This window comes from Lactuca serriola, chromosome 5, assembly GCF_051521515.1.
Source record: "Lactuca serriola cultivar US96UC23 chromosome 5, Lser_US96UC23_V15, whole genome shotgun sequence".
NCBI lineage: Eukaryota > Viridiplantae > Streptophyta > Magnoliopsida > Asterales > Asteraceae > Lactuca > Lactuca serriola.
This window is the reverse complement of record NC_136412.1, coordinates 6688926-6761014: the sequence shown is the minus strand read 5'-3', so window position 1 is coordinate 6761014 and position 72089 is coordinate 6688926. Positions and strand designations below refer to the sequence as shown.

The 72089-nt window shown below is 41.3% G+C and overlaps 1 protein-coding gene and 1 non-coding gene across 2 annotated transcripts; one reads left to right on the top strand and one right to left on the bottom strand.

Moving 5' to 3' along the window:
• The first annotated feature begins 50638 nt into the window (after positions 1-50638).
• Positions 50639-54674, top strand: LOC145051890 (GDSL-like Lipase/Acylhydrolase superfamily protein). The gene is made up of 5 exons (XM_078999727.1): positions 50639-51008; positions 51106-51251; positions 53645-53881; positions 53980-54229; positions 54315-54674. Exons 1-5 carry the CDS (start codon positions 50750-50752, stop codon positions 54533-54535), a joined length of 1113 nt encoding a protein of 370 aa, XP_078855853.1. The 5' UTR covers positions 50639-50749; the 3' UTR covers positions 54536-54674.
• Positions 53533-53605, bottom strand: TRNAF-GAA (transfer RNA phenylalanine (anticodon GAA)). Its single transcript has one exon. It is a non-coding gene; the product is annotated as a tRNA-Phe (tRNA).
• Positions 54675-72089: the final 17415 nt, after the last annotated feature.

Here is a 72089-nt window from a genome sequence, read left to right as displayed (position 1 = left end):
GCATCTTTATTAATCAGGAGGCTTACACAAAGACTCTCCTTGCAAAATTTGGCATGATGGGAGATTCGAAGGTTAAAGTTCCAATGGCGTTCGGCACCAAGCTCACTCCATCCTTGGATAAGCCAGCAGTTGATATTACGCTATATCGCCAGATAATCGGCTCTCTGATGTATCTTACTGCTACCAGGCCTGATATAATGTTCTCTGTATGCTACTGTGCTAGATTTCAGGTGAATCCACGTGAACCTCATATGCTTGCAGTAAAGAACATACTCCGTTATCTCAAGCGAACTACCTCTTTAGGCCTATGGTATCCATCCAACTCAGGCTTCTTCGTTCAAGCCTTCTCAGATGCAGACCTTGGAGGTTGTGGACTAGACAGGAAAAGCACCACGGGAGGCTGTCAATTCCTTGACGGGAAGTTGGTTAGCTGGCAATCAAAGAAACAAACTTGTGTGTCTTTGTCTATAGCTGAAGCGGAATACATTGCAGCTGCCTCGTGTACTTCTCAAGTGATTTGGATCCAAAGTCAACTCCGGGACTATGGACTCAATATGAAAAAGATCCCACTATATTGTAACTCTGAAAGTGCAATTAGGATCTGTCATAACCCAGTGCAACACTCCAAGACCAAGCACATAGCACTGAGGTATCACTTCATTAAAGATCATGTGGAAGATGGGAACGTCGAAATTCATTTTGTTCGAACCACTGATCAACTGGTTGACATCTTCACCAAAGCTCTTCCTGAAGCATCGTTTAACAAAATTCTACAAGGGCTAGGCATGATGGAATCGGAGTCCGTACCAAAAATTACCACTCATACTCAAACGTAAAAAAGCGAAATAGACCGAACGTTCGGGTTCGGGTCTTGCACTAATGTACCGAAATGAACCGAACGCTCGGGTTCGGTTGAATCATCTGGTTTTCGCTCCTCAATCAAAGGTAGTTTTCTTGGTTGTAAATTTTTTGTATCATTGTTCCAAATGCATTTCTCTTATTGTCAAAACTATTCTCTTTTTGAAAATCTATTTTCTTTGGTAACCGAAATAGACCGAACGTTCGGGTTCGGCTTCAAAATTTTTCTCACCCGAAATAGACCGAACGCTTGGGTTCGGTTCCAAAGTTTTTCACAACCGAAATAGACCGAACGCTCGGGTTCGGTTCCAAAAAAAAATTTCCTTTGTTTTTTTTATTATCAAAAACTCCAAAAATATTTTATTCTTTATTTTCTTTTTGGCTTTAATTTTATTTGTGTGTTCGTTTATGGGGAAATTGATGAAATTAGCTAAGTGTCCCTAGAAGCATGTTGTTGTATGTGTCCAAAGCCTCACCTGATTCTGAATAATAGCCTTAATGACTTGGTATACACAAACCTTGTCTTCCCAATTAGGCTATCATATTTATTCTAATCATGAGCTACCTAACTCTCTTCTCACATGAGATAAGAGTTTTCTGCTTGGTCCTATTTTTCGCAGCAGAGGTACTCTGATTTCTTACACCATCTACATTTCATTTCTCCATCCCACTCGTTTCACAAACGTAACCCTTGAGACTCTCAGAAATTACCACTGAGGTTTATGGTTACACAATAACTGTGTTCATGATCTTAGTTTCATGCCACTACGAGCTAAGTGAAACCCAAAATTCAATACCCAATACGAATTGACGGTGACCAATTAATTTGCTCTAGTTTTCACCATTGAATTGACGGACGTATCTTAATGCTATCTCAAAATTTTCTTTTGTGTGATTCCTATGAAATTGTTACAACCAATAACATTTCTTCCCTTGGGATCCAGTTTTAATTTTTTTTTGAGATTTTATATTCCTAGCCAGTTTAAATTATTCCCAACCTACTTGTTCAACAGATTACACCGGTCTCACAAGTACTTCGTTCATTTTCTATCTTATATCAAGATTAGGAATGTTGAATCGAAGCGAAAGCCACCCTTATAAGCCTAGTTAAAAGGAGCCTTTCAACACTTCTTAATAAGTGTTTGATCGTTATTCAACGGGAAACCAAACAAACACTTTAAGGTCTCTCTTGACTTTGGAGGAAGAGATTCATGCCCGGGATCATTTGTTTCGTGTCTTTATTGACATCACATTTTTTCCTAAAAAGTATTGCTTTATTTCTTTTCTTTTACACTCTTAGCACGAAAATCTTTGATTTTCCAAAATTCATGTTCTAATAATTACAGGCATTTTCATTTGATTAATGGTTGATTAAAGGTTGTGGTTGATTTTAATCCATGTGGGGGATTTTTCAAAAGATGTCGTTACAATTTAAAGGGATAAGATGAAGCCTTGCTGACTCAGGCAGGAGTCTAATCGATTTGATTTCAAACGGCGCAAAAGGGAAAGCGTGCGAATTGGAACAGTCTCATCTCTAAATGGCGCAGAAGGGGCGCGTGTGAATCGGAAACGGTTCGTATCCAAACGGCGCTTGATGGGAGGCGTGTTTTTAGGGGTCTGACACTCTCTCTCATGCGTGATCATCGGCTACCCCAACTGTCACGCATCAGTCAACTCCGGAAAACTCTTCGATTTTCAATTGAAGATTTGGGAAGATCTTTCTCTCTCCTAAATCCCCAGTATAAAAGGCAACATAATACTTCATTTACCTCTTTACCGCAATCAAAATTTCTAGAGAGCAAAAATTCCTTAATACTTGCCTATTCATCATCTTCTCCACTCTATTCAAGCAATGGCAGATTCTTCTTCTGTTCACGCAACATTCCACATACTACCCATTCGCCCACAACAAAGCCTCATCATTGATTTAACTCCTCAAGCTTACGATGCCTTCATGTTCCCAATTATCGAGTGCTTGAAGTTTTCTCCGATCGCTCCTGCACTTACAAGGGCTGAATCTGTTCCGATGGAGTTCTTGTCGCAAATCTTTGCGACTGCTCATTATGACAAGGCTGTTGACAGAATCTTCTTTGATGTTTTTCAGCACAAAGCCTCAATTTCAAAGCAAAGGTTTTTCTCCATGTTAGGGTTTGAAGCTGATTCTACGAGGGTTAACCCTGAGACGATTCCACTGGGGCACTTGTTCAACATGTTTTACAATATGGGTTATACGGAGGTGCTTACTTCAGTCGCAAAGTTCAAGAAGTCGTCCCTACCTCCACAGTGGAACAGGATGTTCACTGTTCTATTCAAAGGGCTTTCTGAAAGAAGTGTTGGATCTGATGGTGCCAGTCGGTTATTTTTATCAATAATATATGGAATCTACAATGGCATCAATGTAGATTATGGGTCTGTTCTATGGCAACAGCTCATCCAGAGTCTCTCCTCTACTTCCAGGCATTCAGAGGTTTCTTACGCTAGGTTCTGGAGCTTGATCACGAAATGGGTGATGGACAAGTACCACGTCCCCATTGTCGCTGGTGCTCCAATGTCTTCGATTGGTACATTCCATACCACGAAGATCATTGTCTCGGACGCTTCCAAGTTTCCATTCAACGGTTCAATTCCGGAAACTATGTATGGCGACATTCCTGCTGATAGCCGGATTATCAGAACATACAAAGAATTCAAGCGTTCTGGTCCAAGGGATCTCACTCCGGAGATGTTGAAGTCCATTCATGACGCCGACAAGCCTGCTCCAAGAGGTAAGAAGGCTGATAAAGGGAAACAGGTGGCGAAAGGGGCTAAAGGCCCTTCTCCAAAGAAGAGGAAACCAACCAAGGCTGCTCAGTCTCTGCAGCAAAAGTGTTGAAAACTCAGCCCAAGCGAAAGCTGATCATCGCTTCCTCCTCAAGCGAGTCTGAGAGTGAGAGTTTGGATTCTAACGAATCTCCACGTGCCAACACTCCACCCGGATCTCCTACACCAGAAGTTCATGTCTCTACTTCTCCCATTAATTCTCCACCTAGAACCATTCCTTTTTCTATTCCCCCCATAACTTCCACTACTTCAATACCATCCACTTCAATCCCCATACCAACACCAATATTCACCGAAGCAACCACAACATCCACTACAGATGTTAGAGCCAACGTATCTGATACGGGGGTTCATACTGATGCACCCGAACCTACACCAACGCCCAAAACAACCCAACTCGAACCTACTCACACTTCAACTCCACCAGCTTCACCACCCCCACCCTCTCCTGATCGTGCTTCAGAAGGAGAAGAACCACTCCTCGGCGGAGAGGATATCACGTTTGACTCGGTCTACTACAGTCCGTTTCAAGTTCAGACTGATGACGATGACGATGCTCCCGTAACCAAGCGACATCTCAAGGAGCTTCATGATAAGATTGACTTGCTCATCGCCTCCTCTTCCACCACTCAGTCATCCCTTTCTGAAGATGCAGTTCAGAAGATTGTTGATGCTTTCTCAAAGGCTCAGCAAGATTCCATTGCTTCTGCAACCTCCGCCATTGACGCCTCAACAAAAGCTTGTCAGGATGCGACCGAAAAAGTCGATAAACTATTTTCTGATGCCTCCGTCCTATTACAGTCTTTACAGGAGAGTGCAAATGTTGCTAAGACTACGTTGGAACCAATTGTTCAACAGTTGACAACGTCTGTCTCAACTGAGTTGAAGTCCTTCGCTTCATTTCGTCAAACGCTTTCCGACGACAACTCAGCATTTTGTGCAACCATTGACGAGCGTCTATCGAAGCTATAAGAAGATTTGGCTGCTAAGAACTCTTTGATGGATGTTCTGGCCAAGAAGACCACTGCTCTGAAGGTCAAGAGTGTTGAACTCTCTCACTCTCAGCAAGAGATTGACTCTCTTCGGTCTGAAAGGGAGGTGATAAAGTCGTGTGTTTCGGATGTCCACTCTGCCATCTCCAACATCCTCGAAGCACATGATCCCATCCTTAACTACACTGTGAGGCGTGACCTTGCAGAGAAACTCGCTCCAGCCGTTGCCCTGCTAAGCAAACTTGAAGGGTTACTTGATTTCGTGTCCATTCCGAAACAAGGGGGAGAGAAGGACTCCATGTCTCAACCACCTCCATCCTCAAAGGCAACTCACACAACCGAACCTCCTCCAGTAGGCCAAGCCTCCGGTTCTGGTGTGAAAGATAAAGTCAAGAACATTGCTGAGGAAGAAGACGAAGATGAAGAGACTATCGCTGATCTTTTAAAGCGAAAACGTCGAAATGATGATGCTGATATCAGTGCTCGTGTGGCTAGAGAAGCTGAAGAAGCAGAAAGAAAACAGAAGGAAGCCCACGACCTTCTTGAGAGTGGGAAAACTCTTTTTCCTGCTTGGACTCTCGAGAGGATGATAAAAGAAGCCATCGACACTCCAAGTATCTTGTGGCTGGAACCTGTAATATCACTTGATTGTTCCAACACTGTCGACTCTCAATTTGACATGCCTCTGACCCGAAAGGCGTTCATCTTTCACGCCTTCGCCAACGTTTCAGAGTTCCCTCATCCTCATCCACAGGTTGATCGGGACTTGATCAATTTTTATCTGAAGGCCGCTCATCCTCAATATCAGACTTGGAGCGCTCAGAAAATTGTAAACGTTCGGGTCTTGAAGCCGTACAGTGAAGGGAACTTCATCAACATTCGGTTCAAGGTACTTCGGGGATCTGCCAAAACCGAACATGCCATTTCTCTTGCAGATCTTCCGAACCTCAATCCCCATGATTGGGTAATCTTGCACGACATCCTTCTAACCAATGAAGTTGAATACGGTCCGATCATCGACCATTTCAAGAGGATGCTCGTGTGCTACATCATGGAAGTTGCGCTGATGGATCAGGAGATAGCAAGCGTATTTAAGAAGAAACCAACAATATCTCATGTTGGCTCTGCCAGTGATCTGAACCAAATGCAGATGGGCAAAATTGACTCGAGAAGGAATTCGGTCATGTTCACCAGGAACGAAGGGCAGAAATGTCTTTTTGCCTTGGCTGACAAACATCTGTACACTAGTGCTTGCTTAGAGCATGTTTTGGGGATCATACACAGATGCAAGCAAAACTCAGCGGATGATGTCAAGTACTTCGATGACATGATACACTGGTACATTCGGTTCAGACAGACGATTCTTTCGCTAATCACTCGTCTATTTGACACCACAAAGAAAGTTCCCGCTGTTGGCCCAAGCAAGAAGAAGAAATAGTCTCGCTCCAATTTGACGCAAAGGGGGAGATTGTTGGGTCATGTTTTGTATGTTGCGTCTATTGGGCTCGTTTGTTAGTCCGTTTTTGTATCTCCGGTATGGGCCTGTCCATCCGTGAGTATAGTAGGGTTTATTATAAATATAGGTGCTTGCATGCATCTTAGAAGGATGAAAGAAAAGATAGAATAGATTGATCAAAGAAGTTTTATTATTGTTCTTGTAACCCTAAATCCTCTACAGCGGAAGCTCTTAGTCGAGCTCTGCTAAGGATTGTTTGAATTAATCATTCGACACATTGTGATTCAATCTTGTCTTGTTTATTATTTTATGTTCTTCGCACTACCTGTTACAAAGATCTAATCGATCTTCAAGTTTATTTAATAACTCATCAGTTATGAGAGTAGAGGCAGGCCCCGGTGCAGTTGCAACCGGCACTAAAACGGTCCAAAACCATTGACTCTAGGATTGAAGGTCAGAGCAGCCACACATGTGAAAAATGTGGGAAGGGTCATGCCGGAGTCTGTAGGTCCGGTGGTGCGTGTCACAAGTGTGGGAGAGAGGGGCATTATGCGAGGGATTGTCGTCAGTTGGCCCCGGTTCAGGATATGAGGATTTGTTATCATTGCCATCAGGTTGGGCATTTGAGGGTCAGCTGTTCACAGCTTGTTGCAAGACCGGTGCAGGCTCCAGCACCGGCTAATTTGAGGTTTACGGGCGGAGGTCAGGGGGAGCGGAGCCTCCGAGGGCTCAGGGACGTGTTTTCTAGCTTATAGCAGAGGAGATTAGGGCAGAGCCAGATACAACTGCGGGTGTGTTTCCATCTTGTTATCTTGTTATTAGTGTGGTATTATAAACCTCCCTACCTTGTTCCGCATGATTTGTAGTATGATTGAGGATCTTAGTAGTTAGGAGTTGTAGTTGGTTAGCGTTCTGGAGGATTCTTGGTCGAAAGATAAGATATATGATCTCGTTCTTAGGAATAGCAACTGCGATGCGAGAAGTGTTCAGTTGAGATTCGAACTTCTTTGAAGTTCGGGATGTGCGATGACAGGAGAGTGTTCTGTGGAGTTTGCTCACTCCGGAGGGAATTAGTTCTTGGAGAGGGGGACTTTATCAAGAAAGGTCGATCGATCCATGTCGGTTTTGTCATCGGTAGTTAGTAGTTGGTACACTAAGTGGGGAGAATTGGAAAATTCTCTGGTAAAACAGCAAGTATCCAGGGTTGGTTAGCTGTTTGGATTCATCAATGTCATTAGACGAGAGTGTGGTATGATTGGAGCAAGTGATAGACACGTGGGGCAGTGAACAGACCATGGTTTCGGATAAGGTAGTTGGACGATGTGAGGCCGGGGTTTACGCCGTGGAAAAGTTTAGGGAACGGATATGGAGTTCGGAACCCCTAGAGGGCTAGAACAGACTGCATGGGAGAGATTCCCGGAAAGAATGGTTCAGGGTGATGCACGATAGTTTTGAGCGATCCGGATAGAATGAAGGCCGGTAGGCGTACCAATCAGGCTGAAGGCTCGGAGAACGATCCAGACAGACTGAAGGCCCAGAAGGGCGGTCCAGACATGCTGAAGGTTCTGAGAGGGGTCCAGATAGGCTGAAGGCCTAGTAAGGCGGTCCAGTCATGCTGAAGACTCCGTAACGACCCGTTCCCGGTATGATGATTCCTTGGTATTTATTTTGAAGTTTTGTAAAGGGACTCGGCGATTTCATAGCCTGACTCGCCGAGTAGGGTCGGGATTTCGAGCACGTGTTAGCTGGCGACTCGGCGAGTCTGTCCGTCTGGGAGAAACCCTAAATCCCCGGGTTGCTCACTATTTAAGCCACCTTATAGCCCCCAATCTCGCCTCCTTCACCCTCTAAAGCTGTGAGAAAAACCCTAATTCGTTCTTGAGTGTTCTAAGTGATTTTGTGTGCTAATTGTGAAGGCTTGAAGAAGGAGAAGAAGAAAGGAGCAAGGAGAAGAAGTGTAAAGCGAAGATTCAAGGGAAAGCAAGAGTTCTTTGAGGTATTCTCCAGATTTCCTTCCCTTTTATGCTTTAAAATCCCCTTTAGATCCAGTTGATGCTTTTCTCAAGCCTTATGTTGATATGGAAGCCATTGTATGTCGAGATATCCATAGATCTGTTCATTTAGGGGTTTTAGAGTCCAGATCTATTGTCTTTATGGAGCCATTGTGCATCATAACCCTAGATCTACCCTTTTAAGTGCCTTTTAGCCTTTATTCCCTTGTTCATGTGTTTGTACACGTAAAGTTGGAAACTTTACGTGGTAAATCAGCTTATTGGACCCAGATCTATCATTTGTATGTATTGGATTCGAGCAGAATCGAGTGTAGAATAGTTGCATGGCGGTGACTCGGCGAGTCGCAAGAACGACTCGGTGAGTCGAGTCGCGAGTCCCCGATTTCTTCCTTTTGAGCGATGTCGAGTGGGCCCAGTGAGTTGTGGAGTGGACTCAGCGAGTTCGAGGGTAGACTCAGTAATGGAGGGACTCGGCGAGTTGTTCATACAACTCGGCGAGTCCAGGGCAATCTTCTTAAGCTCAAGAACAACTCGTCGAGTTGTTCATATGACTCGGCGAGTCGGATGAAGATTTTCTGAGTTCTTGGATCGAATGAGTACTCGTCGAGTCGATGCCATGCTCGACGAGTAGCAGCGGGTAGGGTCGAGGAGTGAGAATAGGGACTCGGCGAGTTGGCGGCCCAACTCGGCGAGTCAGGTCAACTGTGGGTTGACTTTGACCGAGATTTGACTTTGTCTGAGAGTTGACTTTGGCCAAGGGTAAAAGAGTCATTTTACCCAGTGCAGTGTTTAGTATTTGATTGAGTGTGTTTATGGACTTGTAGCCGGGGAGATACCGGAGCAGCAGCAGCTAGCTTCCAGAGCCATACACTCAGCAGCCAGTTCACGAGGTGAGTTTCCCTTCAGTAGGAACGGGTCTACGGCCGCAATACGGGCCCGTGTAATTATCAGTAGTTCTGGTCTTTAGTCTGATGCAGTAGCTAGAGTGCTTGATGTCTTTGTGATTCAAGCATATCCGAGTATGTGTTCCGGACTTCGGTCCGATGCAGTATGCGTTATATGTGATTATAATAGTTGTTATGTGTTATGCTATGTCATGATCAGTCAGTTCCGGACTTCGGTCCGATGCAGTTAGTTCCGGACTCTGGTCTGATGCAGGGGACAAGGTCCCAGTCAGTTCCGGACTTCGGTCCGATGCAGCTAGTTCCAGACCTCGGTCTGATACAGTGGGCAAGGCCCAGTATATGATTTATATGTATTGTATGGTATGTGGTAGTTTGGGGGAGCTCACTAAGCTTCGTGCTTACAGTTTCAGTTTTGGTTTCAGGTACTTCCGCTTGTAGGGGGAAGAGCTCGGGATGATGGCATCGCACACACCACAGCTTCAGCTTGTATTCTGGGAGTTGATTTGGTTCTTGATTTTTATATGACATGGATATGATACAGTTTTCCGCACAGTGTTTTTACTATTATTTTGAGATACATCATGTATGGTTTATGATATGACACTCAGATTATGGTTTTTGATTATTAAAAAAAAAAAAAAAAAAAAAAAAAAAAAAAAAAAAAAAACGAAATTTTTGGGTCGTATTTTTGGGTTGTTTCAAGTTGGTATCAGAGCCCTGGTTTGAGGGATTCGGATACACTTCCGGGTGTATCTGAACTCAAACTAAGGGGAAATAAAAAGATTTTTAAAAGGAAAATGTTTTCTAAAAGAAATTTTGAAAGCACTTAGAAAGAAAGAAATTTTTAAACAAGATAAGGGTGTGGTGCATGCGATCAGCCGAGCTCAAGTAAGTACTCCCAAATTACCCATACAAGTTATTTGTTCAGTTTCAGTTTCAGTAGAACAGCATGCTAGTATAGGACTAAGGATCTAGGAGGATGCCTTATGTGCCTGCTGTATGTGCTGCAGCTTTATGAGTATTGCATGCTAGTATTGAGTAGACAGCAGTAGGATAGCCTGTTTAGGTTATGCCTGATAGTATGAGCTTAGCACTGTATGCTAGATCAGTTTCTCGTTTTGAGAATAGTTTTGCTTGAGTATGTTTCCTTTATCCGAATGCTGCTTGCTTCGTGCTTTGTGGGAGTTCTGATTGATGGAAGTTAGCCATTAGGTGAACACGTTACACCACATGTGATCAGGGTTGAATAATCCCAGAGTGATGGAACTGGCCCTATTGCGCAGCTCTTGTTTGAGTCCAACCGTTATAGGGACGGGTCTTTTACTTGAAGGATTATCTGATCTTCGTCACATGTGATGGTGTTCAGGTGATGGTTAATTAGCATTATAAGGAGACCTGCAGCAGCTGAGGACCAGTTGAATTGAGTCTGAGGTTTCCCTGGGGCAAGCCTAGGATGAGAGTAGCAGAGATCAGTAGTAGTAGAATTGACATGGTGGAGTCAGGGCAGTTCTTGAAGAAAGTACGGATAGATGTGGAAGGTAGTATGGGCCCGTACTACTGGAAGCAGAGGATCCGTACTCGAATCAAGAAAGGCTGAGACGAGACCAGGAAGCTAGTTGTAGTATCAATGATCCCTCGAGATATTTCTGTTTTCTGATGTAGTTATGATGTGTTTCAGAATGGTGGTTTTGCGTTCGAGACCAGCAGCCGGCAGCGGAGGTGCCGGGGAGGGATCAGGTTCAGGGTCGGGGGATGAGCGCATGGATGAGCAGACCTGAGAGTTTCTTTCTTCGGAGATTACGCGCATCATTATAGAGCAGACTCCTGTGATCTTCGGTTCGATCAAGGAGGGGATTCTAGAGCTGATGGATGAGAGATTGGGCACCTTCCGTGCCGAGGTGGCGGCCATGATGGGGTCGCGCACCCTTACCTTCAGGGAGTTCAGGGCATGTGGAGCTCCGGACTATCATGGGGCGCGAGACCCCATAGTGAGAACCAGATGGTTGGCAGATGTGGCCAACGCTTTCCGTACTAGCAGATGTCCCGGGGGGGACAAGGTCAGATTGGCGTCCTGTCTTCTGAAGGACAGGGCACGGGATTGGTGGGAGGAGGTCGGACATGCCATTGGGGATGATGCAGCATTGGACGCCATGACCTGGGCTGATTTCTCTACCAGGTTCAGAGCGGAGTTTGCACCGGTCATTGAGGTGCAACAGCTAGCTAGGGAGTTTCAGGACCTCACCCAGACTACAGAGACAGTGGCGGAGATCACCGCCAAGTTCAGGGAGAGGGCTCTTCTCGTTACTCAGTATGTAGCTGATGAGGAAATGAAGAAGGCCCGTTATCATGAGACGTTGCGGAGCGATATCCGCCAGTTTGTGAGCCGGTCCAGCTGTAAAACGCTGGAAGATATGATTGCTAGGGCTCGGGAGAGGGAGATTGATCTCGAGATGGAGAAGAAGAGGAAACCGGAGACGGTTTCGGTTTCATGAGGTTCGGGCAAAAAGCCCAAGGTTTCAGACCACAGATCTAGAAGTCAGCAGAGCCACGGTCGATGTGGCAAGTGTGGGAGATTGCACGAGGGAGCGTGCAAGGCAGGGAGTTCTGGCTGCTACAAGTGCGGTCGGATTGGGCATTTGAGTAGGGATTGCACGGCCCCTGCTACTGTCGTTGCAGCATCAGATCTGATTTGCTTTCAGTGCAATCAGAGGGGACATAAAAAGTCCCAGTGTCCGGGTTTAGCTGTAGCAGGGAAGGTGGTTGCACCTGCCCCTGCTACTTTGAGGATTACGGATGGCCGGCAGGGCCGAGCTGATGCGCCAGTGGCGAAGAGTAGGGCGTTTCAGATGACAGCAGAGGAGGCGCGAGCGACTCCTGATGTGGTGACGGGTATGTATCTTCCCTTTATCTCTTTATTATTATTGATTGTATATTGCTTATGATTGTATGTTTTATTCAGGGTCGTTCTCTGTGAACGACATTTCTGCTATGGTATTATTCGATTCGGGGGCTACCCGATCATTCGTATCCCTTGCGCTTAGCAAGAGATTCAGTAGAGCTCCAGGGGAGCTGGATTGCCCATTAGAGGTTGAGATAGCGGATGATAGAACCGTGAGGGTCGGCAGAGTGCATAGAGGGTGTTCTCTTCAGTTATTTGATGAGCAGTTTTCAGTGGATCTGGTACCTATTCCCCTGCGAGGGAATAAGGTTATTGTGGGTATGGATTGGCTAAGCCCCAATGGGGCGGTGATTGATTGTGAGCTTCAGCTAGTGAGGGTTCGCACTCCCAGTGGGGGAGAGTTGGTGATCCAGGGCGAGAGGCCACAGCGAGGACCGACCTTTTGTTCCGCCGCAAGGGCGAGGCGCTATGTTCAGCAGGGTTGCGCCAGTTTTGTAGCTTACGCTTTGGATGCCCGGGAGAAGGGCAAGTCGACAGTTGATGATGTTCCTATTGTTCGAGACTACCCGGACGTGTTTCCCGAGGATTTGCCGGGGATACCTCCTGAGAGACAGGTTGAGTTCAGGATCGACCTCATTCCTGGTGCGGCTCCGATAGCCAAGGCACCGTATCGACTAGCTCCCCCTGAGATGCAGGAGTTGTCTACACAGCTGCAGGAGCTGTTAGACAAGGGTTTCATTCGGCCGAGCAGTTCGCCTTGGGGAGCGCCGATCCTGTTTGTGAGGAAGAAGGATGGGTCGCATCGTATGTGTATAGATTACCGGGAGTTGAATAAGGTAACGGTGAAGAACCGTTACCCACTCCCGAGGATAGATGATTTGTTTGATCAGCTTCAGGGAGCATCTTGGTTCTCCAAGATCGATCTACGCTCCGGTTATCATCAGATGCGGGTTAGAGATGAGGATGTTCAGAAGACTGCTTTCAGGACCAGGTATGGTCATTAAGAGTTTGTGGTGATGCCATTTGGGCTCACCAATGCTCCAACCGCGTTCATGGATCTCATGAACCGCGTGTGTAGGCCGATGCTGGATCGGTCAGTGATAGTGTTCATAGATGACATCTTGGTATATTCCAAGACGCAGGAGCAGCACGAGGAGCACCTGCGGGAGGTGCTGGAGGTTTTGAGGAGGGAGAGACTTTTCGCAAAGTTCTCCAAATGTGAGTTCTGGTTGCGCGAGGTGCAGTTCCTTGGTCACCTCGTCAACCAGAAGGGTATTCTGGTAGATCTGGCCAAGATAGAGGCCGTGATGCAATGGGAGGTCCCGAAGTCTCCATCTGAGATTCGGAGCTTCCTAGGGTTGGCAGGGTATTATCGGAGATTTATTCAGGATTTCTCCAAGATAGCAGTGCCGCTCACCCGACTGACCAGGAAGTCAGTGGTATTTCGTTGGGGTCCTGAGCAGCAGTCAGCGTTTGAGACCCTCAGGCAGAGATTATGCGAGGCTCCGATCCTTACCTTGCCAGAGGGAGTAGAGGACTTTGTAGACTATTGTGATGCCTCGATCACAGGTATGGGAGCAGTTTTGATGCAGCGAGGCCATGTGATAGCTTATGCCTCGAGACAGCTGAAGCCTCACGAGGCTAATTATCCTACCCATGATTTGGAGCTAGGGGCAGTGGTGTTTGCCCTCAAGATTTGGAGGCATTACCTTTATGGGGTTCGTTGTACTATTTACACGGATCACAAGAGTTTGAGGTACCTTATGGATCAGCCGAGTCTGAATATGAGGCAGAGAAGGTGGTTGGATGTGCTAAAGGATTACGACTGTGAGATCCTTTACCACCCAGGGAAGGCCAATGTGGTGGCCGATGCCCTGAGCCGCAAGGTGTCGGCAGCCCCTATCAGAAATCTATGTTTGAGGATGACAGTGATCACTCCGTTGTTGGAGCGGATCAAGGAGGCTCAGGTGGAGGGTCTCAAGGAGGAAAGACAGAAGTGTGAGAGAATCGTGGGCCAAGTAGCCTCGTTTGATTATGATAGTCGTGGTTTGCTGACGCTTCACGGGAGAGTGTGGGTACCGTACTGGGGTGGAGTACGGCAAGTGTTGATGGATGAGGCTCATAAGTTTCGGTTTTCTATCCACCCAGGGGCGACGAAGATGTATCGAGATCTTCAACCTGATTATTGGTGGCCCTGTATGAAGCGGGACGTCGCCTGGTACGTCGAGAGATGCCTGACCTGTCGGAAGGTCAAGGCAGAGCACCAGAGACCTCACGGCAGGATGCAGCCGTTAGACATTCCCGTGTGGAAATGGGAGGACATCACCATGGATTTTGTCACCAAGCTTCCCAGGACCGCACGAGGAGTGGATTCGATATGGGTAGTAGTGGATCGGTTGACGAAGAGTGCCCATTTTATCCCGATCCAGGAGAGTATATTGGCGGAAAAGTTAGCCGATATCTATGTGCGAGAGATTGTGGCACGTCATGGAGTGCCGGTATCGGTGGTGTCTGACCGAGATGTCCGTTTCACATCCAGGTTCTGGAAGCGGTTCCACGACAAGATGGGTACTCGTCTCCATTTCAGCACCACTTTCCACCCTCAGACAGACGGGCAGAGCGAGAGGACGATTCAGACTCTCGAGGATATGCTTAGGGCATGTGTCCTAGATTTCGGTGGCAGTTGGGATACGTATCTTCCGTTAGCGGAATTCTCGTATAACAACAGTTATCATGCGAGCATTGACCGACCTCCCTTTGAGATGCTGTATGGGAGGAAGTGTAGGACCCCGATTTGTTGGGGCGAGGTCGGTCAGCGGGTCATCGGGAGCACGGAGGTGGTGCTCAAGACGACTGAGTTGATCCAGCAGGTCCGTAGTAGACTGCAGACTGCTCAGAGTCGGCAGAAGAGCTACGCCGATAGGAGGCGTTCAGACTTGGAGTTCCAGGTGGGGGATATGGTTCTTCTGAAAGTCTCACCTTGGAAGGGTGTCATCAGGTTCCGGAAGAGGGGCAAGTTGGGCCCCAGATTTATTGGTCCTTTCAGGGTTTTGGCCCGGGTGGGTCGGGTTGCTTATCAGTTAGATCTTCCTGAGGAGCTTAGTCAGATCCACAACACTTTCCATGTGTCGCAGTTGAGGAAGTGTTTGGTGGATGAATCAGCAGTCGTTCCCCTAGAGGATATTCAGGTTGATAGTAGCCTGAATTATATTGAGAGGCCGGTCGCGATTCTGGACTGGAAGACCAAGACCTTGAGGAACAAGGTAATTCAGTTAGTGAAGGTGCAGTGGCAGCACCGGAAGGGGTCTGAGTGGACGTGGGAGGCTGAGGAGGAGATGAGGGAGCACTACCCAGAGATATTTGCAGATTCAAACGTAGCAGACTTCAAGGACGAAGTCTGAGATAAGTTGGGGAGAATTGTAACGACCCGTTCCCGGTATGATGATTCCTTGGTATTTATTTTGAAGTTTTGTAAAGGGACTCGGCGAGTTCATAGCCTGACTCGCCGAGTAGGGTCGGGATTTCGAGCACGTGTTAGCTGGCGACTCGGCGAGTCCATATTCTGGACTCGGCGAGTCTGTCCGTCTGGGAGAAACCCTAAATCCCCGGGTTGCTCACTATTTAAGCCACCTTATAGCCCCCAATCTCGCCTCCTTCACCCTCTAAAGCTGTGAGAAAAACCCTAATTCGTTCTTGAGTGTTCTAAGTGATTTTGTGTGCTAATTGTGAAGGCTTGAAGAAGGAGAAGAAGAAAGGAGCAAGGAGAAGAAGTGTAAAGCGAAGATTCAAGGGAAAGCAAGAGTTCTTTGAGGTATTCTCCAGATTTTCTTCCCTTTTATGCTTTAAAGTCCCCTTTAGATCTAGTTGATGCTTTTCTCAAGCCTTATGTTGATATGGAAGCCATTGTATGTCGAGATATCCATAGATCTGTTCATTTAGGGGTTTTAGAGTCCAGGTCTATTGTCTTTATGGAGCCATTGTGCATCATAACCCTAGATCTACCCTTTTAAGTGCCTTTTAGCCTTTATTCCCTTGTTCATGTGTTTGTACACGTAAAGTTGGAAACTTTACGTGGTAAATCAGCTTATTGGACCCAGATCTATCATTTGTATGTATTGGATTCGAGCAGAATCGAGTGTAGAATAGTTGCATGGCGGTGACTCGGCGAGTCGCAAGAACGACTCGGTGAGTCGAGTCGCGAGTCCCCGATTTCTTCCTTTTGAGCGATGTCGAGTGGGCCCAGTGAGTTGTGGAGTGGACTCAGCGAGTTCGAGGGTAGACTCAGTAATGGAGGGACTCGGCGAGTTGTTCATACAACTCGGCGAGTCCAGGGCAATCTTCTTAAGCTCAAGAACAACTCGTCGAGTTGTTCATATGACTCGGCGAGTCGGATGAAGATTTTCTGAGTTCTTGGATCGAATGAGTACTCGTCGAGTCGATGCCATGCTCGACGAGTAGCAGCGGGTAGGGTCGAGGAGTGAGAATAGGGACTCGGCGAGTTGGCGGCCCAACTCGGCGAGTCAGGTCAACTGTGGGTTGACTTTGACCGAGATTTGACTTTGTCTGAGAGTTGACTTTGGCCAAGGGTAAAAGAGTCATTTTACCCAGTGCAGTGTTTAGTATTTGATTGAGTGTGTTTATGGACTTGTAGCCGGGGAGATACCGGAGCAGCAGCAGCTAGCTTCCAGAGCCATACACTCAGCAGCCAGTTCACGAGGTGAGTTTCCCTTCAGTAGGAACGGGTCTACGGCCGCAATACGGGCCCGTGTAATTATCAGTAGTTCTGGTCTTTAGTCTGATGCAGTAGCTAGAGTGCTTGATGTCTTTGTGATTCAAGCATATCCGAGTATGTGTTCCGGACTTCGGTCCGATGCAGTATGCGTTATATGTGATTATAATAGTTGTTATGTGTTATGCTATGTCATGATCAGTCAGTTCCGGACTTCGGTCCGATGCAGTTAGTTCCGGACTTCGGTCCGATGCAGTTAGTTCCGGACTTCGGTCCGATGCAGTTAGTTCCGGACTCTGGTCCGATGCAGGGGACAAGGTCCCAGTCAGTTCCGGACTTCGGTCCGATGCAGCTAGTTCCAGACCTCGGTCTGATGCAGTGGGCAAGGCCCAGTATGTGATTTTTATGTATTGTATGGTATGTGGTAGTTTGGGGGAGCTCACTAAGCTTCGTGCTTACAGTTTCAGTTTTGGTTTCAGGTACTTCCGCTTGTAGGGGGAAGAGCTCGGGATGATGGCATCGCACACACCACAGCTTCAGCTTGTATTCTGGGAGTTGATTTGGTTCTTGATTTTTATATGACATGGATATGATACCGTTTTCCGCACAGTGTTTTTACTATTATTTTGAGATACATCATGTATGGTTTATGATATGACACTCAGATTATGGTTTTTGATTATAAAAAAAAAACGAAATTTTTGGGTCGTATTTTTGGGTTGTTTCAGTTTCGAATAAGGTAGTTGGACGATGTGAGGCCGGGGTTTACGCCGTGGAAAAGTTTAGGGAACGGATATGGAGTTCGGAACCCCTAGAGGGCTAGAACAGACTGCATGGGAGAGATTCCCGGAAAGAATGGTTCAGGGTGATGCACGATAGTTTTGAGCGATCCGGATAGAATGAAGGCCGGTAGGCGTACCAATCAGGCTGAAGGCTCGGAGAACGGTCCAGACAGACTGAAGGCCCAGAAGGGCGGTCCAGACATACTGAAGGTTCTGAGAGTGGTCCAGATAGGCTGAAGGCCTAGTAAGGCGGTCCAGTCATGCTGAAGACTCTGTATGTGTTAGTAGATCTGTATGCAGAGAATGAGTGAATATGTCGTCATGCAATAGCAATCGATAAGGTCTGCCGCCAAGTATTGATCATGATGATGGAGTTGGCTAGAGGCCGTGGACGGGTCTTGTTAGTTATGTGATCAGATTCGAAGTATATAGGAATTCGAGAATAACAGTTGCTCTACATGGGTAGTGTAGAGTGGGGTTTAGCACCGTGGCACTTATAAGTGTGGTAAGGGTTGTTGAGTAGACTTCCTGGAAGGGAAAGTTATGTAGCTCCGGGAAGGAGTGTGGGTCATCTGAAAGGAAAGCAGTAGAGTAAATGGATGATCAAAAGTACTTTAGTTATTGATAGTGAGCACTGAGATTGTGCCAGATGTATGGAAGCACATACGAGTTGGATGCCCGTTGAGGTTGTGGAATGGTTAGCACGAATGCTGAGTCATAGGAGCTTGGAAATGATGCAAGGGTAGATCCTTGGATTCCAAATTATGGTTGTGGTCATGAGTTATGTGTGTAGTGGTGTTCCATCCTAGGGATAGCTGAACCATCGTAGGCGTGCCTAGTTTTCTAGCCCGACGCTGATTGGTCCAGGTACAAAGTGTATAAACGTTATAGCTGGGTGTTCATGAAAGTTGCTCGGAAGCTGTGAAATGTTCTATCATGTTGGCGCGGTAAGGGATTTGATTCAAGGATGAAACGGGATGAGTTTCCATCGGTGCAAGTTAATAGAAGTAGCGCCAGTTGCATGAAGGGATAGCGGGTTAATCCTGGGTCAGGACCCGGTGGTTTATAATGCAATCCAATTTTCGTAGGCGGCGAATGAATGCGTAAGATGGAAGTATAGTAGTATCATCAGGTGGCACTTAGTTGATGAGTGTTGTCATCAGAGAAAAGAAGTCTGTGGTCGGCTTGAAGCAGTTATCAGGACCCTGCAAGGGAAGAGATGGATTTTAAAGGGATCAGATAATAGTGTTTGAAAGAATCTGGGCCAGTTTGAGACCAGTGGATGCATTGTGGAAGTATCATCCAAAATTTTGTGCTGCCGTAGGCTTCGAGGACGAAGCCTAATTTAAGTGGTGGAGAATTGTAATATCCCAAGTTCAGAAGTAAGAAGTTGAAGGGTACTAGGTGAAAACAAAGGAAGGGACTCGGCGAGTAGGTTTCTTGACTCGTCGAGTCGTAAGCGGTTGCGGGCACGTGATTAAGTGGCCTGACTCGCCGAGTCGGCAGTTGGACTCAACGACTCAGTGCTACACGAGGAAAACCCTAATCTTCGGGTTTACACCCTATTTAAAGGACTTAATGTCCTCCCCTCAACTCTCTTAGCTCCCTTTGAGATCCAGAAAGCCTAAAATCATGAGTGAGAGCCCTTGGAAGCAATTTGGAGCTTAGATAAGTGATTTGGTGAAGAGATCTTGAAGATCAAGAAGCTTGGATCAAGGAGATTTGTGGAAATTCGGCTTACTCTTCAGTAGGAGGTCGTTATGGAGGTAATGAATCATTATCCTTGGCTTTCTCCTTTCTAGATCCATCTTTCATGGAGTTTTAGCGTTTGTTTGGAGATAATATGATGAGATCTTGGTGCATGAGTTAGATCTGGAGTTGAAACTCCAGATCTGAGTTCTTTTTGGGTCAAAGATGCAGAAAGCTCTTTTAGTTGCTATGGAAAGGCCATTCCCCATTAGTTAAGTTCCTTTCTAGCTTGGTTTTTGGTATTATGGGACATGAAGCACGTAAAGGTAGCAACTTTATGTTGCTAATGGACTCTAGAGACCCAGATCAATTGTTTGGAGCAAAGGAGTAGCTCTGTGACTCGAGATTATGGGAATGCACGTAAGAACTCGGCGAGTCTGGGAGATGACTCGGTGAGTCACATGGGTGACTCGACGAGTCTTATGATGATGAGATTGGACTCGACGAGTTGAAGAACAACTCGGCGAGTCTGATGAAGATTGTCGTGGACTCGGCGAGTCTGTCCTTGGACTTGGCGAGTCCCGACGCAGAACCCCCAACCTCGTCTGGTTAAGACTCAGAGCAATGAGTTGAGTGGTGATTCAGTGAGTTGGACAGATTGGGACTTGAAGATTGTTGGACTCGACGAGTCATGGGGTGACTCGGCGAGTCAATTCAATCGGAAGGTTGACTTTGACTAAGGACTTTGACTTTGACCTTCAGGGGTACTATGGTAATTTGGTAATTTATGTCAAGGATCATTGATGGCTTTAGGTGTTGGAGTTGGAGGCAGTGCTTCGGGATTTAGCTTTTGCGATTCGGTTCGGCAGATTTCAGGTGAGTTAACCTCACTATATCGACAGGGTCTACGGCACCAAGGCCGGCCCTTTATCGGATGGGAATCCGGGTATTATTTGCTATGTTATTGATTTGCTAGATCTACATCCTGGTATTTGGGATGGTATTATGTTAGTGACCTGATTAAGGTCGGTATCCCGGTATATAGGGTAATGTTATGCTAGTGACCGGTTAGGTCAGAATCCTAGTTAGGATGTTGATATGCTACGTGATCTGTTAGACCGTCTATCTGGTTAAGGATTGTTATGTGATTAATTGTTTTATATGCACATGGTTGTTCGATTGGGGTTGGGTTGAGGCGGGTCATGCTTTGTGTTGTAGGCCAATATACCCAGGGAGGACCGGATATCCCGAAGGCCCAGCGAGCAGTCCGGATAGGCTGAAGGCCCCAAGAGGGCGGACCAGACGTGTTGAGGCTTAGAGAGTCGACCAGGCCGACTGAAGGCCTGGTGCGGGCGGACCAGTCATACTGTAGACTCAGAGAGTGGACCAGGTGGATTGAAGGCCCGTTGCGGGCGGACCAATCACATTGTAGACTCGATATACATGGCTAGACTTGGGGGTGGACCGGGTGGACTGAAGGTCCGGTGCGGGCGGACCACTCACACTGTAGACTCGATATGCTTGACTGTTCTATTTTGTGATATGTTATGAGTATGGTTATGTGTGGTTGGTATTGTAACACCCAGAATCAGAAAGACCGAGAAAGGAAACAAAACCCTAAGTCAAATGGGTCAACTCGTCGAGTCCAAGGAGGAACTCGACGAGTCGGAGCGGGAACTGGGGGATCGGGTAAGTGACCAACTCGGCGAGTCGGCCTCATGGACTCGGCGAGTCCGGTCTAAAGAGGGAAACCTTAAATCTGGGACCTTGGGCACTATTTATGCATCTTATTCTCTCCATTAGGGTTTCTTATAGCCTCTCTCATCGAGAACCCAAAGCCCTAAGCCTCCATTATTACTTGTTCAAGTTTCTTGCCATTTTTTGGGTGATTTGAAGAAAAAGGAAGGAAGGAACGCCATCAGGGATTCAAGGATTTGCAATAGATGCAGAGTTTGAGGGCTTTTCTAGAGCATTTGAAGATCGGGGAGTCTTTGGAGTAGCAGTGCGGGAGTTGTCAGATAGCAGTCAGCAGTGTATCAGCAAGAACTCCAGCAATGCAGGTGAGTTTCCTTCCAGTAGAAACGGTTCTAAGGCCATAATGGGCCCGTTTAGTTAGTAGTAGTTTCCGGACTTCGGTCTGATGCAGTAGTTAGTATGTTTGATGCCTTCGTGGCTCACACAGGATTTATGTGTTATGTGATCCGGGCTACGGCCCGATGCAGTATGCAGTATGTGTGTTCATGCTAGTTGATATGTTTATGCTATGCTATGTTCAGTCAGTTTCCAGACTTCGGTCTGATGCAGGGGACAAGGTCCCAGTTCGTTACCGGACTTCGGTCCGATGCAGGGGCAAGGCCCCAGTTAATCCGGACTTCGATCCGATGCAGGGGACAAAGTCCTAGTCAGTTTCCGGACTTCGGTCCGATGCAGGGGCAAGGCCCCAGTTAATCCGGACCTCGGTCTGATGCAGTGGGCAAGGCCCGGTATGTGTATATATAACAGCCTAACCGATCTAACAGATCACAAAGCATAACAAAAATCCTATAACCAGGATATTGACCTAACAGGTCACTAAAACATAGCATATCACCATCTTAACTACCAGGATATAAATCAGTATGCATAACATGCAATAATCCGAATACAATCCATAAAGGGTCGGCCTTGGTAACTTAGACCCTGTTGATATAGTGAGGAGAACTCACCTGGCACTGCTGAAGTCCCGCCGATAAAACTCCAGCTGCCGGTTGACAGATTCCCGAACTGTCAACATAAAACAACACCCAATTAATAGTTGGGTTCCAAGCCCAAAGTCCAACTCACACATTAAAGGCTCAATAGTCAAGTAATGGGCCAAAGCCCAACATATGATCCTATTTTCCAAATTGGACCCACACCCTCATATGGGCCTTACCCTAAGCCCATCAACATATTCTAGTCCAATTACCTGACTATGGATGACCCATTAATAACCCAAATCATCAAGGCCCAATAGAAAGGCCCAACAATAAACCCACGTGAAATTAGGGTTTCACATAAAATGACGATTAGGGTTAACTGTTTCTCACTTAACCCATTAACGACTTAATCCATGAAGTCCAATATTGCTTAGATTAATATTTGCCAATGATTATTATTTAATATATCAAGTTATTAAATAATTCTCGTGTGTGTGTCCTGATTAATTCTTAAAATTAGGGTTTTATTGGCATTAGGGTTTTCCAAACTCTAATTAGGGTTTCCAACCCAATACTAGTCCATTAATCAACCGGTTGGGCTTTTAAGTCACTTTCGGCCTCATTGGGCCCATTGGGATTTTATTAGGTCAAATAGGGATTTATTGGGCCCATTAAGCCCACTAGAGCTTCATTAAGCCCATTAGGGTTTCCAAGCATCCCAACGAATCAACACCACAATGCAAAGCACACTGCCACCCGACACGGCGGTCGATGGTGGTAGGAGGTGGCAGCCACCACCTCACGATGGTGGTTATGGATTTTTCTATTATTATTCCTGTCGATTACAATTACAACACCATCCAAAACACACACACACACTGATAACCACAAACTAATAAACACACAAAAATACTACACACGCACACACACACAGCCACCTTGGCAGCAGGCGGCGATTCATGGCGGTGGTGGTCTTCCTTCGGACTCCGGCCAAGGGCATTCTGGGAACCTTCTTCCATCACAAACACATCCCATAATACGTATGGCCGGAAAAATAACCCAAAAGCAACGAAACCTTGACTGGAGCACACCCGAGAATAAGCACATACACAAACCCCAGAACAGTTTCACCACCACTTTCCTAGTGGTTCACGGTGACAACAACCACAGCTCTAGCGGCACAACGATGGCTAACGGTGGCAGGTTATGTTGGCAGCAGCTTCACGGAGAAACAACCGCATGGCGACGGCAGCAATGGTGAATCCAACAGCCACAATCGCGACCGGTCCTCCCACCACCACTACGTCGATCTTCTTCTTCTTCAGCCACCACGGAAACGGCGACATTTGATGGCAGCGGATGAAACAGTGGGACGGTGGTGGTCAATTATCGGCCTTAACGCTCGCCTCATGGCTGTTCACGGCGTCCGACAGCGAAGTTGGACCTGAGATGGTCTTCTGGTGGCTAGGACTTCGACCGATCGGAAAGACGAGAGGGTGTTGGGGTGGTAACGGCGGTTGGACGAGGGAGAAGAAGATGGCAACTGGAGAATTAGGTTTAGGGTTAAAGGGTTGCATGCAGTCTTAAAGAAGGTATATATATATATATATATATATATATATATATATATATATATATATATATATATATATATATATATATATATATGTGCTAGTAGGGCGACGGGAAAGGGAGCCGGGTTAAAGTCCCGCTCCATAAAACTTATACACATTTTACGTATCTGGCCTCTCCCATGAGATTTTTTTTCCAAATCATGGTCAAAATTTACAAAACAACCCCCAGTTTCCAAAATTCATAACAATTCAACCCCAAAGGTTGCCATATAGCCCCCATGACAAATTTCTTTTCAACTTAGGTACATAATTTACCCATTTAACCCCATCCATCCAAATCCTTTCATGTTAAATCCAAATGATACCAAACACACCCCGACTTCTGAAATCCTTTTCAAAATAGATCCCGAAATTATACTTTAACCCCTGGAAATTCAAATTTTGTCAATTGGCTTCCCGAACCAACTCTAGATTAATTATTATTGTGTTTCGGAATATTATAATATTAAGTAATATTTAAAATTACTCCTCGGGGTTCCGGACTTATTATTTAATCAACCTATTTTAAATGGGATCTTACAACTCTCCCCCACTTAAATTTGATTTCGTCCTCGAAATCGTTTTCTGATCATTCCTTACACCCCAAACAACTTGAACTACAGTGCTAAAATTCGGGGCATAACCCTAGCCTTTCCAAGGCCTCCATAGCCAACCCCTGCAGGGTTCTAAAACCTGAACAGAAACGAATCCCTTGCAATTTGATCGCATTTACTCGATCCAAAACCTGAAACCTCGAGATAATCTGGCTCCATGACAGACCTCTCATACCCAATCATTATTGTTGTTCCCAGTCCACCTGTTTCTTTTATAACTATTCAATTTTTGATATCAGGGGTTCCAACATCTAGATACTTCCCATACACATGAAGACCCAATTCATCAATACCGCCCAAAACGCAGAAACCGACTAAACACTGATCTGCCTGAAGCAGTATGCTACCACACAGCTACTGTCCAAAATCTATCGAGACCTCCCTGGTCTCAATTCATTCATTAATCATCTGACATACCGGGTTCCGGCCCGGTCGCGGAGTTTAAGGACTCTCACATAGTTGTTTCATACAACTTCCGAACGAATCCTTCCCTGCAACTAGTTACCACTAGTTATCATGCCAATGCGACTCTAACAATCTCCTGTTCCAGCCGATCAGATACACACATCGAATCCTGTCACTACCAAATCCACGACTAAAAGCGGTTGCTACATGACCAATGGTAGCCTTACATCACACACAACCTTAAGCAATTCATTGCTTGGTCTCATAACTATAGTGGTGTTCCTACAGTCTTATCACTAGCTTAACCAAGTCTAATCCGGTTCCCAGAACCTGAACGACCGAACATTCTAATCCCAAGCCTTCTTAAAACTGTCGGATACCCATTCAGATCTACTCCCGGTTCCCAACTGGAGTATTACCTGATCCAAGCAGATTAATCCTGTGAGATACTCTTAATTGATGGATCACCAAGATCCTCTGTACTCTATCTGATTTCTAATAACAACTTCCGATCAACCCAAATACACCGGAGTCTTCAGCCTACTCCAGCAACATGTTCAATACTTGGGAACAGACCCACTAATTGATATAGCATAGCAGCATACTCAATACCCACATATAAATCTACAACACATACAGAGTCTTTAGCATGACTAGACCGCCTCACCAGGCCTTCAATCATCTGGACCACTCTAAACTGGTGAGCATCTCCTTGGACCATCCCCTAGTGATCTTTAACATGCATACTGTTCTCACCCACTTAGGATTTTGAACTCCTGATCTATTTCGTGGACTCTAACCCCGTCCTAACCCTAGGCCTCATGTCGATCATCCATCCTCTCAGAAATCCATGGTCTGTTCCCTAACCCGTGTGTGACAACCCGAAGTTTATTCCATCGCTGTAACCCGTATTTGTCAATAAAACTCGTCTTTATCGATTTGTTCCGTTTACATCTTGAATTAGATTATTTAATTTGAGACTTTCATTATGACCTCGTGAGTGTTCAAACCCATTAGTAACGCGTGAAATCACCTTCAATACTCAAATGGGAAAAATTTTAGTTTTATCCCTTCGGGTTACGACAACTAAATCGGGTATGACCATAAGCCTCGTTTAACGTCAGTATCGGGTAAATTTCCACCGGGTCTCAAACTCAAACCATATATAAAGTTGAGTAGACTTCATTAGAAGCTTTTTCATACTCTCTCTACTCTCTCTCTCTACAAACTCAATCTTTGATCCAAAATCACCCCTTTCAAGCTCCAATTTGGTATGTAATCCATCCTAGCTCATAGTATAACATGTTTGGCTTTCAAATTCGTGTTTAAATCATGAAAAAGGACCAAGAACTTGTGTTTACGGCCCAGGAACATCCCCAAACCGTAAACACACATAAATGGGGTTTTGGAGCCCCAAAACCCTCCCAAATCACTTCTAGAGCTTAAATATGACCTAAGGGCTTACAAGATTGGACTTAGAACACCAAAACCTTAACATTTGAGGGGTAAAAATGAGTTTACGGCCCAACAACATGCTTGGACCATAAACACCCTTTCTTAGACTGTAAACACCTTTTAAGGTGTTAAGATGCCCCTTAAACACCTCCTAAGCCTTGGAATAATGTCTAGAACCATCCACCTTTGTGTTAGGGACCTTAAACATGAAAGAAACCATACCCTTAGGAGATTACGACCGTAAACCCCCCTAAGGAATGGTTCCTGGGCCGTAAACTCCTATAAGGTGGTCAAATGGTGCCCTAACTTCCTTCCATGGCTTGTACTTTGGACTGGAACCACTTATGCTTAACCTAGGACCACCAAAACACAAAAGGATTGAGTATGTGAGAGTTCACGGCCGTAAACTCCTATTTTACATCCGTAAACTCCTTTATATGGTCCATATGTTGATCAAACCCCTTCCAATGCCCTAGAACTAAACCTAGCATCACCCCACAAGTGTTGTAAGGTCATTAAGCACCCAAGAACCCACCACCCATGAGTTTATGGCCGTAAACTCATGGGTATATGGTCTATGGGCCGTAATCTCCATTAGGAGTTTACTCTTGAAGAGCAAACTCCATATTTAGGCCATACACCCCCCTTAGATGCTACCCGGATGACTCCTAACACTTGAAATGAAGTGTTTTCGTGCCTCAGAGTGTATATTCTTATCTAATTAGTAGTTCAAAGTCTAATTAGATACAATTATGTATCTCTTCATATTACATAGGAACCTCGTGTGTAATCAAGCCCCGAACTGACACTTAGCATTCTAGCTGACACATTTCTCGTCTAGTGAGTTCATACCCCTACACCTTTTTCCGTGTTTTTCAATGTTTTCAGGGGGGGGGGGGAATACAAGCAAAAGCACAAGGAAATCTTGTACTCCAACTTATTATTTCATTTGAAATGTTTCATGTTCTGTATGCTTTTAACACTCTAAATCGTATTAACCAACCGTTTAACTTGTAGAGTTAGTTTTCAAACTGTTTGTGAAGCTCGTTATAAAATGTCATATTTAAATTTCACAAATGATTTTCCATGTCATTACTGTTAAAAGCATTAGCTTAGTACTTTTGATTCGTCCTCGATAACACTCCACAGAGATACGCGAGTGGAGGACCACCTTTTTGTAACAGGATTTTCCGCATTATTACTTGTAAATTTGTTATTCTTAAAAATTGGAGACACGTCCTCTGAAACACTCCATAGAGATACGTGAGTGGAGGACCGCCCCTATAACCAGCATCTCTTAGAGGGAGAACATGACTTGAGTGTATAGATCTATACGGGGCTGACTACCCCGCACCTGACTGCTAGCTACAGTCGGACCGAAAGGTCCAAGGGTGACAAAAGTCATAAAATGATATTGGACTTCTTATTGCCATATCTAGTCTATCGTATGGTTATGGAACTCGCAATTTAGATAACAGAGCTTTACTTGTTAGTAATAATGAACCTAGTAACTAGTTTACTTCCTACTTATTAGTTTTATATACGTGTTAAAACTAATGCACTTTACAAGGATAACCAGACTTTCAGAATACTTCTCTTAACGCTACAAGTATGGTAGATACTTGTACACTTCATTCCGGATCAATAACCAACCACCAAATTTTAGGAAAATAAGGGTTTTTCCTGGGATAACTTAACTGTTCTTAACCAAACTGGGTAACATTGGATAACTAGACTTTTCTTATAAGAAAATATGGGATTTTCTTGGATAACAACCTTTTCAGAAAACCAAAGGAAACTTGTTCATTTTCAGAAAACAAACTGCTTATGAACTCACCAGCTTTATGCTGATTTTCAAACTGCTTGTATTCTCAGGTCCGCATTAGACAGGTACCTCGTGATCTTTTGGAGAAGACGTAGCATCTAGAAGTCACGTCTTAACTTTTGTTCATTTTGTATGTATATATCTATAATCATGTATAACTTTACTTTCAAACAAATGTAAATACTCCTATGTAATGTAATGGTTGTGTCTACTACGCTTACTATGTACATTGGTTGTGATACTACATGACGTCCTCCGCCCGGAACGTTTCCGCCATCGGTTTCGAGGTGTGACATTGCGTGCCTAACACATATGATAATAACCCACACACCCGTGCTGAAAGTACTGCCGGGCCCTGGCAGCTAACAAAACCCTCAATCTATCAATCCCAAGAATCCTCAGAGTTGAGCACACCCTCGACCGAATACTCGAGTTGAACTCAATTCATGACTAGGACTCCAACCTGTTTTCCCGACTTTTGCTATCATGCACCAAGAAGACGTGATGCACAAGCTCGGGAGTTCTACCGAACTCCCAATTCACACAACTCTCAACCCAACAACCACTTGGATTGTCTATCTCCCTAACAACGATGCGAAACTTATCTCATTTTCAAAACCACTCCTGCTTCTGAATCAAAAAAATAATTCTCCCCCACTTAGATTCGACTAAGTCTTCACAACCCATGAAAGTTGGAAAATTCTTAGTTCTTCTCATGTTCCAATGATCGATCCGATGACAACCAACTCTTTTCCAACTAGTGCTCTATTACTAGCCAATTACAAATGAGCACACACTTTTAAGAACTAGCTGAACACTTCCTGAACCCCAGTGAATCCGACGGTTCCTAACACTTGAATGCTCCCACACTCTAATCCTGAAGTTCAAAAAAGGTATTTGCTCCAACTGACATCTCAGCAACGAGTTACTTTCCTTCGCCAATCAATAATACTTACTAAAATCACTGAATCCTGACAATGCTGGATAACCATCATGTGGAACTCTGTCTACGGACCTCCCACATATCACCCTTCTTCTCAATATGCTCCAATAAGTCTCCCGCTCTCGACTTTAGAAATAATAACATTTAGTATCTTGTACTTTGGTTCACTCACCACCTCGATCATCCACAACTGAACTGCAGCAATTAAAGCAACCTCTAACCTAAACCGGGCTACAAACTACTCCCAAGACATAGTCTACAATCCCCAAAAGTGCAATAAATTGCACAATCAATCCCTACTATCCGACACAAGAGACCCAAGGCAAACCTGTCACAACTGGAAATTTTGTGTCATGTAATCTAAACATTCAAGTTAATGTGAATCAAAAACTTCAATCAAATACATTATACAAGTACCACAAGTAGTCATCAAACAATTGGAAAACCCTAGAAGTTCTTGTTAAGTCTATTTTGGACTAGAACTTCCTTATTGGATCCAAGTGGACCAATAAGCTTCCAATTGGACTATCATGGTCTTAGAACCCTAATTGGGCTCTAATTGGACCCACACTAAATTATTTCAACATTTTGGGCCATATTGGGCCTAGAATGAAATAAATTAATGACTATGAACCATAATTAACCTAATTTGACCCTAACAAGTCATAAAAATCACCTTTATATTTATTTGGACCAAAAATCACTCAATTTAACCATGAAAATTGGGCTTAAGCATTTATGGCCCAAACATCCTCTTTTCCCCCACCATTCTCGGCCCAAGCCCAAATAAAAGGGAGGAGTTGACTTCTTGCATGACACATCATCTTTGTATGGAGGATATCTAGGCATTACCCTTCAAACATCCATGCATTCTCATTCTTCCATGCAAACATCACCTCAAAGTCTTTTCTTCTCTCCCTCCCTCTCCCTTCTTGTTTTGGCCGAGAGTAACCCACACACACACACCTCACAAACTCTCTCTAAATTACTCAAGAAATCGTCCCTTCTCTCCACTCAAAAGTCTTGAAAATTTGGCTTGAAGTTTAAGAATCATCCTAAAGAAATTCGCCATCTAAGGTAAGTTAATGTTTAACTTATGATCTAACTCCCTCTACTTCATTGAAATCTCTTCTAAATTCATTCACTCTTGTGATCTTGCATCCTAGAGGTCGAAATCTTCATCAAAGGGTGCTAAGGCCAAAAATCACTTCATTTTTCTTCCATCTTCTCTCCAAAAACCGAAACCACACCCAAGGTGAGCTTCATACCCCCTATTTTCTGTTTTTATGAGTTTTGTGGGGGGGGGGGGGGAATACAAGTGAAAGTGTAGATCTATATGTGTTTATATGCCTTGTATGATTTCCATGCTTATATGTATGCTTTTATGTGTTTTAATGTTGGATCTAGCCATAAAACTCCTCAAAACCGAGATATAACTTATGTTATATGATTTTAGCATGTAATGTATTTCTACATACAAAGTGTTTCAAGAAAGATAGCTAAATGGTTTAGTAACAATTTTCTTTAAGCTAAAAACCCAAATTTTGGGCCAAAAATGTGAAAAATACAAAATTTAGGGGCCCAAATTGACATTTCACAGATTCTGATGGATGAAGTGTGCCAAAACAGTTTCCATAAAACTATTTCTGGAATTATACTCAATTAGAGGATTAAAAACATAGATTTCAAGCTTAATGGGCTAAAAATGAAAACTTCGGCCCAATGAGGCCCATTATGCGAATTTTTCTGTTTTGGAGGGCCAAAACTGTAATTTTCTGTAAAACAGTGGACTATAAGTGTTCCAAATCCTTTTCAAAGGTTTAAAATGCTTTTTAAATTTAAAAAGGACCAAAGTTGCAAAAATTTTCCAATTTGGGCCAAAATTGTCAAAGTTGCGAAAAGAAGGGATTAAAACCGAGAAAACTGCATTTTCAGGGACTTAAACTGTTTTCTATGAAAAATATGCTGGAAAATGTTTATTTCAATAATTTTTGGTGTTAAAATGTCAAGAAAATTGATTTAAGGACCAAACCGGAAAATATTTTAAATAAAGGGTTGAAAAAGTAAATTTTATAAACGAGGAGGGGCTGAAAACAGAAAATTTTCATGACTAATTCAATACATACAATTTGACCAAGTAATGGTACTACAACTATCGACAAAATACAATACACTACAACACCAAAAGTCGTTGTTAAACGAATTGGTTCGGTCTCAAACCAATAGAAATCCGAAACCACTAACACAACGATACTATGATACTATAATACTATGATGCATACAAATAACGATTCGGAATTCATTATACATGTGCACAGACGTCTACGCACTATCTTTGGGCCCCACAAGTGTAAAATCTTGTTCGTTGAGCCTAGCTAGCCCGACGACCTGATCTTAAGGCCCAAAGACTTCATCTTACGAAGTGTTGGGTTTTACCAATCCGACACGACGTAACCGGACTTTCAATGGCTGTAGACTACTGGTCCCTAAGGGTCCTTTAGTGTCGCTAGTGGAGTCTGCCTTTTTGCGAGGCGGGTCTGGGACCCCTCGTACCTTTTTATCCCCAACCGGCTAATGGAGTCGTCGAGGCCTTCGTGCCCTCCTTCTCTTCGGATGTGGGACTACAGCACGGTTGGATAACGTGATTAGTACGGACGACGCCTCGGGGTCGTTAGTATTGCTATAGACTAGTCGTTTGTGTAACGCGTGTTTGTAGCGGATAATCATGCTCAAAAATAATCCAATGTCGTCTGGAATGATAACTTCATGCGTTGCAATGGTTTCAAGAAATTTCATGGAATCCAAAGAATTAGGAAAACATCGGGTTTTCCTAGGGTTTTCAATACATACAATTTCAGAATACATACGATTTCAACGAACAATATTTTACAAGTATAGAAAACAAACAAGCATACTTATGGATCTTCACAATATTTTCAAAAGCTTTTCTTTTCAGAAAATATCGGATTTTCTGGTGGTTTTCAAACAATACAAAACATTGGATTTCAAACACTACTTATGAACTCACCAACATTTCATATGTTGACGTTTTTCAAAATACTTGTATTCTCAGGGAACCAGTGAATCAAAGGAAATCATATTCGGTGACGGTTGCAGTTTATTTATGTATGAATCGAAACAATTTAATTTTTGGGAATGTAACGTTTAGACAATGTATGACATGTAAACACTATCAGTTGTAATATATTAATGCACGGTGACGAATGTTGTTATGTTTCATATATATTCAATGTCATGGTATTCAATTGAGTCACGACAGCCCCCGGACGCTTCCGCCGTCTGGTTCGGGGGTGTGACAAAACCGGATCTCACAAAATATTTATGCCACATCGACCCACCTACGCTCACCGGAGCTGAAATAATATCACCAATCCCTGTAACCAGTAGTCCCCAAGCTGGAATACAACTTGATCATGGGTCATAAGCATGCTTACTCCTTCGAGCTTGAAGAACTGAAAGGGAACAATCCTTTCCCTATAAGACAACGGCCCAATCCATCAATTAACCATTCCGCTTCTAGCTGTCAAAACTCCAGTTGAACATAATCGTCACTCCTTTCCGAAGTCCCTCGCGACTCACATTCCAGCCTCCAGCAAGACCCCCCCTAAGCCTCACATCCAGAAACTCATGGTGTTAGCCTATCCCGCTCAATTCGTGGAACATAACGAGTTCAGAATATCTCCCTGATCCCACATAACTGCAGCCCCCGGCTCATTAGAATATGCACCAGTAGCCAATCCCGGTACTAGAAAGCTCGACCCGTTCCTCTCCCCGCCGTTGTTACAGCTGCTATAGCTGCCACGACAATCGTCTCAGCACTAGTTGTATAGAGCTCGTCGAAATACTCAACCATAACGGTCTTGATAGACCCAAACATCTCCGGCAACTGTCCCCGAACAATCTCAATCACCTCCTCCCGAATGATCTCACTGGCATGATCCTCTAATAATGCTGGCCTATCCTAGCTGCCAACTCCCGATCCTAACCTGGATCCGGTCTCAATTCGTCTCGTAACCGCCATTCTGGTAAGACACTAGAAAGATCTCTGATAATCCATAATATAACAGGGGACCAACTCCCTACCCAACCTTAGGGGTTGTGACTTCCTTGCTACGCATATGGGTCCTGTGCTTTCAGTAGTACGGGCCCATACTACCTTCCACACCTACCCATATTTGTCCCAAGTATCATCACAATGCCCTAACAATATACATAAACATAACGAGCGCTCAATCCTCACTCCTAGAGGAATACTAAATATCTCATAACTGGCCTCCCGGCCTTACACAACCCACCCATCCATGAAACTTCCACCAACCCTGCAACACTAGTGTATGCTAGCCATACATAACGCTGGACCCCATAGACTTTTGAATATTCGATCCTACCCTAAGCCCTTATCAATAAGAATAGAGCATAAGGCCATATTAAACATTCTCAGGCTATAAGATCTTAATTATATACAACCGTGATGCATACACAAGTAACTACAGTAATGATGTCAATCTCATATAAGGAAAACCCTAGGCTAGCAGGCATCATGTAATCAGGCAATTCTATCATGCAATTCCTGAAGATCCTTAGCCTAGTACTAGCATGTTATTCTAACATATCACATAATCAAATAACTGTATGGTATTTTGGGGTCTACTTACTGGCTCCAGTTGATTGTACACCCTGCATCCTCCTTTACTTATTTTAAAAACCATTTTAGAAATCATTTTGAAAACCTTTCGTTGATTTGAGAATGGATTCACACGAATGTTCCTCCAATTCACTCAAACCAAGGCTCTGATACCAACTTGTAACACCGATAAAATTCAAGCCAAATTTAAACTTTTTAACACATTTTAAAACCGTTAAGTTATTACAGGTTGTTTTCAAAATAGTTTAGACATCAGAGTATTCCCAGAATGAATCATGAAAATATGAGGAGGTGCATGATCACACCTTCGCCTTCCCGCAATCATCCGAAGTGCCTGAAACAAAATCAACAACTGTAAGCCCGAAGCTTAGTGAGTTTCCCCAAAATACCAACACCATACAAACATAACCATATCATATAACCAATACAGAACAACATGCATAATCAGTCATCAGCCTGACTGGACCGCCTCATAGGCCTTCAGTTTATCTGAACTGCTCTTCTAGCCTTTGGCACGTCTGGACCGCCACGCAGGACCTACAGCCTATCCGGATCGCTCGCCGAGTATGTTGGCCTACAACACAAAGCAGGACCACCTCAACCCAACCCCCAATCAAACAAACATGTGCACATAAATATCATACGCTAGCACATTTCATATAACAGTCAAACTGATCTAACAGATCACCAATCATAGCAACATCCCAATAACCGGGATACAGACCTAACCGGTCACTAACATAGCATCATCCAATAACCAGGACAATCAAGTGCACATAGACATCATATAACACTAGCATGTATATATATATATATATATATATATATATATATATATATATAACAGCCAAACCGATCTAACAGATCACAAAGCATAACAACAATCCTATAACCAGGATATCGACCTAACAGGTCACTAAAGCATAGCATATCACCATCCTAACTACCAGGATATAAATCAGTATGCATAACATGCAATAATCCGAATACAATCTATAAAGGGTCGGCCTTGGTGCCTTAGAGCCTGTTGATATAGTGAGGAGAACTCACCTGGCACTGCTGAAGTCCCGCCGATAAAACTCTTGCTGCTGGTTGACAGATTCCCGAACTGTCAACATCAAACAACACCCAATTAATAATTGGGTTCCAAGCCCAAAGTCCAACTCACACACTAAAGGCTCAATAGTCAAGTAATGGGCCAAAGCCCAACCTATGGCCCAATTTTCCAAATTGGACCCACACCCTCATATGGGCCTTACCCTAAGCCCATCAACATATTCTAGTCCAATTGCCTGACTTTGGATGACCCATTAATAACCCAAATCATCAAGGCCTAATAGAAAGCCCCAACAATAAACCCACGTGAAATTACGGTTTCACATAAAATGAAGATTAGGGTTAAGTGTTTCTCACTTAACCCATTAAGGACTTAATCCTCTAAGGACTTAATCCATTAAGTCCAATATTGCTTAGATTAATCTTTGCCAATGATTATTATTTAATATCTCAAGTTATTAAATAATTCTCGTGTGTGTGTCCCGATTAATTCTTAAAATTAGGGTTTTATTGGCATTAGGGTATTCCAAACTCTAATTAGGGTTTCCAACCCAATACTAGTCCATTAATCAACCGGTTGGGCTTTTGAGTCACTTTGGGCCTCATTGGGCCCATTGGGATTTTATTAGGTCAAATAGGGCTTTATTGGGCCCATTAAGCCCACTAGAGCTTCATTAAGACCATTAGGGTTTCCAAGCATCCCAACGAATCAACACCACAATGCAAAGCACACTGCCACCCGACACGGCGGCCGGTGGCGGTAGGAGGCGGCAGCCACCACCTCACGGTGGTGGTTATGGATTTTTCTATTATTATTCCTGTCGATTACAATTACAACACCATCCAAAACACACACACACACTGATAACCACAAACTGATAAACACACAAAAATACTACACACGCACACACACAGCCACCTTGGCGGCAGGCGGCGGTTCATGGCGGTGGTGGTCTTCCTTCGGACTCCGGCCAAGGGCACTCTGGGAACCTTCTTCCATCACAAACACAACCCACAATACGTATGGCCGAAAAAATAACCCAACAGCAACGAAACCTTGACTGGAGCACACCCGAGAAGAAGCACATACACAAACCCCGGAACAGTTTCACCACCACTCTCCTAGCGGTTCACGGTGACAACAGCCACATCTCTAGCGGCACAACGATGGATAACGGTGGCAGGTTATGTTGGCAGCAGCTTCACGGAGAAACAGCCGCATGGCGGCGGCAGCAATGGTGAATCCAACAGCCACAATCGCGACCAGTCCTCCCACCACCACAACGTCGATCTTCTTCTTCTTCTTCAGCCACCACGGTAACGACAACATTGGATGGCAGCGGATGAAACAGTGGGACGGTGGTGGTCAATTTTCGGCCTTAACGCTCGCCTCACGGCTGTTCACGGCGTCCGACAGCGAAGTTGGACCTGAGATGGTCTTCTGGTGGCTGGGACTTCGACCGATCAGAAAGACGAGAGGGTGTTGGGGTGGTAACAGCGGTTGGACGAGGGAGAAGAAGATGGCAGCTGGAGAATTAGGTTTAGGGTTAAAGGGTTGCATGCAGTCTTAAAGAAGGTATATATATGTGCTAGTAGGGCGACGGGAAAGGGAGCCGGGTTAAAGTCCCGCTCCATAAAACTTATACACATTTTACGTATCTGGCCTCTCCCATGAGATTTTTTTTCCAAATCATGGGCAAAATTTACAAAACAACCCCCAGTTTCCAAAATTCATAACAATTCAACCCCAAAGGTTGCCATATAGCCCCCATAACAAATTTCTTTTCAACTTAGGTACATAATTTACCCATTTAACCCCATCCATCCAAATCCTTTCATGTTAAATCCAAATGATACCAAACACACCCCGACTTCTGAAATCCTTTTCAAAATAGATCCCGAAATTATACTTTAACCCCTGGAAATTCAAATTTTGTCAATTGGCTTCCTGAACCAACTCCAGATTAATTATTATTTTGTTTCGGAATATTATAATATTAAATAATATTTAGAATTACTCTTCGGGGTTCCGGACTTATTATTTAATCAACCTATTTTAAATGGGATGTTACATTTTGTTTCAGGTACTTCAGGAGATCGTGGTAAGGCAATGGCATGATCGTGTCGCTCCTCATTTTAATGTTAATGTTTTTGGGAGACTCTGATAATAAGCAAATAGAAAACCTTTTGTAATAATTTATGTATCAGGATTGTTTTTGAAAAGTTTAAATTAGCTGGAAAATTTATGGTCGTTACAAGTTGGTATCAGAGCCTTGGTTTGAGTGAATTGGAGGAACATTCGTGTGAATCCAGTCTCAAATCAAGGGGAGTTTCAAAATGATTTTCTAAATGGTTTTCAAAAAGAGTAAAAGAGGTGGTGGAGTGTACGATCAGTCGGAGCCAGTAAGTTGAACCCAAAATACCATACAAGTTATTTGATTATGTTATATGTTAGAACAACATGCTAGTAATAGGCTAAGGATCTTCAGGGATTGCATGATATAATTTCCTGATTACATGATGCCTGCTAGCCTAGGGTTCTCTTATGGGTGGGTCGTGAGAGGTCGGAAGGCCAGTTATGAGATATTCAGTATTCCTCTAGGAGTGAGGATGGAGTGTTCGTCATGTATTTGGTATGGTTAGGGTGTTGTGATGATACTTGAGACAAATATGTGTAGGTGTGGAAGGTAGTATGGGCCCGTACTACTGAAAGCACATGACCCATACGCGTATCAAGGAAGTCACAACTCTCTAGGGTGTCAGTTATGAGATAGTTTCCCAGGTGGGTATGTGATGTGTCTAAGGGTTTTGTTGGTATTTTGCAGTATGGCGATTACGAGACGTTTCGGGGCAGGATCCGGTTCGGGATCGGGATCAGGAGAGGGTGGATCAGCGCCAACCGAGGTCATTGGTCAGATGAGTAGGGATGAGTTGGATGCCAGGATTCGTGAGATCCTGCATGATGAGGTTGTTGTTATGTTCCGGGTTGAGTTGACAAAGATGTTTGGGTCAATCAAGACCGCCATGGTTGAGTACTTCGATGAGCACTATGCAGCTCTTACGGAGACAGCTGTCGCAGCAGCTACAGCGGCTGTAGCAGCGGCAGGGGGAAGAACTGGTCGAATTTTTCAGTATCGGGACTTCGATAATACAAAGCCTCCTACTTTCGATGGGGTTTAGGATCCGATCGTTGCTATGAGATGGTTTTCAGACGTGGAGGGTTGTTTCTTTACGTGTTCATTCCCTGCGGATCAGAGGGTGATGTGTGCTCTGAACCTTTTGAGGCTCTAGGTGAAGGATTGGTGGAGGTTGAAGTAACGCCCGAAGATCCGGGCTACTCAATTTAGAGATAATAGGGGTCGAAAACGACTTTTCAACAAAAGGTTATTTATAATAAATAATCTTAACTAAGCTATAGTATATGCTACAAGGTTTGCGTACATATAAAGAACGCCGAAATCCGAGTTATAACGGAGAAGTTATGACCTGTCGAAGTTTCGCGACAGAACCGGCACGACGCCGAATGACGTAAAAAGTGAATTTATGTTAGAGCGATATTTAGCCTTAGTGATCTAAACGAAAGTTGTAGAGTTCGTTAAACCATGAGCGTGCATAAAAAGAATGTCCAAATCTGACTTCATATGAGGAAGTTATGATTTTTCTAAGTTTTCGACTTAGCGGTATGCAGCCCGAATACTCGATTTGAGATCGAGCGGTTTTTAGCCAAAACAATCTAAATGAGAATCGAAGATATCGTCATTAGTAGTGCAACGGTAAAAGTACAGACGAAAACAGACGTCGGATGAAGAAGTTATGATTTTATAACGAAGTTTTCCTGTCCCGACCTACTAAAAATAATATAATAAAAATAAAGTCAAAATTAGCCGACGGAGTCTAAATGAAAGTTGTAGAGCATAACTCACCTTCGCGTGGATATAAAGAACGCCGAAAATGGAGCTCGTATGCGAAAGTTATGAATTTTTGAAGATCGTGGCACACATACCAAAGCTTATCCGAAGCGTACGCCCAGCGTACGCCAAAATTACGCCCAGCGTAATCCCAGACCCAACAGCCTATAAATAGAAGCTGATATCAGCCATTTTCCTTGCCATTTTTCTTCCTTTCTCTCTATGTTTTGCATCGTTTTGCGTGCCAATTATATCCCGAAGCCCCGGGATCATTCCCGAGCCCCGAAGCAAGTTTCGAAGCCCTAAGGATCCCGAGAAGTGAGACTCCCGAGCCGAAGCTCTGCCCGCGAGAAGCCCGTTTTTGTGAAGATCTTCCAGATCTACCGAAGAATATTACTTCTACAAGTCGTAGTGTTGTCCGAGCATCGTCTAATCAAGTGAGTGTATAGTCACTTTCATCTTACACATAGATATGAAGTATTTTATAAAATACGTGTTATATATATATATATATATATATATATATATATATATATATATATATATATATATATATTGTTGTTTATATGCGTGAGTGCATAATTACTTTCTTCTAACACATAAATATAAAGTATTAGCTATGAAATACGTGTTGTGTGTTATATATTAATTATCTATTTGAGATGGACTTGGAATTAATATTTTTTGTTAAATGATTTAAATTGTGTTTGTATTTATATCTACAAAATATGTTGGGTAGAACATGGGTAGATGACATAGTTGGTGACGATGCGACTTCGTGCCTAATGAGTAAGCCTTGGTGACGATGCAACTTCGTGCCTATTGAGTAAGCCTTGGTGACGATGCGACTTCGTGCCTATTTGATAAACCTTGGTGATGATGTGACTTCGTGCCTTTTGTGTAAACCTAGGTGACTATGAGACGTAGTGCCTATTGTATAAACCTTGGTGACTATGAGACGTAGTGCCAATTGTATGAACCCTGGTGACTATGCGACGTAGTGCCTATTGTGTAAACCTTGGTGACTATGAGACGTAGTGCCAATTGTATGAACCCTGGTGACTATGTGGCGTAGTGCCTGTTGTATAAACCGTGGTAGCAAATGGACTTTGTGCCAGTTCCTTAGGTAAATCCTTAGGAATGAATGAAGAAAGTATAATCGGTTCTTAGGGTAAAACCTTAAGAAATAAAGAAGATAATGGGGATGGGTAATTGGGTTGATTGTTTGATGATTGAATATAATAAATATATTATTGTGGGTTCAAAACCCTATATGCTCACCAGGCTCCCAAGCCTGACCCACTCAGTTTTATTTGCATTACAGGTAATGGCACAAGAGTAAAAGTTGGAGGACTTGATGAGAGATTTTGGATTATAGATCAGTAGTTGTAAAACAACTATTGTAAGGTCTATTTTATATTGTTTATGCTTTTGGTCTGTATCGGAACATGACATCCCGAGGTTTTATTATTTAATAAAAATACCTTCTTTTTGAGAAATATTTTGATAAATGGTTATCATATTTTGTTTTTGGGACAAATTCCGCAACTGCTTTCTTTAAAAGATAACTCTGATTTTAAAACAAAGCATAAACAGATCGGTCTTTTCTGGCCGTGAAATTGGGGATGTCACAGTTGGTATTAGAGCATTAGTTTAAGCAAACTAGGAATATGGATTTATTTCTAGACTTATACTTAGAATGCTAAGCGATGGTTGTGAGTTGAGTGTGTCCATTATATTTTAGGTAGTACACCTAAATTGATACAAACACTAGTTTATTTTAGGCAAGATGCCTAAAATGTCTTTAAATGCTAAATGTTATATGATTGCCATATGTGATATTATTTGTTCAGATCTATGGTCTGTTGCCGATCGGATCTGGAAATTTTATGTGCTCAGGTTTCTAAACGTTTAATTACGATATTAGAACTGGCATATAACTTTTCGGAGTAATAAGGAGGATTACGCATCTAAATCTTCTCTAGCTATATTTTCGTCTTGATGCAAGGAATGCATGCTTCTGTGAAAATAACGTCATGGTGAAAACTCATAGAGAATTGAGTAAATGGAGGAAATGAAGAAGGCTTATGATAATAAATAACACCTGTCAAAAGATATCGTAAGAGTGGTGTTTTGTCGTTAGTATATGTCAAGCAGTGCGTTTAGAAGAGTACGGTACGTCCGAGGTACACCTTCGATTGGCGGGATGATGGAATATTGGTGTTATTCATGAAGTTGTCCCATCAGATGAACTTTCCACCACCAACCAAGTTTAAGTAGGATTGATGATTGAAGATACGCAATGAAGAAGTCCAAGTAGAGTCTAGGGAGATTGTTTATGATTATGTGGACACATTCGTATGTGTTAAATTGTTTTGTGATTTTAGGACTTGGGGACTGCGAGACAATACTTGGGACGAGTATGAGTAGGTGTGAATGGTAGTAGAGGCCTATACTACCGGAAGCACAGGACTCGCACTTGGATCAGGGAAAGTCACAAGGTTACCAAGAAGCTTGTAATTGAGTTTGTTTTTATTCAAGTATGTCATTACCCTTGTTTCGGTAATGGCTAGTAGGATGATTGTTATTCCGACCCTAGTGGTCATATTAAATTGAGTCCGACTACGATGAGTTTGTTACGTGGTTCGGAGAACCAAGTTCGATGTAACATCTGATTTAAATCAGAAGATTGGAATCATTTTACAAGCCCTATTTCGTTGATGATTCCGGGACGTAATCATCCTAACGGGGAGATAATTGTAACGCCCGTAGATCCGGGCTAGTAAATTTAGAGATAATAGGGGTCGAAAATGACTTTTCAACAAAAGGTTATTAAGAATAAATAATCTTAACTAAGTTATAGTGTATGCTACAAGGATTGCGTACATATAAATAACGCCGAAATCCGAGTTATAACGAAGAAGTTATGACCTGTCGAAGTTTCGCGACAGAACCGGCACGACGTTGAATGACGTAAAAAGTGAATTTACGTTAGAGCGATATTTAGCCTTAGTGATCTAAACGAAAGATGTAGAGTTCGTTAAACCATGAGCGTGCATAAAAAGAACGTCCAAATCTGACTTCGTATGAGGAAGTTATGATTTTTCTAAGTTTTCGACTTAGCGGTATGCAGCCCGAATACTCGATTTGAGATCGAGCGGTTTTTAGCCGAAACAATCTAAATGAGAATCGAAGATATCGTCATTAGTAGTGCAACGGTAAAAGACAGACGAAAACGGACGTCGGATGAAGAAGTTATGATTTTATAACGAAGTTTTCCTGTCCCGGCCTACTAAAAGTAATATAATAAAAATAAAGTCAAAATTAGCCGATGGAGTCTAAAAGAAAGTTGTAGATCATGATCTCACCTTCGCATGGATATAAAGAACGTCGAAAACGGAGCTCGTATGCGAAAGTTATGAATTTTTGAAGATCGTGACACACATACCAAAGCTTATCCGAAGCGTACGCCCAGCGTACTCCAAAATTACGCCTAGCGTAATCCCAGACCCAGCAGCCTATAAATAGAAACTGATATCAGCCATTTGCCTTGCCATTTTTCTTCCTTTCTCTCTATGTTTTGCATCGTTTTGCGTGCCAATTATATCTCGAAGCCCCGGTATCATTCCCGAGCCCCGAAGCAAGTTCCGAAGCCCCGAGGATCCCAAGAAGTGAGATTCCCGAGCCAAAGCTCTGCCTGCGAGAAGCCTATTTTTGTGAAGATCTTCCAGATCTACCGAAGAATACTACTTCTACAAGTCGTAGTGTTGTTCGAACATCGTCTAATCAAGTGAGTGTATAGTCACTTTCATCTTACACATAGATATGAAGTATTTTATAAAATATGTGTTATGTGTGTGTGTGTATATATATATTGTTGTTTATATGCGTGAGTGCATAATTACTTTCTTCTAACACATAAATATAAAGTATTAGCTATGAAATACGTGTTGTGTGTTGTATATTAATTATCTATTTGAGATGGACTTGGAATTAATATTTTTTGTTAAATGATTTAAATTGTGTTTGTATTTATATCTACAAAATATGTTGGGTAGAACATGGGTAGATGGCATAGTTGGTGACGATGCGACTTCGTGCCTAATGAGTAAGCCTTGGTGACGATGCGACTTCGTGCCTATTGAGTAAGCCTTGGTGACGATGCGACTTTGTGCCTATTTGATAAACCTTGGTGAAGATGTGACTTCGTGCCTTTTGTGTAAACCCAGGTGACTATGAGACGTAGTGCCTATTGTGTAAACCTTGGTGACTATGAGACGTAGTGTCAATTGTATGTACCCTGGTGACTATGCGACGTAGTGCCTATTGTGTAAACCTTGGTGACTATGAGACGTAGTGCCAATTGTATGAACCCTGGTGACTATGTGACATAGTGCCTGTTGTATAAACCGTGGTAGCAAATGGACTTTGTGCCAGTTCCTTAGGTAAATCCTTAGGAATGAATGAAGAAAGTATAATCGATTCTTAGGGTAAAACCTTAAGAAATAAAGAAGATAATGGGGATGGGTAATTGGGTTGATTGTTTGATGATTGAATATAATAAATATATTATTGTGGGTTGAAAACCATATATGCTCACCAGGCTCCCAAGCCTGACCCACTCAGTTTTCTTTGCATTACAGGTAATGGCACAAGAGTAAAAGTTGGAGGACTTGACGAGAGATTTTGGATTATATATCAGTAGTTGTAAAATAACTATTGTAAGGTCTATTTTATATTGTTTATGCTTTTGGTCTGTATCGGAACATGACATCCCGAGGTTTTATTATTTAATAAAAATACCTTCTTTTTGAGAAATATTTTGATAAATGGTTATCATATTTTGTTTTTGGGACAAATTCCGCAACTGCTTTCTTTAAAAGATAACTCTGATTTTAAAACAAAGCATAAACATATCGGTCTTTTCTGGCCGTGAAATTGGGGATGTCACAGTTGACTATTGGATCTTATTCTGATGTGCAACGAGCTGCAGTTACTTGGGATCAGTTCCGTGAGATGTTCAGTACTCGTTATGTTCCACGGGTTGAGAGAGAGAGAGGTCAGCTAAGGAGTTCCTAGAGCTAAAGCAGGATTCATAGTCGGTGACGGAAATCACCAAGATGTTCACGGAGAGGGCAATGTTTTGTCCTGAGTTTGCATCGGAGCAGGCTCAGATGTCCTGATATCTAAGTATGCTCAAGTGAGATATCAGGCAGTTTGTGTCCACGTAGAGGTGTGATAACTTGTTAGAGTTGCAGGAGGCCGCCAGGCGGCGTGAGTTGGAGATTGAGTTACAGTTACGAGAGTAGAGGCAGGCCCCGGTGCAGTTGCAACCAGCACTGAAACGGTCCAAAACCGTTGACTCTAGGATTGGAGGTCAAAGCAGCCACACTTGTGAAAAGTGTGGGAAGGGTCATGTCAGAGTCTGTAGGTCCGGTGGTGCGTGTCGCAAGTGTGGGAGAGAGGGGCATTATGCGAGGGATTGCCGTCAGTCGGCCCCGGTTCAGGATATGAGGATTTGTTATCCTTACCATCAGGTTGGGCATTTGAGGGTCAACTGTCCACAGCTTTTTGCAAGACCGGTGCAGGCTCCAGCACCGGCCAATTTGAGGATTACGGGCGGAGGTCAGGGTGAGCGGAGCCTCCGAGGGCTCAGGGACGTGTTTTCCAGCTTATAGCAGAGGAGGTTACGGCAGAGCCAGATGCAGCTGCGGGTATGTTTCCATCTTGTTATTAGTGTGGTATTATAAACCTGTCTTCCTTGTTCCGCATGAATTGTAGTATGATTGAGGATCTTAGTAGTTAGCAGTTGTAGTTGGTTAGCGTTCAGGAGGATTCTTGGTCGAAAGATAAGATATATGATCTCCTTGTTAGGAATAGCAACTGCGATGCGAGAAGTGTTCAGTTGAGATTCGAACTTCTTTGAAGTTCGGGATGTGCGATGACAGGAGAGTGTTCTGTAGAGGTTGCTTGCTCTGGAGGGAATTAGTTCCTGGAGAGGGGGACTTTATCAAGAAAGGTCGATCGAGCCATGTCGGTTTTGTCATTGGTAGTTAGTAGTTTGTACACTAAGTGGGGAGAATTGGAAAATTCTCCGGTAAAACAACAAGTATCCAGGGTTGGTTAGTTGTTTGGATTCATCGGTGTCATTAGACGAGAGTGTGGTATGATTGGAGCAAGTGATAGACACGTGGGGCAGGGAACAGACCATGGTTTCGGATAAGGTAGTTGGACGATGTGAGGCCAGGGGTTTAGGCCGTGGAAAAGTTTAGGGAACGAATATGGAGTTCGGAACCCCTAGAGGGCTAGAACAGACTGCATGGGAGAGATTCCCGGAAAGAATGGTTCAGGGTGATGCACGATAGTTTTGAGCAATCCGGATAGAATAAAGGCCGGTAGGCGTACCAATCAGGCTGAAGGCTCGGAGAACGGTCCAGACAGGCTGAAGGTCCAGAAGGGCGGTCCAGAAATGCTGAAGGTTCTGAGAGTGGTCCAGATAGGTTGAAGGCCTGGTAAGGCGGTCCAGTCATGTTGAAGACTCTGTATGTGTTAGTAGATCTGTATGCGGAAAATGAGTGAATATGTCACCATGCAATAGCAATCGATAAGGTTTGGCCCCAAGTATTGAACATGATGATGGAGTTGGCTAGAAGCCGTGCACGGGCCTTGTTAGTTATGTGATCATATTCGGAGTATATGGGAATTCGAGAATAGTAGTTGCTCTACATGGGTAGTATAGAGTGGGGTTTAACATCGTGGCACTTATAGGTGTGGTAAGGGTTGTTGAGTAGACTCCCTGGAAGGGAAAGTTACGTAGCTCCGGGAAGGAGTGTGGGTCATCTGAAAGGAAAATAGTAGAGTAAATGGATGATCGAAAGTGCTTCAGTTATTGATAGTGAGCACTGAGATTGTGCCAGATGTATGGAAGCACATACGGGTTGGATGCCCGTTGAGGTTGTGGAATGCTTAGCACGGATGTTGAGTCAGAGGAGCTCGGAAGTGATGCAAGGGTAGATCCTTGGGTTCCGAATTATGGTTTTGGTCATGAGTTATGTATGTAGTGGTGTTCCATCCTAGGGATGGCTGGACCATCGTAGGTGTGCCTGGTTTTCCAGCCCGAGGCTGATTGGGCCAGGTACAATGTGTATAAACGTTATAGCTGGGTGTTCATGAGAGTTGCTCGGAAGTTGTGAAATGCTCTATCATGTCAGCGCGGTAAGGGATTTGATTTAGGGAGGAAACAAGATGAGTTTCTATCGGTGCAAGTTAATAGAAGTATCGCTAGTTGCGCGAAGGGATAGCGGGTTAATACTGGGTCAGGACCCGTTGGTTTATAATGGTATCCAGTTTTCGCAGGCGGCGAATGAATGCGTAAAACGGAAGTATAGTAGTGTCATCAGGTGGCACTTAGTTGATGAGTGTTGTCATCAGAGAAAAGAAGTCAGTGGCCGGCTTGAAGCGGTTATCGGGACCCTGCAAGGGAAGAGATGGATTTTATAGGGATTAGATAATAGTGTTTGAAAGAATCTGGGCCGGTTTGAGACCAGTGGATGCATTGTGGAAGTATCATCCGAAATTTTGTGTTGCCGCAGGCTTCGAGGACGAAGCCTAATTTAAGTGGTGGAGAATTGTAACATCCTAATTTAACCGGTTAGGTCAGAATCCTGGTTAGGATGTTGATATGCTACGTGATCTGTTAGACCGTCTGTCTGGTTAAGGATTGTTATGTGATTAATTGTTTTATATGCACATGGTTGTTTGACTGGGGTTGGGTTGAGGCGGGTCATGCTTTGTGCTGTAGGCCAACATACCCAGGGCGGACCGGATATCCCAAAGGCCCAGCGAGCGGTCCAGATAGGCTGAAGGCCCCAAGAGGGCGGACCAGACGTGTCGAGGCTCGGAGAGTGGACTAGGTCGACTGAAGGCTCGGTGCAGGCGGACCAGTCATACTGTAGACTCAGAGAGTGGACCAGGTGGATTGAAGGCCCGATGCGGGCGGACCAATCACACTGTAGACTCGATATACATGGCTAGACTCGGAGGGTGGACCAGGTGGACTGAAGGCCCGGTGCGAGTAGACCAGTCACACTGTAGACTCGATATGCATGGTTGTTCTATTTTGTGATATGTTATAAGTAGGGTTATGTGTGGTTGGTATTTTGGGGGTAACTCACTAAGCTTTCGGACTTACAGTTCAGTGTTTTGTTTCAGGTACTTCAGGAGATCGTGGCAAGGCAATGACGTGATCGTACCGCTCCTCATTTTTATGTTAATGTTTCTGGGAGACTCTGATAATAAACAAATAGAAAACCTTTTGTAATAATTTATGGATAAGGATTGTTTTTGAAAAGTTTAAATTAGCTGGAAATTTTATGGTCGTTACAGATACACTTAATTAAAAGTAAAAGTAAAATGGTTTTTTGAGAGGCAGATGTTAAGGTACTTTCGATGGTTGTGTTTAACTGTGAGACATAGATAATGATGACCTTAACATTTTTCTGTTAGGCATTTTGGTTGGTGGACAACCATGGTGTGTATGTGTGTGTGTGTGAGAGAGAGGTGGGAGACGATCAAATTAGGGTCACTTCAGTGTTTTTGTCGCTACATGTTAATGCACAACCAACTAATGTTTGGATAACGATCTTGTCTACCACAACCCACTAGATGATCTTCTAAATACTATCATTCAAACTAATGTAGGAAACAATATTTCCCTTATTTTTGTCATAAAGTGAGGCTTTGACTTGATAGTCAGAAGGTCACCATAATATGTGGATCGAATGATATTTTAGACGGTCTTATCAAATCGCTCGTGAAAATACAGTTACACATTCACACACAGACAATTACAAAACATCAATGGGATTAATTTAAACCTTTGGCAGATAGTCGCGAAAGTCTTGTGGATTTGCATTAACCATTCACAAGACTTTCATTATTCATCATTGGTGTTGATTTCCTTTAAACTACTTCAATTTCGTTAAAAAAAATGATCTATACTTATCAAATTCAATTAACCAAACAAAATAACTTAAATTGCTAAAACTTACTTCAGTAAATTAAACCAAAAAACAAAGGTTTACGAATTACTACTTTACATGGCGTTCATGTTTATCAACCGATGATCAACATGGTGAAGCAAAAATGATGAATTTCACTCCTTTTTAGCGAAGAAATAGACGGACGTTGAAAAAAACTTTGAAACTATGATATCTTTTGTCTTCAATTGTTCGCAAAAATGATTTCGCGGATCTTGTGTTTAATGACCATACCGGTGATTACCACATAATATACTCTTAGAAATGTCATTTTAGTAAATAGTTCTAGTAAGGTTCAAAATGAAAAATTAAGTGATATTTATGCTGACTTTTTGCAATAATACAAATCAGAATGTTAATGACACCTCATGGACAAAAATGATATCTCACAAATTAAAAATTAAAAATTTGACTCCTACATACTCAATATTCGATCTTCAATGCAATTTTTAATATTATATTAGATAAGAAATGCTTTTGTTTTAGGTTAAGCGATTGTTACATGCATAACTTATATACAGACAGATAGACACAAACAATTGTTTATTAACTTATAGATAATGACTATTTTAAAGATGCATCATTCATATTTACTAGATTAAAAAACACACGATGGTATATATTCTATTTATATGTTGAGAAAAAACCCGATTGCTAAATAGTTTATTATACTTAACCTCTCACCGGAACATTCTTTTCAATCGTGCTCTTGTTCATTTTATTTAATTATCTAGTGGCGTAAAATTAATTAGCGATTAATTCGGTCAAAATAACAGTAGTAGAGCGAAAAAAACATATTGAAATTATACCCGACAAAAGTATCGTGTCTTGTCATGAAACGTTAAAGGGGTTGAAAGAATTTGACGTTAACCCGATCTGTTTAATTATCGTGTTGTGTCAACCCGTATATTTATGTGTTTGATTAACAGGTTAGAGTTTAGACCGTGTAATGTGTGTTGCTATATATACCAGGTTGAAACAATAAACATAACAAATAAAAAAAAAAAAAAAAATAGGGACGTGCAAGGAAAAAAGTGAAAAAAAAACAAAAATAATAGGATTTGGGATGCAGAAGGACAATGTTGTGAAGATAAGGGAGTGGTCGACTGATACTATGAAATCTTGACCTATGCGGCTAAGTTGTTTTATATTTGGTTTTTGATTTTGGTCTATCCAATTTATCTAACAAATTAAAATAAAATTATATATAAATAGTTGAGTCATTTTTTAGTTGAAATTTTCACCCATGACTTTATCCATTTAACTATTGTGTCATTTTGTGTTAACCTTTTAATTAAATGAGTTTAAATCTCTTACCTCAAACCTATTATTTTGTTTTGGGTTAGCGTGTTGTGTTATTTTTTACCACATGTAATTAAAAGTAATATAATTACAGAATAAATGAGTAATTATAATTATTCTAAGGGGCCAATTTTTTTTCTTTATAAAAATATCTTGATCTAAAACCATGGTATGCATGACTTAGAGGTTGTTGAGTATACATCTTAATGGTTCCATTAAGAGATAACATCTTAAAAGTACAAGGTTAAAAGCCTTTCATATAAAAATCAAAACCTCTTACCAATTCAATATTGGGTCTAAACTATTCAACATCACCATTCTCCCGTAACGATTCAACAAGTAACTTCTTCCCCATTTGCCCTCATAACTTACATCTATTTTATGTAGGGAAAATTAGAGTTTGTGGTGGAGATCTGGATACCAACATGGATCGTGATATCATTTTTTTAACTGATATTTCTACCATATGTCTGTGTTATAAGAAATTCAGCCTAGGATAGTCCAAGTGGACACTTACGTTTCTAGGCACAGAAAACGTAAGCCAATATGCTAGAGGATTCTGTGAAAGTATGATGAAAAACGAGAGCTTAAGATCGTCTCCCTCTCCTGTAGAGGAAAAGTTGTTTATATATTAAACAAGATTAGGGTTTCATTAGGGTTGGGTCGTCATTAGTTGTTTTGGAAGCAAGTAATGTTAATCCGGATTTAATGAGGATTTAGGGTTACCAAAACTAACGAGAGCTTAAGATCGTCTCCCAGCCAGGGGCTCTGCCCCTTGGACCCCGCTAGGGGCGCTGCCCCTTTGGAAACCTCGGACCCCCGACTAGTCGTCGAACCGGCTTCTAATTCGATCTTATACATGCGTGCACTCCGCACAACTCCGTACATATATTAGAGTACAAATTATGAAGACACTGAGCTCACATGTTAGTTCCAGTTACTTAAAATGACATTGTGACATTAAAATCACCAACATTTTCTTTCTTTTTTCTTCACAATGTCCCCTTCTCCAAAATTGTGACAGACGCCAAAAATTCTCCATCGTCACCTTATTATTCATTTCCCTGCTACTATCCCCAACCTCCTCCTTCCACACAAATATTGGCGCTTCCCACCACTAGTGTGTCGAATGGTACACTTCACAACCCACAACAAGAACATAAATCTAGGGGTTTGTGTTGTTGTAAAGTGAAGGTCCTCCGATTCGCCAATTGCGTCCCCCAAAAACAACATAATTGTTCTCTGAACACCTTGAGGATTCATCTCATAAAGTCAAACACAAACAACTCCAATCAAAGATTTTTTATTTAGGGTTGTAATTGATCTAAAAATTATCTATGGGAAGCTTTTTTGATAGAGCAAACTTGACTTGGAAACTCAAATAGCTCAAAACAATCTGCAAGAACTGTTTACTAATACAAATTTGCTTTGAGTTTAACCTAAAAATATTTATATGAATATAAGGCTCATAAAGCTTGATAACAACTAGAGCCGATCCCTAGAAACTTGAGGTTAAATCGTTATATCTTTTGGGCTCAAAACCATCTAACTTGCTTGTAGCAATTATGAATTTATGATAGGTTGTGAAGTTGTATTCTATCTAAATATATGTATGTTTTCATGGATTTAAAAGGATTTATGTTTATTTTGGATACAACCATATAAAAACCTGACAAAAAATTATATTTTCATTGAGAAGCCTAATCATTCTTATCTCTTAGTAATGGATTTATGCAGCCTTTTTGTAATTTAGTTAAATTTGAATGAAAATTTATGTAATTGTTTTATGATTATAAAATATAAAGTATGATTATGTAAAATAATGTAAGTAACTTAATATTTTTATTTAAGAATTTTAGCAAAAACCTGACCACGTGGACCATTAAATAGGATTTACTGTACAATCCCACAAAGCACGCAACACGTTATTCGTACAACTCAAACATCAGAAATGAGAATGGTAACTTGGATTGATTTTTTTTTTTTTTCCGGTTGTTCACACTCCTATTTTGGCTCCATTTCACCTCTTTTTAAACCCGATCACCCACATCATTCTTTCAGCATCCATTGACACACATATCTTCAACCAAAACACAAACCAGTCATGGCTGCTTCCATTAATAGAAGTCCATTTAACTTCATTAGTTTGTTGTTATGGTGTGGTTTGGTGTTCGGATCTGGTGGTTTGTGTGAATCGGTTCCAGGAGTTTACATATTCGGAGACTCATTGGTGGACGTCGGAAACAACAATTACTTGTCTCTCTCACTTGCCAAGGCTGATTTTCCTCACAACGGTGTCGATTTTCCTACCGGAAAAGCCACCGGTCGGTTCAGTAACGGGAAAAACGCCGCTGACTTTTTAGGTACGTTGATTCTTTGTTGACGATTTTATATATATAGCATACTACTACTCCCTCCATGCAGTTTTGTTTCTAAATTCTAATATTTGGATTTTGGCAGCTGAAAAGGTCGGACTACCTTTTGCACCACCGTATCTGTCACTGGTGTCGAAATCAAAAAAGCTGAGCAGTTCCAATTCCACGGTTACCGGAGTCAGTTTTGCATCTGGAGGTGCCGGCATCTTCAATGGAACAGATGAACTCTTTGTAAGCTTAATCATTCATATATACATGCTTCTCAAAATTCAAAACTCCATCAAAACATGATAAAATTCATTCATAAAATTATACAAACGCTGGTTTTTTGTTATTATATATATATATATATATATATATATATATATATATATATATATATATATATATATATATATATATATATATATATAATCAGAATCAAAATTAACAAAACTTAAAGATAAATTCTGGAAACTACATCAAAACTTAGATCATGAAAGTGTATGGTGTAGAAAGGACGTGTGTGTACATGTGGGGTGGATACTTGTCACTTGATAGCTAAGTTTAGTCTTATAGCTTCCAAATAAAAGGAGACCATGAATGAAGGCACTTCGATGAAAATGCGTAGTAAATGTGAACCTAAATGTGTCATTTTCGATAAAATATCAAAATCGACAAAAATAGTTATAATAATCTAGAATGTTTGTATGAACTTGGTGAATGATCATGAAAGCTAATGTTTGGTAGTCCTTTAATGATACAATAAGTTACACTTAAAAGAGTTATGACTTTAATCATTTTTTTCGAAAACATATTTTCAGATGTATGTCATATATCTATAATCAGATAACTAACCCAGTTGCTTATTAATTAATATCTATTGTAAGTAATCGGAGATCTTAATCATTTGATAAGTTATAGTGTAAACCATTAGACGCTAATTGTGAAAATACATCCCCTAAACAATATTTAAGGTAAGCCATGTTTATTTTATGTATAATCCTCTTTTAGTACTATTATATAAAATGACTTTTAACCCTTTGAATTATTTGAAGAGAGCGTTTAATAGCAGTGAACAATACATGTTAACCGACTTTATCAAATAGTGATATAATAACTGTTTAAAGCTAATCAATTTACTCTTTTAAATGATAAAATACAATATATTTTAGAATAAAAGCATATTATGTATTAATGCTTAATTGCTTATCGTATAAATAAAGTGTTATAAGTTAGTGGGTAAGTGGTAACAATTAATACACTTATCGTAATAAAACTAGAAAATCGTGTTTTTGTTATAAAAAAAATAAACAAGATTTGCACGTACTGATCATAATTTCCCCGTATATATCAATCATTAAAAAAACATGTTTATTTAGATAAATAAAAAAATAATGTCAACTAAATATTTTCATCATTGGATTGTCTAGAATGGAAAATTCAAAATTTATGATCATGTATTATATTTTATCATAGCGAAAACCCTCAAACATGCTTAAAAGAACAGTTTTTTTTTATTGTCTACAATCGAAGATCCAAAGTGTATTTTGAACCTTGTATAGTTGTATTCTACTCATTATTTATATATAAAATATATGTTTTAAACATAGTACAAATTATATATGTAAATCATAATGTAAGTGATCATTTTTCCATTTTAAACTAATTGAACCATAAAAAGCTGCAAAAAAGAAAGATAAAAAGCATTGAGGGGACATTTTGGTGAAAGCCAGAAAGGCCCGAACCACTAACTCACTAGATCAAGATTTCCAATTCGTCCTTTGACCTTTTTGCATGGGAATCACATTCTCTTTCTGAAAGTGTATATTTGTTCCGCGTAAAATGATAATAACATATTAGTTTAAATTATTTGTGAAGAATGCATATTTTATCTCATTAACTTTTTTCTCTTCATACGTTATGCATTTACGTATCAACAATAATTCTGAAATATTAATAAGATTTATTGTTATTAAATATATATAAAATCAAGTCTTTAATAATTTGTAAAGATAAAATAAGAGAAATTAAATATTCTTTTGTTTTTTCTTTCTATCTATCTTCCTATCATCTTTAGATAATGACAAATATAATAAAATTTTATTAAATAATAAATATCACAATCTTAAGTGAACAGCAAAAAAACTAGAAAAAATAAGAAGACATTTGATTTCTCATAAAATAAATATGTCATTTAATTTTGATTTATCCGTCAAGATCAATAATTTGAAATAGACAAAAAGAATAAACTTAATTTCTTTTAGCAAAAACAAAGATATTTTATTTATTTTAAGTAAAATGCGAACGTATTATTACATCTATTTCATATTTCAAGAGAACCTACTAAATTATTATATTGATTATTAACAAATATATATTACTATTTTAGTTAAAACAGTGGAGAAACATTGAAACAAAAACATAATGGACGTGCATCTGACGTGTAATTGGAATCCGGGAAGGATTTTTCTTCATACCAAAAGCTTCATTTTAACAAACTTTATCGACCGTCTAAAAATTAACAAAATAATGCGGTGAACGTGGATCGAACACGTGACCTTCAGATCTTCAGTCTGACGCTCTCCCAACTGAGCTATCCCCGCATGTATTCTTCAGCTAATATAATTTTCTTCAATACACAGAAACAATCAATTCCATTAACGAAGCAAGTGGGCTACTACTCTCTGGTCCATGACCAACTGGTACAAAAAATGGGCTCAAATGGTGCAGAAGCCCACTTATCCAAATCCCTATTTCTGATTGTCATTGGAAGCAATGATCTCTTCGGCTACTTCAACAAAGACTCCAAAGTATCTAAGCAATACACCCCACAACAATATATTGATCTCATGGCCTCGACTCTCAAAGGACTCATCAAGGTAACCTAATAACACAATGGTTAAATAAAGACTTTTTTTATTTTTATTTTGGATAGTGATGTTAAGAATAAGAGTTAATTGAATTGATTTGGGTACAGAATATGTACACATTGGGAGCACGTAAATTTGTGGTAAGTGGAGTCGGAGTGATTGGTTGTTGTCCTGCACAAAGGAAACAAAACACCACCGGTGATTGCAAAATGGAAGCAAATTATTGGTCAATGAAGTATAACGAAGGTCTCAAGGCTTTGCTTCGGGGATTGAAGTCAGAATCATCAGATATCAGCTACTCTTATTTTGATACATACGCTGCCATGAATGGCCTCATCCAACATCCTCAAACTTATGGTACTAATTTAATTTAATTGCCTTTACGATTTCTCAAAATAACCTTCAATATAAATATATAATTTTTTATTTTGTCACATTTCAGGAATCACAGAGATAAAAGAAGCTTGTTGTGGACTTGGCAACTTAAAAGCTGACATCCCTTGCATTCCAATTTCAACTTATTGCTCAAATCGGAAAAACCATCTTTTTTGGGATCTCTATCATCCTACGGAAACTGCATCTAATATCTTTGCGAACATTATCTATAGTGGATCACAACAATTTACGACTCCAATGAATGTAGAACAGCTCATTAATATGTAAAAATGAATATGAACAAACACACATACATTTATTGTTGAGTATTTGTTAAGAGCGTTGAGAAAGAAGTATATGAATATATGTCAAATCAAATGTTTTTCTAAAGTTTATTATGAAATTGTTAGTTGATTTCGTTATTATAGTTCATTATGGCATGGTTAAATTGTTCGATTGGTTAGTTTAGTGTTATAATCTACCTCTACCTCCTCTAATAAATAAAACTTAAAATTGACACTTGGCAATTTTCTAAACCCTTAAAATGCCCGTGGCCTGTTTTTGTTCAATTTGTTATCTCTTTTCTAATCTACTTATCAAATTTTGAGATTAACCGTGATTTTTGTTACTGATCCCTTAAATTTTGGGATTCAATATTTTAAATTAGAATTGCTCTTCACCTCTTTTGAAATCTTGCTGCCGAAATTTCTCACTGATTACCACCATTTATTAAATCTCCTTTTTCACCTTTTCAATTCATTTTCGTCTTCTCAATACCATTTGTTTCTTAAAGCGATATCTCAAAGATAAAAATGAGGGATTTTGGGTATTGGGTGTATGACATCAACACTAATAAGATAAATAACCGAAAGAGAACTAGAGAGGAAGATATGGATGGGAAGGATGAAGACGATCCTGCTTCCATTTTTTATGTTTTTCACATCTTGATTACTAATTTTTTCTATTAATTATATGGGCCGAAGGGGGTCGTTATACTTAGGGGAAAATGGATGTAGGGGATCATCACCATTTGCCTCCATCATCATAACCTTCACGTTTTCACCCCATCAAACGCCTCAAGGAACTTCGCAGCATCAGATCAAATCGATAGTGTGAGTGCATCTTTTCTTTAGGCATTTTACACTTAAATTTCGCTTTTTGGTTCTATGCTTTTGAGAAATTCGGATTTCAATATCAGGGTTCATCCAAACCTTCCTTTTGAGCCACATATGGTGGTATAATGTAGCCCTAAGAATATAGGTGATAAAAAATTGATTGTAAGTAGGGTATATGAAGAAAGAATGATAGCTATGTCTAAAAAAAGATCTTGATAGACACCTAGATAATGTTCTTGCTGTTCTTGGCAAGGTATACTTATTTTAGTTTCTTGAGTGTCAAATTACAACCTATTATTGTATCTTCATGTCTTTCAAAGCTTTTATATTTAGTAGAAAAAACACGATTCTTTACATATAGCTTAGATATGTTTGATCAGCTTTATGTGATATTTTAAAAAGACTAATGTCTTATAAAGTATGGAGATGGTTGAGATGTTGATAAGGTAACAGACTTTTACAAATTAATCCTCATATTTGCTCATTTGTTGTCCTTTCGGTTTTAAGTAATGGAAACGTTTTCTAATGTTTTTGATTCTATTTAGGATAAAGTTAGAGAAGATAACAAATTGTTGCTAAGTAGGTTAGTTTAAAAATGGTTTTCATTTATGGCTTTGTCATTTACTATTAAACAACCAGATGTAATGTTTAATCATCTTGAATATGTAAGCTCTTTTGAGGTTATGTTCCATTTTTAGCTTTATAACAACATACTTTGCAAATTCTACAAATTACAGCTACACACTTTGAAAATTCTACCACTTATTGCATTGTACATATCATAATTATTTAAATTTGATCTTCTTTTTGTTGAATTACTACATATTTATTGTTTTAAGTGAACCATTTCACTTTTAATTTCAATTTTAAAACCACATGGCTTACACACATGTAAAATTCTCCGTAATAATGTACTCATGTAACCGTTGCAATCACAATCGTCAGGTGCTGCCCATGTAAATAATATGTAGTAATCCAACAAATATCATCGTAGACTATTTTGTGGAAGACCAATAAATATAATCGTATGTTGAGAAGATTGAGTGGATTAGGAAAGTCTTTTGTTTAGTCTGGTGTGCATATTAGAATTCAAGTTGTAATTTTATAACATGTTATATTTACTTTTTTGTGTGTGTGTTTGATTATACAACCAATTTTAGAAATATAATTTGTTTCATATTAGTTAAACGTGTATTCCATAGTTGTGTAATTACCAAAATTGTTCAACGATCTCTACAAATTCCAATGAAGCAAGTTAGCCCTTTATGTTTCTTTTTTATTATTTATTAAGATAGTTTTAGTAACATCATGTCAATAATTTTTATATATTTTTGTCGATGTTAATCGTCTAAAAGAAAAACTTATAACGTGACTTTTCAAAAACAATTAGGTTCTTTTTGGGGGGTTTTAATGAAGTCAAACGAGTATCTTCCAACTAATGTCCCTTTTGTCTTTTAAGATCATGAATTAAATCAAAAAATTTAATTTTTGTAACAATTCTAAATATTATTTATACATAATATTATAAATATACCAATATACATCAAATATATATATATATATATATATATATATATATATATATATATATATATATATATATAATTTATACATAATATTATAAATTATAAATATACCAATATACATCAAATATATATATATATATATATATATATATATATATATATATATATATATATATATATATTACCAATTGTATAATTTAAATAATTCTTTCTTATTATATAAAATATATTTGTCTGCAAACATGGTTTCCACGGGTTATAACCTAGTGGAAAATGGAATATATGTCGGAATCGAATGTTATTTTTCTTGAAGTTTAGTATGAAGTTTTACATGATTTAATTAATGTTATTAATTATGGATATTATAATTTATCTACCGGTTTTGTAATTGTAATTATGCAATGGATGGATCTCCTCTCTAATAAATGAAGGGTTTTTTTGTCACTTGTCAAATTTTCAAGACTTTTGTCACATGTAATTTTGTGGGAGTTTTAGAATTATTATTTTCCACTTGTCATTTTTTGGGAATTTCCATTTTTAAAATAAAATTTCCACAAAATTCTAATGAATTTTATAAAGAAAGAGAATCATTCTATTAATTTGATAATAAAGTCTCATAAATGCTCTAAATAATATTTGATTTCTTTTATAAATGTTCCAAAAGATTATATTATTTTTGTAAAAGTGTTATTTTATAAAATATTTAATGTTTAAATATTGATATTAAATTTTTATTTTTGAAAAACTCGTGTAGTACATGTGTCTCACACATAGTAATGGAATATACGTGATCTTAATTTCTTGCGTGAAAAGGTAACACATAATATGTTTGAGTAAAGTGTTTGAATGACAATGAAATATTTTGTTATATTGGCAAATTACACAAAAATCACTGAGTTTATATGAAAATTATGGTATCATTTAAAACAAAAAACTAAAATATAATAATTTTTGTATTAATTTATCAAAATGTTGTGATTTTTATGTAATTTGGTGTTTTATATATATATATATATATATATATATATATATATATATATATATATATATATATATATATATATATATATATATATATATATATATAACCAAATAAAACGACAACCATGGACACAAGATGGTAGGGTTTCATATGAACTAGTAGCCCAATCATAATTCGACATATGATTTTTTTTTGTTCTAAAACTAAAAGATATTAGTGTAAATTATAACCCAAATATATTTTACACTTCTTTAGAGTGTATAAAACTAGACCTGACAATTTGATAAGAACGTGTCTGGTCTAAGACTCGTCGAGTTGTATGAACAACTCGTCGAGTCCCTCTTCAAAGATGGGGAGATTTCCTTGGACTCGTCAAAGAAATTGATTTGGAGCAGATCCGGAAGAGGAAGCCAGATGAGGTACAGGTAGTTGTAGGTTCGGGCAAAAGGACCAAGGGATCGGATTCGAGATCGAGGGATTATCAAGACCGCAGTCGGTGCGGGAAGTGTGGTCGGGCACACGGGGGCACGTGCAGGAGTGGTAGCGATGGTGAGTCTGGATGTTTCAAGTGCGGTCGGACTGGTCATTTCAGCAGGGATTGTACTGTTACCACCTCACAGGGATCAGACCTGTTATGTTTTCACTACAACCAGCGGGGCCACAAGAAGGCCCAGTGCCCCAGTTCGTTTTCAGCAGGACGGGTGATGGCACATGCCCCTGCAACTTTGAGGATCACAGACGGCCGTCAGGGTCGTGCAGAGGCGTCTGCGGTAGGAGGCAGAACTCTTCAAATGACTACCTTAGAGGCGCGATCAGCACCGGACGTTGCAGGTATGCGATTTCTGTTTTCAGTTCTTTTATTTGTGCATGATTATATTGTTATGGTTCTGCATCATTATCGGTATGAGTATTTTATTTTTGAGCGGTTAATTGTGATCGAGTTATATGCCATCTGCATACCTTGGATATTCGAATGGTAGTGAGGGGATGTGCCCTATTGGAGAAGGTTACATATGATGCAGTAACTGTAGCATGCTTGGGAGAGACTTGGTATGTCTCGCTAGATCGGAGTTGTATAGTGTTAGAGATGGATTGGTTAGATCCCTAGCTATGGTAAGCTTGGGTTCCTCAGCAGATTGATTATGGAATGGTAGCAAGGATTGGGATCTCTTTTTGAGTATTGAGTAACAAGGGGTAGGCAGGATCGAAGTGGGGGAGAATCCTCCGAGTGTGCAAAGGTAGGAGCACGCAGATCCAAGATGAGTGCGCGACCTCCGAGAAGGAAAGGAAGTAGTTCAGTGTTTGATGGATCGAGGATTTCAGGGTTGGGAGTTTGAGAAACTCCCCATCAGCTAGTGCGTGTGATGGTAATGGTTAGTGCGTGGTTGGTAATTCAGGTTGTGGATCGCCCGTAGCACTCGAGGGAGTCGAAATGAGGATCTTAAGAGCTAATGGCACGTGGGTTCCTTCGTATTAGCAGTCAGTGGTGGAAGTGTTGTAAGACTACGGGGCAGCCGTAGCATTCACTAGCAGTCAGCAATGGATGGTGATGTAAGACTACGGGTAAGCCGTAGCATTCTTTAATAGCTTCGTTAGCGGAGTTGGGTCGAGGCCCTTATCTCCTAGTGATCAGATAGGGATCAGGAATGGGTAGTGGATGAGAATAATAGGGAGTTTGCCTGTATAGCCCTAGAGAGGTGAGACCTTGGGAGAGGCCGCTCCAGGATATAGTTGGGTGAGACCCGTATGAGATTAGCAGTGTAGATGAGACCTGGAACCAGGGTTGCTCAGTAGTATGGTTGGGTGAGACCCGTGGGCGAGGCCCGAGCGAGAGTGATTAGGCTAGTGGGACTAGAAGGATAGAGGCGGGTGGGACCCGTGGGCGAGGCCCGTGAGTTTTAGCAGCACAGGTGGGACCTGATAAGGACCTTAGTGTCAAGTTAGGGGATCGGGGATCCCAGGTTTGTAGTGCCTGAATGGCAGAATAGTTTGAGCAGTTATTGGTGGTCGAAGTTTCTTCGGAAGTCACTGGGAGCGACTAGTGGTGGTGTTGGGACTAGCTACCGGTGGGAGCCGGTAATCCAGACACTGATAGGCTGGTAGGGACCAGGGTGGTCTCAGTTCATCCAGAAGGCAGACAAGGAATAGCAGAATTTTCAGTCAGTAGCACTGCGGGTAAGCAGTGTATGGTGGGATTCAGTTAGTTGAATCGAGGGGTGCTCGGCACCAAGTTTTGGCGGAGAGGAGTGTCAGTGGATATTGGCGATAATGACTCGTACTGGAAGTAGCGGGAGTAATAGAATTGGTGAAGATAGGGTCTTCACAGTGGCAGAGGAAATAGTTGGTTATGGAGCATTGCCTTGGGGAGGCAAGAAAACCGCGCAAGGAAGGAAGTGGAGAACCCCTATGGGTTCAGTGCAGTACTCGGTGAGTACCAGAAGGAATGTCGGTTGAGTAAGTTGTGTTCCAGAACGTTCAGGGTCAGGGTTGACCCGAGATGATTATCTACAAGGATTAATGGTAGTCGGAATGACTGAGCGGAAGGCCAGCGAGGGAAGGCAGTTGGTGTTGGAATAATTGGTTGGGTATTACAGGCAGACCGCAGGCGGTGGGCCATAGCAAACTTCGAGGACGAAGTTTAGTTTAAGTGGGGGAGAGTTGTAACACCCAAAGTCGGGAAGGCCAAGAAAGGAAAGAAGATCCTAATTTCAAAGGGAGACTCGGCGAGTCCGAGCGGGATCCGGGTCGAGGAGTAAGTGACCGACTCGGTGAGCCGGCCAAAGGGACTCGGCGAGTCTGGTATGTGCGGAGAAAACCCTAAATTCGGGACTTGGAGCCTATTTAAGCGCCTCATTCTCTCCCCTGGGGTCCCTTTACTGCCTCTTTCACCCAAAACATTAAACCCTAGCCGCCATATCCTCTATTTGAGCCATTTGTTGCCTTGGAAGGTGCATTAAAGCTTGGAGAAGGAAGAAGGAACTTGGAGGAGCAAGAAGGGACTATAGATCTGGGATTGTGAGTTCATTCTGAGCATTTAAAGGTAATAAACTAGTTCCTGGACCCTTTTTGCACCTAGATCTATGTGTGGTTGTTGGGGCTTTTTAGCCATAATGTTATTATTTTGAGTTAGAAGCCAGATCTGAAGTTGCTACTTCAGATCTAAGCATATTATGGTCTTGAGAAGCATAAAGTAGTAGCCCTTGAGTTGATTATGGAGCCTCCTTGCCTTAAACCCTAGTTTATGGTGTATTTTGCCTAGATCTCCTTCTCTATACGTAAAGTTTGCAACTTTACGTGAGGAATAGGCTTGGGAAGGGTAGATCTACAGTTTGGAGTCCATGCATGACTCAAAAGCCCTATGCATGTATGGAGATCTGAATGGACTCGGCGAGTCCTTTGAGTGGACTCGGCGAGTAGCATGAAGATTTGGAGGAACTCGACGAGTGGGATGAACAACTCGTCGAGTCAGATGAAGTTGGGCAGGAACTCGGCGAGTTGGAAGAACAACTCGGCGAGTCTAATGAAGGATGTCTTGGACTCGGCGAGTCTGTTCTTGGACCCGGCGAGTCAGGTCGCGAAACCCCAAACCCTTCGAGTTGAGACTCGAATCAGTGAGTCGAGTGGAGACTCGGTGAGTTGGACAGGTCAGGAATCGGAAATCGGTAGACTCGGCGAGTCATGGACTGACTCAGCGAGTCTAGTTGCAAAGAGAAGGACTCTGAACATATGAACTCGGCGAGTCAATAGGGTGACTCGGCGAGTAGGGTTGACCTGGAAGGTTGAATTTGAACAGGACTTTGACGTTGACCAGTGTTGACTTGGTTGTCTTTCGGGGGTCAGTTAGACTCAGTGTTGCTTTGACATTGGTAGTTCGGGGAGCGAGTGGAGCTGAAATTCAGAGAGTTGCCGTGCAGCAGCTAGTAGGTTCATCAGCCAGATCAGCCAGTGCAGGTGAGTTTCCCTTTGTATGAATGGGTCTACGGCCACAATGTCGACCCATGTAGTTATGAGTAAAAGACCCGGGGGTTAGCCCTAGGCACAGTATGCTAGTATGATATTCGGGACGAGGTCCAATGATAGAGGGCGGGTGCCCAAGGAATGGTTTATGTGATAGTTTATACTTGTTGTCTGTGTGATACTTGTATGTGCCTGGTAGGGAGGTGAGTGTGGGCGAGGTCTCGTATCTCACCAATAGCAGAGTGTGGATGGTGTTCCACATCTCAGTAGCAGCAGAGCAGGGGCGAGGCCCAAGTTAGGGAAGGAGTGAGGGTGGGCTGGGCCTGTACCTCACTATCAGCAGGAGTATGGACGGGGTTCCATGACTCATCAGTAGCAGGACAAGGGTGGGGCCCAGGGATAAGCAAGGCCTTAAGACAATATTCGTTAGTATGTGTTTAGATTATGTGATGTGATGTGATATGTTTACGTGCTATTATATGGTAGTGGGCGAGGCCCTATGATAGGCGAGGCCTAAGTGAAACGGATCTGTATCTGAGCGGGGCTCGAAGCCAGGCGGGGCCTGGAGCGGCGGGGCCGTTGTAGCGGGCGAGGCCCGAGGTAGGGGGCAAGGCCCAAGATAGCGGGCGTGGCCCAGTATGTGCAGTATGTGATTATGCATGGTATGTGGTAGGGTGGGGAACTCACTAAGCTTCGTGCTTACGGTTTTCAGTTTTGGTTTCAGGTACTTCCGATAGCGGAGGGAAGAGCTCGGGGTGATCGCATGGCACACACCATAGATTAGACAGCCTGGGAATGTTTACTCTGATAATGAACATGTGTTTTGAAAACTTATACTCAGATTATGTTTTCGAATGATGTCTTTGCTTAAAGTAATGTTTTATTAAAAGAAATTTTTGGTCTTAAATTTTGGGTCGTTACACTCTAAGCCCCTAACTCGAACTCTCAAGCTTCTTTCTTCTTCTCAAGCTTCACAAACCACCAAATGTACCAAAATGGCCTTAGAACACACAAAAACGAGTAGGGTTTTGATACACAGTGTAACGCCCGCGTTTCTAGGCTAGGCATTATTGTTGATGTAATAGTCTAGGTTAACTCTTGTAACTCATTTTGAAGTATTAATGATGAAATATTTGAGTATTACGTGAATTATGTGTTTATTTTCTTAATTATTATAATTTAATGAATTAATAATAAAATAAGCGTCAAAATTAAAGTGTGAGATAAGGCCGATATCTTTGCATGAAGATGTAGTGGTTGAAACAAGGATTCCGGATATATAAAGAATGCCGAAATTCAAATTATAACGAAGAAGTTATGATTTGTCGAAATTTCGCGACAGAACCGACAACACTGAATGACGTAAAAAGTGAAATTTACGTTAGAGCGATATTTAGCCTTAGTGATCTAAACGAAATTCATAGAGTTCTTTAAACCAAGAGCGTGCATAAAAAGAACGCCCAAATCTGACTCGTATGAGGAAGTTATGATTTTCCGAAGTTTCGACTTAGCACTATGCAGCCCAAATACTCGATCTGAGATCGAGCGGTTTTTAGCCGAAACAATCTAAATGAGAATCGAAGATCTCGTTAATAGTAGTAAAACGATAAAAAGATAGGCAAAAACGGACATCAGATGAAGAAGTTATGAATTTATAACGGAGTTTTCCTGTCCCAGCCTACTAAAAATAAACAATAAAAATAAAGTCAAAATTAGGCGACGAGTCTAAATGAAAGTTGTAGAGCATAGTCTCACTTACGCGGGGATATAAAGAACGTCGAAAACGGAGTTCGTATGAGGATGATATGAATTTTTGAAGTTTATTAAATAATTAAAATATTAAGTTTAATTATAAGTTCCGATATTATCCAAAGGGGGGGGGGGGGGGGGGGGGGAGTCAGCGGCCTTATCCGGGTTACGCCCAGCGTAACTAGGATTTACGCCCAGCGTAAATTGAGGTTCCATCCCCCTATAAAAGGGAGTCGAGGCTGCCGAGTTTCTTAGCTCAATTCCTCTTCTCTCTCCCGTTTTACGTCGTTTTTCATGCAAGAATTATCCCGAAGCCCCGGTATCATTCCCGAGACACGAAGCAAGTCCCGAAGCCCCGAAGATCCCGAGAAGTAAAATTCCCGAGCTGAAAATCTGCCCGCGAGGAGCCCGGTTTTTGTGAAGATCTTCCAGATCTACCGAAGATTACTACTTCTACAAGTCGTAGTGTTGTCCGATCATCTTCTGATCAAGTGAATGTGTAGTTACTTTCTTCTAACGCATAATTATGAAGTATTTTATACGAAATACGTGTTATGTGTATATTTTGTTGTTATATGTGTGAATGTATATTCACTTTCTTCTATCTCATAGATATGATTTATTCTCTATGAAATACGTATTATGTGTCTATGTCTCATCTGTTGTTTGGATTATGTATTGAATGAGAATGCTATACATGTTTTAAACTATGTATATATATATATATATATATATGTATATATATATACATATATATATATATATATATATATATATATATATCTACTAATATGTTGGGTAGAACATGGGTAGATAGTTGATGTGTGATAAACAGATGAGAGGCCTCGATGTTGTTTTTGATTCAGTCATCTAGCGGAGTTTAGATGACAACCACAGACTTTCTAGACAGTCATGTGGAACGCTAGCAGGTTCGCCACCTGTAGGTGTTAATGAACTTGGGTGTTCATTCGTTGTACTCCATCCCCTTCATGGTTGCCTTATTTGACATATATTGCTAGGAAACCCCCGAAGCATGTGTTGTCGCCCTGATGAAATATTCTAAGACTAGGTCCCTTGTGTTAGTTGTTTTAGGGACGTAAAGTGAGAATAACGGGAATGGGTAATTGGGTTATTGTTGGTTGGTGGAATTAAATATAATTATTTATTGTGGGTTGAAAACCCTATATGCTCACCAGGCTCCCAAGCCTGACCCACTAAGTTTTCTTTGTATTACAGGTAGTGGCGCCAGAGCATAAGTTAGATGACTTGTCAAGTTATTTTTGGATTTTAGACCTGTTATTGTAAATAATTGTTGTAAGGTCTGTATTGAAATGTTTATGCTTTTGGTCTGTTTATCGGAACATGACATCCCGAGTATTGTAATATAATGAAAAATACATTTCTTTAAGAAATGCTTTGGTAAATCTTATTTTTATAATATTTTGTTTGGGGAACAAATTCTGCAACTCTTTTAATCAAAGGATTACTCTGAAATTATTTTAAAAGCATAAATTAAACCGGTCTTTTCTGGCCGTGATTTTGGGGATGTCACAGTTGGTATCAGAGCATTAGTTTAAGCGAACTAGGAATTTGTAGGATTTCTAGACTTAAACTTAGAATGCTAAATGATGATTTTGAGATGTGTGTCTGCTGAATTATAGACACGAGCACTAGTTTATTTTAGGAAAATTGCCTAAAATGTTTTTATGTGCTAAATGTTATATGTTTGCCATATATGATATTATTTGTTCGGATCTATGGTATGTTGCTGACCGGATCTAAAAACCTTATGTGTTTAGTCGACGAATATACTAATAACTTCATAGACAAGATGGAGCTTGCTTTGCGCATCGTCCCAGACGAGCTGACTAAAGTTGACCGATACGCAAAAGGACTCCCATGGGAGTACGCGGTGCCAGTGCGTCAGACACCTACTCTAGAGGTAGCTATTTAGGCTGCCAAGTCTATTGAGGACATGATCAAGGGAAGAACCGCCAGCAAGGTTGAAGTTGGTGAGAAGAGAAAGTTTGAAGGAACTTCAGGTTCCAATAAGAAAAGCAAATTTTTGAAGTCTAATTCGAAAAAGTTTGGAGGAAAAGGAGGCGAAGCAAAATGGTGTGAAAAGTGCAAGAAAAAACACTTTGGGAAATATAGTGAGGATGTAACTTGCTACAAGTGTGGAAAAACTGGGCATTTTGCCAATGAGTGTCCGTCCAACAAAAGGATGTGTTTTGGTTGTAATGAAGAGGGGCACATTTTGAAAGACTGTCCGAAGAAGAATGAGGCAGCGAAGCCCAACATTCCCCCAAAGCAGAAAGCAAGAGTCTTCCAAATGACACTTGAGGGTGCGAAAGATGAAGCTGATGTCGCTTCAGGTACTTTTCTCGTAAACGAATTACCTGCTCAATTTTTTTTTGATTCTGGAGCCAACTACTCCTTTTATTTCGCATGAGTTTGGTAGAAAACTAGCTTTTCCTTCTGATAGACTAGATAATGCTTTATTAGTCGAAGTTGCTAGTGGGAAGTTTGTACCTGTTAGCCATCGTATGAAAAACATCTTAATCGACTTGAATGGGAATAAGTTTCACAAAGAATTATTGCCTATCGAACTTAATGGTTTCGACGTCGTTCTGGGAATGGATTGGCTTAGCGTCAATAACGCCGAGATATTATGCAAAAAGAAGATAGTTAAAGTAAACCCGCCTGCGAAAGAGTCGTTTATGATGTATGGGGACAAACACAGAGTAAATTCTTGAATCATTTCCCTAATGAAAGCCAGAAAGTGTTTGACCAAGGGATGTACATCATATTTAGCATTCGTGATCGATGCTAATAAGGGAAAGAAGGTGGTGCAGAGTATTCCAGTGGTGTGTGATTATCTGGAAGTATTTCCCGAAGATCTTCCTAGATTACCACCTGATAGACAAGTAGAGTTCAGAATAGACTTGTTACCAGGAACCACGCCAATAGCAAAATCACCGTACCGATTAGAACCAACGGAAATGAAGGAGCTGATGATGCAACTTTAGGAGTTATTGGACAAAGGTTTCATTAGACCTAGTTCATTTCCCTAGGGAGCTCCGGTGTTATTCGTAAAGAAGAAAGGCAGGAGCATGAGAATGTGCATTGATTACAGAGAGTTGAATAAAGCAACGATAAAGAATAGATACACGTTGCCAAGGATTAATGACCTTTTTGATCAATTGCAAGGTTCGAGCTATTTCTCGAAGATCGATCTAAGGTCAGGATATCATCAGCTAAAAGTAAGAGAGCAGGATATCGAGAAGACTGCATTCAGAACAAGGTATGGACACTACGAGTTCTTGGTTATGTTGTTTGGATTAACCAATGCTCCAGCAGCATTCATGGATTTAATGAATCGGGTCTGTAATCCATTCCTTGATAAATCTATGATAGTGTTCATAGATGACATTTTGATTTACTCGAAAAGCCAAGAGGAGCATGGTAGACACTTGCGAGAAGTGTTAGAAGTCTTGAAGAAGGAGGAGTTGTATGCTAAGTTCTCCAAATGTGATTTTTGGATTCGAGAAGTCCAATTCTTGGGTCACGTGGTCAACCAAGAAAGGATAATGGTTGATCCAGCAAAGATTGAGACTGTAATGAAGTGGGAACAACCAAAAAGTCCCACGGAGATCCGAAGCTTTTTAGGAATAGTCGGATATACCGAAGGTTTCTCCAAGGCTTTTCTTCGATCGCTACTCCACTAACAGCTTTGACCCACAAAGGAGCTACGTATGCTTGGATTGATAAACATAAGGAAGCATTCAAGTTGCTAAAGAAGAAGCTATGTGAAGCACCTATTCTTTCTCTACCCAATGGAGTTGAAGACTTCGCTGTTTATAGCGATGCGTCAGGTGTTGGGTTGGGTTGTGTTTTGACCCAAAGGGAAAATGTGATAGTATATGCGTCTCGACAGTTGAAATTGCACGAAAAGAACTACCCCACTCATGATTTGGAGTTGGCTGTGGTAGTTTTCGCTCTGAAAATATGGAGGCGTTACTTCTATGGCACGAAGTGCAAACTTTTCACTGATCATAAGAGTCTCCAATATCTCTTTAATCAGAAGGAATTGAATATGAGGCAACGACGCTGGCTAGAATTACTCAAGGACTACGACTGCGAGGTACTTTACCACCCCGGTAAAGCTAATGTTGTTGCTGATGCTCTTAGTCGGAAAATCAATGTTGAAAGAAAAAGGCCAAGAGCGTTGAGAATTGAAGTTCTCTCGACAATTTTGGAGAGTATAAAGAAAGCTCAAGGGGAAGCTTCAGAGAAGAACGACCAAAAAGAAGAACGTTTGGGTAAAACGTTAGTGTTCGGTGTAAACAGTCACGGACTGAAGGTATTCCAAGATCGGATTTGGGTACCTAAGTCAGGAGGAATAAGAGATCTTCTGATGGAAGAATCTCACAAAACCATGTACTCAATTCATCCCGGTAGCACTAAAATGTGTAGGGACCTGAAACCCTACTACCGGTGGCCGACGATGAAGCTTGACGTTGCAAAGTATGTGGCCGAGTGTGTGACTTGTGCGAGGGTTAAGGCACAACATCAGAAACCATATGGGAGTTTAGAACCTTTGCCTGTACCCATGGGTAAATGGGAAGACATCGCAATGGATTTTGTCACTAAACTGCCCAGAACAAGGAACGGTTACGTCATGATTTCAGTGGTCGTTGATCGCTTCACTAAGAGTGCGCACTTCATAGCAGCCAATGAGAAATGGTCTATGGATAAGCTTGTGAATTCTTACGTGAAGGAAATTGTGAGGCTTCACGGTGTTCCATTAACGATTGTATCGGATCGTGACAGCCGTTTTACCTCAAGGTTTTGGAAAAGTCTACAAGAGGAAATGGGTACCAAGTTGTGTTTAAGTACAGCTTACCATCCGCAGACTGATGGTCAAAGTGAAAGAACGATACAAACACTTGAATATATGCTAAGAGCATGTACCCTAGAATTCCTAGGTAATTGGGATGAGCATTTACCTTTGGTAGAATTTTCCTACAATAATAGTTTCCACTCGAGCATAAAGATGGTACCTTATCAAGCTTTGTACGGACATAAGTGTTGTACGCCGTCTTGTTGGCTTGAGGCTGGGGAAAAGCAGTTTATGGGGCCTGAGATGGTCCACCAAACCGCTGAAAAGTTGAAAATAATTAGAGAAAGAATGTTAGCAGCTCAGGATCGTCAAAAGAGATATGTTGAAAAGAAGCAAAGGCCCATGACTTTTCAAGTTGGAGATTCGGTTTTGCTTAAAGTCTCGCCGTGAAAGGGACTTATAAGATTTGGTAAAAGGGGAAAGTTGAGTCCAAGGTTTATTGGACCGTTTAAAGTTCTTCATATGGTTGGGAACCAAGATTACAAGCTCGAATTACCCGAAGAACTGAATGAAATTCATAACACTTTCCATGTGTGTTATTTGAGGAAGTTCACGGGAGAAGTTCTCGATATAATTCCAATTTCTGAATTGAGAATTGATGAAAACAAGAGGTTAATTGAAAAACCAGAGGCAATTCTTGACCGAAAGACTAAGAAGCTTCGACGCAAGATGGTCGAATTAGCGCTTGTCCATTGGAAACATTCGAATGGGCCAAATCTCACCTGGGAAACGGAGAGTGACATGTTGAGTCGCTATCTGCATTTGTTTGTTGATGTGTGATTCCGGGGACGGAATCATCCTAAGGGGGGAGAATTGTAATGCTTGCGTTTCCAAGCTAGGTATTATTGTTGATGTAATAGTCTAGGTTAACTCTTGTAACTCATTTTGAAGTATTAATGATGAAATATTTGAGTATTATGTGAATTATGTGTTTGTTTTCTTAATTATAATAATTTAATGAATTAATAATAAAATAAGCGTCAAAATTAAAGTGTGAGATAAGCCCGATATCTTTTCATGAAGATGTAGTGGTTGAAACAAGGATTTCGGAGATATAAAGAATGACGAAATCCGAGTTATAACGAAGAAGTTATGATCTGTCGAAGTTTCGCGATAGAACCGGCAACGCTGAATGATGTAAAAAGTGAAATTTACGTTAGAGTGATATTTAGCCTTAGTGATCTAAACGAAAGTCGTAGAGTTCGTTAAACCGAGAGCGTGCATAAAAAGAACGCCCAAATCTGACTTCGTATGAGGAAGTTAAGATTTTCCGAAGTTTCGACTTAGCAGTATGCAGCCCAAATACTCGATTTGAGATCGAGCGGTTTTTAGCCGAAACAATCTAAATGAGAATCAAAGATCTCCTTAATAGTAGTAAAACGATAAAAAGACAGGCGAAAACGAACGTCAGATGAAGAAGTTATGAATTTATAACGGAGTTTTCCTGTCTCAGCCTACTAAAAGTAAATAATAAAAATAAAGTCAAAATTAGCCGACGGAGTCTAAACGAAAGTTGTAGAGCATAGTCTCACCTACGCGGGGATATAAAGAACGTCGAAAAAGGAGTCCATATGAGGATGATATGAATTTTTGAAGTTTATTAAATAATTAAAATATTAAATTTAATTATAAATTCCGATATTATCCAAAGGGGGGGAGTTAGCGGCCTTATCCGGGTTACGCCCAGCGTAAATTGAGGTTCCATCCCCCTATAAAAGGGAGTCGAGGCTGCTGAGTTTCTTTGCTCAATTCCTCTTCTCTCTCTCTCTCTCTCCCGTTTTACGTTGTTTTTTCGTGCAAGAATTATCCCGAAGCCCTGGTATCATTCCCGAGACCCGAAGCAAGACCCGAAGCCCCGAAGATCCTGAGAAGTAAAATTCCAACGAGGAGCCCGGTTTTTGTGAAGATCTTTCAGATCTACCGAAGAATACTACTTCTACAAGCCGTAGTACTGTCTGATCATCTTCTGATCAAGTGAGTGTGTAGTTACTTTCTTCTAACGCATAATTATGAAGTATTTTATACGAAATACGTGTTATGTGTATATTTTGTTGTTATATGTGTGAATGTATATTCACTTTCTTCTATCTCATAGATATGATTTATTCTCTATGAAATACGTATTATGTGTATGTGTCACATCTGTTGTTTGGATTATGTATTGAATGAGAATGCTATACATGTATTAAACTATGTATAAAAATATATATATTTTTATCTACTAATATGTTGGGTAGAACATGGGTAGATAGTTGATGTGTGATAAACAGATGAGAGACCTCGATGTTGTTTTTGATTCAGTCATCTAGCGGAGTTTAGATGACGACCACAGACTTTCTAGACAGTCCTCTGGACGCTAGCGGGTTCGCCACCTGTAGGTTTTGATGAACTTGGGTGTTCATTCGCTGTACTCCATCCCCCTCATGGTTGCCTTATTTGACATATATTGTTGGGAAACCCCCGAAGCATGTTGTAACGCCCGCAGATCAGGGCTAGTCAATTTAGAGGCAATAGGGGTCGAAAACGACTTTTCGACAAAATATTATTTAGAATAAATAATCTTAACCAATTTGTAGAATATATAACAAGGTTTTCGTACATATAAAGAACGCCGAAATTCGAGTTATAACGAAGAAGTTATGGTCCGTCGAAGTTTCGCGACGGAACCGGCACGGCACTGGGAAGCATAAATAGTGAATTTATGATGGAGGACTTTTTAGCATTAGTGATCTAAACAAAAGTCGTAGAATATGTTAAACCGAGAAAATCCATAAAAAGAACGCCCAAATCTGACTTCGTATGAAGAAGTTATGATTTTTCTAAGATTCGACTTAGCAGTACACAGCCCGAAACTCGAATTTTAGTTCGAGCGGTTTTTGGCTTACGTGGCCTAAATGGGAGTTGAATATCTCATTAATAGGAACTCAACAGTAAAAAAGATGGACGAAAACGGAGTTCGTATGAAGGAGTTACGCATTCTTCGTGGTCATTTAACAGTCTAAACGCTTTCTACTGTTAAATTTGAGATCGGTCGAGAATTAGCTGACGGAGTCTAAATGAAAGTTGTAGATCTTGTTTTTACCTACGCGTGAAAAAAAAAGAACGTTGAAAATGGAGCTCGTATGCGATAGTTATGATTTTTCTAAGTTTGAAGGCTGATACACGATATTGGGTGACGTAGCGCGATCACAGCCATTGCTTTCTCTCCAAGGAAATCCATCAGATGATGACACATGGCACCAACTCGGCGAGTAGGTCCTCCTACTCGGCGAGTCCATCAGGAATTCACACTATAAATAGAGGTGTCGGGTTCCATTCATTCTCACACCTTTCCAAACCATTCTTTCTCTCTTTAGACTCTCTCTCTAGCCCCCTAACCCCCCTAAAAGCCTAGGTAAACCCCCTAGCACCCGAAGGAAGCCCCGAGGCTCCCGGAGTCCCGAGAAAAGAGCCTTTCGGCTCGGGAACGCTGCTCCAGTGAAGCCCAGTTTTCGAGAAAACCCACTGTAAGTGAGCTATGTCTACCCTATCTTTAGTATAGCTTATGTTTTAATATAATAACGTTATTAGGAACTTATAATGAGTATTTGGGCTATTATTATGAGTTATA

What these genes read in the sequence shown, in the direction of transcription:
- LOC145051890 (XM_078999727.1), top strand. Translation starts at nt 50,750, where the DNA reads ATGGCTGCTTCCATTAATAGAAGTCCATTTAACTTCATTAGTTTGTTG. An exon ending in AAACGCCGCTGACTTTTTAG is followed by an intron (nt 51,009 to 51,105) that starts GTACGTTGATTC and finishes GGATTTTGGCAG; the next exon opens with CTGAAAAGGTCGGACTACCT. An exon ending in CCAACATCCTCAAACTTATG is followed by an intron (nt 54,230 to 54,314) that starts GTACTAATTTAA and finishes GTCACATTTCAG; the next exon opens with GAATCACAGAGATAAAAGAA.